Source organism: Haemaphysalis longicornis, unplaced genomic scaffold (genome assembly GCF_048455015.1).
Source record: "Haemaphysalis longicornis isolate Haplotype H1 unplaced genomic scaffold, Haemaphysalis longicornis Haplotype H1 scaffold_12, whole genome shotgun sequence".
NCBI classification, from domain to species: domain Eukaryota; kingdom Metazoa; phylum Arthropoda; class Arachnida; order Ixodida; family Ixodidae; genus Haemaphysalis; species Haemaphysalis longicornis.
The window spans coordinates 51,023,425-51,095,345 of NW_027526225.1; the positions used below are offsets into that span (position 1 = coordinate 51,023,425).

Below are 71,921 nucleotides of genomic sequence, written 5' to 3' on the forward strand. Positions count from 1 at the left end.
TCTTCACTCCTCGTGCGGCGTGCGGCGTGCCGCTAAGGTTACTCTGCCATTACGCCGAGTGTAATGTACTTGTCATAATTATCTCACAGTGAGGTTGTGAACATTACGGAATTGAACTGCCTGCATGCTGCTAATAAATTAGGCGTTGTTTTTTCGAAATGAGCCAGATTCAGAAACCGAAACTGAGTCGTATAAAGCTGCAGTGACAAGAAAAATCGACCACTTTCCACTAAAAAAAGGGGTGGCTAGAAAATAGTTCAGATAGCACCGTGAAAACATGTACGCAGATCGTAGTTTGTACCGAAATCAGCCAAATGCATTTGCCGTTTGCTTTTTGGCTTGAGTGTTCAGACTGTTTCGTGGGTCTATTGGGAAGGTTTTTTGCGTTTCGGAGCACGCTTATTATGAATTCAGACGGCAATTCGGGAATCGGCAATAGATGTGTCCCCAAATGCCCACGACAAAGTTAACGTAAGAAGTGCACGAAATGAAACTGAGAGATGTGAAAGAATGATTTCATTTCCTCTTACCCTGCCCTACGAAATAACTCTGTTTACATTTATTTGTTTTCTACCATATTTACCATTTCAGTACTTAACTAAATAGCCGCCGCTTACAAGCCCTGCCAAAACGCCCCACCCCCTCTGAGAGTACGAACCCTTTCATCAAGCTGAAGAATGAGATATAATCAGCCCTCTTGTGAAGTGTTTCGTAAATTCATGGCAACGCAATGAGAGCTTGCTTATTTCGTCAGTACTTTGAGGCGTGCCCAAAATAGTTCTCCTAGGGAAGAATTCGAAAAGAGAAGCTAATGGTGCAAAGAGGACTCACCTGCTCTCTGTGTATTGTTCTAATGTTCTCGAGGCGCTGTTGCACATCTTTAATGCTTTTTACACCAGAACGCAATCTCACAATGCTTGCAGTCAATTTAAATAAAGTTTTCATAACAATGCAGCATCAACTTGAGTTTTTCAGGTCAATATGAGCCAAATTCAAAATTATCACCCCAATATTGCCCAAATTAACGGCATAATTTTTAATTACTTGTGGCCATAAACTTCTAGCTGATATGCAAAATATATCATATAGGCGCTGCATTTAGGTCCGGTAATAAACTTCCGCTTGTTTCTCAAATTCGCGTTTGGTGGATCTGGCTCATTAAAAAAAACCGCTCAAATGTGCATCTACGGAGGGGTGTGGTTACAGAAAACGGCTGTAACTTGTATTACCGGAACTATCCGGAAATAAGTGAAATACATATATTAATGACTTACCTAACGGCCTAACATCTCGAGTAAGGCTCTTTGCCGATGATTGCGTAATATATCGTAACATTTCAAATGACACTGACCGCCAGGCTCTTCAGACTGATCTTGACACAATATACGCATGATGTTCTGATTGGCAAATGACTCTTAACCGTTCTAAAACAAAGTGCACGTCATTCAGCCGTTCCTCAACTAGAATTTCAACTACATATTTCCTAAACAACAATACACTTGAACTGGTTTCTACTTACAAGTACACTGGAGTGCATTTCCAACCAAATTTAACATGGCATAACCATATTAATCCAACGCTCGCATCTGCCAATCGTACTCAAGGCGTAATAAAACATAACCTAAAGCAATCACCATCACAAATTACAAAACTTTCATACCTCACTCTTATTCGCCCTAAAATTGAATACGCATCTGCCATCTGGGATCCAAGTCAAGAATACATTATACGTGATATTGAATCCCTGCAAAACCGTGCTGTTTGTTTTATTTTCTCTGATTATTCACCATACGCAAGCGTCACAGCGCTGAAAAATTCGGGCCGAGTTTGTTTCATTATCTTTTCGCCGCCGACATGATCGCCTAACACTTTTTCCCAAATTGTATCACCATGAGCGCCTTCGCGACGACTTCTTTCCCTCACCCACTGTTACATTTCCACGGCACGATCATTCATGTAAAGTTAAGCGCATCACTAGCCATTCGTTCGCGCTCGCATACTCGTTCATTCCACGCACAATAATAGACTGAAATAACCTCCCACAGCACATTGCCACAGAAGCTAACATGTCAAAATTTCAAGACTTTTTAAAAAATGGAGCGACCGAATTCTGTTCTTGCTTGCGGATATTGACCTTTTTATTTTTTGTTGTTGTTATGTGCTTGCCTTGTAGTTACATGTTTCGGAGTTATGTATTTGAAAAGTTCTTATTGCTTGTATTTTTTTTTCTACGTTTGTAATTTGTGATTCTGTTAGCACCGATTCATGTTATGTTTGATGTATGCCAATGCTCCCACCTATGAATACCCTCCTACGGAGGGCCTTTAGGGGTACCTGAATAAATAAATATGAGAATCAGTCATTAAACGACTCTAATACACGCCCCACGGTTTCGCTGGTCATCTTTATGGAAGAGCACTGACTTTTTTTATATATTCTAATTTGCTTTAACATGACGAGACTCCCCGCCCATATATGACCCTCTTGACGAGCTTCCAGTGTGATGAAAAAAGAAACAGAGGTAAATAGAAGACCACAGTCAATTTGCGTCATGACGCTGATGCCACACTGCTAACTTTTCGGCACAATGGCTTTTATTCCCAGTTGACCCAAAGCTCCAGAAGCAAACCTTTCTTACCAAATGCTTTTTTTATTTTGCGAAATACTGATGCCAAGCCAAAGACAGCTTTTGACATAAAAGAATGATCATGGTTCAAAAATAGTGAGAATTAGACAACTGATTATGAAACGCTGCTCTTTGAAGGGTGTAATGTATTTTATTACCACAAAACGAAACATGGCAAAGTGCATCTTGTTACATATCTCATACAAATGATAGCGACTATGCAAATATTTCAAATATATATGATACCTGTTCCTTGAACCCTTTCGATAGTTCAGTACGTTTTCCAAGGTGTATTAAAATACATATATAGGGAGAGAAACTTCCGTTGCTCGTATATTAAAAATATCCGACAACGAATACAAGCTACTTTCATTCTACTTGCACGAGCCTTCATAGATGAACACAGTGCAAAAATAAAATCTCTTATTTTCTTTGAACTTCGCAATATAAATACATCATCGCCCTTTTCCACGATTCCTCTGGGGCTTCAATCAACAATTTCCTTGCAAAAGCTTTGAGTACCTCCAATGATCAAATTCCGACTCCCAAAAACACAATACAAATACCCCCTGTCGTTTTGTACAAGAACATGACATATGGTGTTGGATTAATGCCACAGGTTTCAAAACCTTTTTGGGAGTTTATGGACAGAAGCTACATTTGGGCTATGAAGTGTGCCGTAATGGGAATCTCAAATGTGCAGCAAAATCTTGGCACACGGGCGTTTTCGTTTTTCTTTCCAGGGCTGGGATTGAAGCTATGTCTTCGTGCACAGCTGTGCAACGCATTAAGCCACCACCATTGGTTATACCACTGGTTTAATAAACGGGTGGCAACAGTCACTGGAAATGGCCATGAGCACTAAATAAAGAATGATGTAGATGAGACACAACGCAAACTACATCTGTTTATTCAGAAACAACTGGTCTTATTCACACTGAAAATTTGACGTTAGAAAATAAGAACTGCATCAACGTATTTATTTCTTTAGTGCTCAATGACGTGTTAACTACAGCATACCGCGCGAAATTTAATGGCCGAAGTCCTAGGTTTGCATGAATCTGTCATTTCTATAGGTTCATGTCATCAGCTTTGAGGTGCTATTTCGCTTTATATGTGATCATCGTAGTTGCTAATTAATATAACCATTGACCATCATGTGTTATGTAATATGCCCACAATGAAAGGAAACGTGCCGTTTAGCATTTACACGCTCATTGCACGATACAACTTTGAGCTACATGCGCAATTACATCCGCTCGTTCGAAACTTGTTCGGTAATTGTGAGCGCGAATCCGGTTGTGTAATGCCATGCGCGCGTCAGCAATTAGGAATGGCACATTGGATATCACATCATTTTTCCTGCATTTCTTGCCTTGAACGTTCTCTTCCTAGGATTGAGCTCGCATCCAAATTTCCTATACTACCCAACTGCGATATCAGCACACAAAAAGCAGCTGAGGAGAGCTGCACCTTCATGGTCTTCGTAGCTGCGCGGGCATTTGAACAAGCAGTTCCTTGCCTTCCACGCAATTTGACTTTCACCGAAGATGTTTTGTGAAGATTACGCGCCATTGTAAAGGCTGTTAGCTGTACAAGCCCCATATCTCCACAGATGGTGCCACCTTACGCACACATTTAAGTATTTTACCGACAGCCGCATCACTAGAAAGGGATGCCTACGGGGTATGTTGAACATATTTTCCGCCAGATTAACAGGCGCAGATGTCTTCCGTGTATTATTCCCCTTCTTTTGATGAGCGATGTTCTGCCGAAACATACATGACACATAGGAATGTAAAAAAACTCGGCGCGACGGTTGTCACCGAAGACGAACGAGGTGATCGACTACGCCGACCTTTCACCACTGCGCTCAACCTGGCAGTCCGATTTCTGCGACGCTTCGAGCAGCTGCTGAAAGCTCTCTCGGAAAAACTGCCCCTGAGGTGACCCTTTCAATGTCTTCTGGCGGCGTGGACAGCGATCACAGTGAGGAGCAGGCAGACGCCGGCCTTCCGTTGCTGCTGCCGCCGCTCATGATGTCCCGCAACTGTCGCTGGCAGTCGAGGAGTGCGCGAAAGGCAGCGTACTTGGCGTCGTGGAAGCGACGCTCTTTGGATCGCGGCGCCAGGACCCGACCCGTGCCGCCCATTCTCAGCATGGCCTCCGTGACGCTCGAGTAACGTCCGCTCGCACTGGCCGCCAAGATCGCACCGCCGAGCAACACCGATTCGGTTTCCGACGGCAGCAGCACTGGCAGGCCTGCGAAGAGAGATCCCCCGAGCATAAATATCATCATCATCATAATCATCGTCGTCATCATCATCATCATCATCCTACTCAGGTCCAACTACAGTTCTCTATACTATAACATGCTATAAGGAAATAAAACCGGCTCTTGTGCCTTATCGAGCGTGCCCTCATGTACGGGGTGGGCACGTTCAATATACCCAAGACGTGTCTGATAAAACAGGCGGAAAAGCTGCCTGTGGCTGCGAAAAAGCAACAACATTGTTATAAAATATCATTCAAAGTTTTCTAAATATTATGAAAGTGGAGCTCCAAAAAGATTCATTTTCCGGGGAGTATTTAGAATGTTCATGCAAAAAGAGCAAGACAGAACTATTGCCCCTTCTTGTTGATTTTGGCTTCAAAAGCGAAAAGAAGCCAGGTGGCTAGCCAAGCCGAGTCATATCAAATGAAATCAAATCTCTTTATTTTCAGAATGAATTCTGGACGGCTCCCTGACTAAAAGCTGTGAATTAGCCAGGGAACCCATTCATTACATAGCAGCCAGCGTAAACACATCAGCGTACAGTGTTTGATAGCAGGCCGGCAGAGTGAGGAACGTCGCTCGCTGCTACGGCAGCACCCACGACGGCACGCGATTTCAGCGGGAGATTTCCGCCGAGGAGTACTGTGAAGCTCCTTCTCCCTAGTATACGTGGTGCGCAGATGTGCGCCTACTCACTGGGACATGCCTCTACTCACGAACCTTCCTCTTCGGGCACTTCCAGCGCGATGCAGAACACTGATTAACCGTGGTGATAGACTTCCCTTCGCACCTAAATGAACGTTAAAAAGGACTGAAAACCACCCTTATTTATGTAAATAATGCGTAGAACTGATCGAAGGGAGCCTTTATGCAATAAAAAAAATCCCAGAGATAAGAAATGCTACCCATAGAGGCGTTAACGTCTAGCTCGTTTTAGCGGTCGATCAAGAACATTGCGGCAGTTTTCAAAACTAACCACTAGACGGCGCTAGGTGTAACAGGAAAAATGACTAGCCTGAATTGACCTGGAAACAAAATGTCGACCTCTACCTACACATGACGCTGATGAAAAGGATTAGTTACGAAATGCGATTCCGACATGAATGAGAGAGGGGAGAGAAAGTATAGGTTACAGAGTCCGCCCGAAAATATCGGCAACATGCTGCCGTATTTCTGGAAACACTGTGGCAGGAGTAAGAGGAAATTGTAAGTTAGAAGTAAACAGGGTAAAAAACGGTAAATGGGATAAATTAAGTCAATGGAGTAAAGTAGGAGTAAATGGGGGCGTAAAGAAGGGAGTAAATGGGAAGGGAGGAAAGATAAGGCTTATGGAAGCGAATTCAGTTCACCAACCCAAATCCGTCACCCACACCTTTCCAAAAGCTTGATTTCCACTAGAAAAGCCCGCACGAATGCGTGCGAACGCCTGTATGCCCCCAATTCGTGCGAGGCTCATGCCCGTATACAAGAATGAATTCAAAATGCTATTATACACAAACGAGCGGTAGCCAACAGGCCGCAAATGGAGGATACAGTCCAGTAGCAACGTCAAAGGGCCATCGGGCAGCAGCAAGTGGCCAGAGGGGCCTCATAATACTACGTGACAGCGGAGCGCCACTTTAGGAAGTATTTCCATTCGGGACCCCAATGCAGCATCTGCTTTCCTCCCCGATCTGCGACTAATGTCATTCTAGTCACAGATCAGGAATGGTTCTAGCTACGGTGCATTCAACTGAAGTTGCAGCTGCCTTAAAGGAGCCATGAAGAGAAAACACAAGTTTGGTTCATTCAAAAGATTGTCTCGTTAGAATCATACTGACACCACTTTTAACGTAAACTTCGCTCAAATAAGCTACATAATTAGGAAAAACGGGAATGGTCATGCGACCCACCAGCTCATTTCCCGCAACAGAACCTATGTCGTCACATGAGCTAAGCTCTGCGATTGGCGGAGGCTGGCAGAAGCAGACGCAAATTAGGTAGAACTTACAAACTAGACGAACGAGCGATTTGCGCTTAAATTTAGGGCACATTCTTTACAAAACAATAAGAATGATGTGACAAACAGTGGAAGTTACGAAAGCACATGTAAACATAGAAGTACTGATGCGTTCTGCTGTTCGTACTGCGCACAGCATGCTTGGTTTCGCTGCACAGCACTACGGGGCTTGGGGTTGTCTCAGACGACACTGGCCGATTGACGCAAGCAACGGTGTCTTACGTGACCCCATTTGTCGAGCGAGCACTGTTTCAGGGAACGAATATTTTCTCCCAGAACAAAAACAAGCCAGGTTTAAATGCGGGCAAAAACAAACCAAACGCTTGCCATGGTATGGTGGCGCCATCTAGGTTACGGAACGTAAAGAAACGCGGGAACAAACCAACACCGCTGTACAGGGTGGAGACAACCTTTGAACGGTCCCGTGCCGCCGCAATTGGGCCAACGGGCTCAACGCGTTATTCTTTTCGTTTCCCACGAGACCTAGCAACGCGAAACAGACAATATGATTCAAACTTCTTTAGTAAACCGCGTTGCGGCGATAATTTTAGCGCGGTTTTTACACAATGACTTGCTTCGGCGGCGAGCGAGCAACCGAAAATGGCGGCGCCAGCGTATACGTGTCTCTACCCTTTACGGCAGATGCGTGAATGAAGGTACTCTAGGCTGCAGAGCGGTCGGTTTCAGTGATGTCACTTGGGACCACGAAAACGCACGATTGAGCGGGAAAATCAAAATTTTAACCTAAATTGTTTAATTTCTCAGTGAATAAAGCACCGTTTGTATCCGGACAAGCGCTGGGGGCACTATAAAACACGAAATCTTTCGAATAAAACCAACTTGCATTTTCTCTTCATGGCTCCTTTAAAGGGGACATGACGACAAAACACAGCTTTGTTCATCTTGAAATAGGTGGCGTTTGGTAACTGCCTAAGCTCCATTCGAGCCACGAAAGGCGTCTGTTTCACCGAAACAACGCACGAAACAATGAAAAACTTGCAAAATTAGCACCGCAGTGATGTAGTATGGGCTGCAGTGACGTGCTATGGGCCAGCACTAAAACATAGATATGTGTATTAACTACACGCTGTCATTAAAGTAATGCAATCAGCTGGGACTGCAGGCCCGCTACAATTACCCGGTCAGCGTTTCTTCGCAGTGGATTTGGTCAGCGGGCGCCAATCTCACAAACAAGATCCGGTGACGTCATAGATAAATCAACGAAAAGTGGCACGGGAGTTGCCACTGCTCCATAATTTTCGCCTAACGTCGCGATTAATCGAAGTTTGCGATAAAATCCGTACCATTGCTATCGGGAGAAAGCAGTCTTTTTACTGCACCAAGCTTGTATTGTGTCTTTGTGGCCCCTTGCTTTCTTCTTTTTCTTCGCCCTAAGCATCGGGTGAACCAGATACGTGTTTCCAATTCTCTCTCACCGGTTGCGTCCGCGTGCAGTTCGACGTAGAGTGGGTTCTTGGCCAAGCCACCACACATGAGTAGGCTGGACACCGAATGGCCGGACTCAGCCAGGGCGTCCATGATATGCCGCGTCCCGTACTGCAAACACGAAAATGAAGGAGGTCACCTCTTCCGGCCAAAGAAGGGTGGAAATGCACTCATAAACACTACACAGATGAAAACGTTAGAACACCGCTTTTACAGCCCGTCACTATATGCGCTTATAAACACCACGCGGGAAGAAAAAAACATTGACCCCAGTTCCAGCAAGTGTGAAATCTGTTGAAACAGCAGAGCGGTGGTTCTCCTCAGTAAGGGTCAACGCCAACAGGTACTGAACGGAAGCGCCGTCTCCACTGAAACGCAGTCCGTCCGTTCCGTTCGTTACGTTGTTACCGGGTTCACCGGGTCCGGTCTGCGCCTGCGCGCGCGGAAGGCCGCGGAGGAAGGGCGAGGAGGCGCGGACATGGCGAAAGCAGGCTGGCGGAACTAATCCCCCTACCGCGACGAATGCCCAATGTCCAGACGGGCCCCGGTCAACACGCTAGCTACGTACGCGACGGAACGGACGGACTGCTAAAACTCTCTATTGGCGGCTAAACGTGAGCGGCGGGGGTTCCGTAGCGGGAGGGAGAGGTGCCCGCCCCTGTGAGACCACTGCGCCCTTCATCGGCGGGTCTGGGAACCAGTTTCTGCTAAACAGCCGGCGGGTCTTGGAAACTCCCTCTACCCCTGCGCACGAAGAACTAGATAGGAGGAGAAATGCCGCTTCCTAGAGCGGCCAGATGGCGCCTGAAGCGCTTGACTTAGGTTACGCTAGCGGCATCTGTCGTGGGAGAAAAAACTGCGCGGCTGCCGCGATCGCCATTTCACTGCGCTGCCCCGGAATAAAATGTGCCAGCTATCATTTCACATATCCGAGGCCGCTACCTTCTCCTTCACCGCCGACTTTACAAAGCTTTCTAAATCGCGTTCGCTTTCATTGTGACATCATCTGGGCGCTCGCCTGCGCTTGCCGCAATGGGCCGTTCTTCCTCTATATATATTCTTGGTTCGTGTCCCTGCGTGATACACGACCTGTAGCAGACAGACGAGAATGCGCGACCTACAACAACAGCTCCGCTGTTGTAGGTCCCAACACGGATTTACAGAGCCCGTCCCTCAATGCGATTATAAACACCACACGACTAGACACGGAAATTTATACTCCATCACTTTGTACAGGCCCATAAACGACACTGGCAACAACGAAAATGTGACAATTTTCCAGGTTGTAAAGCTAGACACCGTAAAAAATGCATCATTATGTTCGGGCTGGGAGCATACCCACTAACAATACTGTATATTCAAAAAACATGAAAGTTAGTTTCCAGCCTTCATTCACTAAAACTGTTTCCCATGGCTTTCCTTAACATAATATTAGCGCTTATCGGGGGTCAGTTGATGCTGTCAGTGCATGCAGTCTAAACGAAATCCACTGCGTGTTGCACTAAACAAGCTTATAGGGACAGAAACAGTGGTGAAATCGATATTTAAATTCAAGAGAAGGGTAATAAAGAAACTTCGGCTGCTGTGCAAGAAGCTAAGGCTGCCCAGTGAGATTCCACGAGGCCATTCGATTCTGCATTATTTTTTGGCGCTACCGAGGAGTAGAAAAACGTTTTTTAGAGTCCTACATTCCCTCAGAGGAGCGCCTTTACTCACAGCCAGGGCTTGAAGAGTAGCTAGGTAGAGTCGTGCCAGGTCCTCCTCACCGGCTGATAGAGTCAGTCCACTTATCTGTCACGTGGAAAAACAAAGACCACATCCGCGCCTCAGTACTGCAGGTTGTTGGGATACTTGGTGCATCATTTCAAGGGTTTAAAAAAACTGCGCGTAAAAGACAAGACAACGAGGAAGGGAAAGGATGCCCGTCCTGTCCTTTCCCTGTTGTCTTGTCTTTTACGCGCAGTTTGTTCAACATTACGGCCTTTTCATGACGTAGACTTTACCATAACATCATCAATACCATGCTGTCCTGTTTAACTAAAATACGTAATGCGTCACATCACACTCTTAGCCATGGATTTGGCCGTGAGTGGCAATCGGGATTTCAGTTCATATTGCCCCAAACGGTTCACTCGAAATCGTCATCATAACCATCATATCGTAGCTGTCGTCATCATTTATTCTACGTGCAGAGCCTAGCTTACTGTGTTAGGAGTACTTGCTGCCGCCACATCAACAGAAACACTGGGATTTATGATGGTTCACATTTAGTTTATTGGCTGGTTGAACATTATGAGAGCAATAATTGTTTTGCCCACATAGATAGCCATGCCTAAAGGGGCCATTAAAGGAGTACTGACAAGAAATTTTCGTGTTGCGCTTTTTTTTTCGCGGCTATAGGCGCCTGTGAGCCAACTAATCATAGAATGACACAAAAGGTTGTCGAACGCAGCTTAAAAAATATTTGCATCCCCGCTTATTCGTGTCAGTTTCGGTTTCGGCGAAGCGAACACCGAGGCAGCCGCCATGACGTGAAGGCGCATTTGACGTCACTGTTCTCGTCGCACCACATCCGATGCCGGTCTTGGGGGGCGCGCGCGCGCCAGAACGGCCCGAGCGGCCGTAGTAGCACGTGACGTCAGTCCCAAAAACTGTAACATGTTGCACAAGGCGGAAAAGCGCGCGCCAACAGCACCGCGGCCGCCTCGATACGTCACGGGAGCCCTGACATCGGCCGTATGGGTCGAAGCGCAGATGACGTCATGATCTTTCCCCATGGCGCGGGTGAGCTTTCTCATGCGCGCAAGGATTAAAATTTATTTAAAATATGTTCTGAATGGTTGCAATTTAAACTTATGAGTGGGTATCTCCATATACAAAGGAAGCTTTTTAGATAGTTATCTGAGCTTTGAAATTTCGTGTCAGAACTCTTTTAAGACATGATACAAGCCTGGTTCATTAAAAAAAACTGTTTTGCTCCGGTAACAATGATACCAATTTTATCGCAGACTTCGAACCAATGATGGATATATTAAGGAAAACATGCGAAGCAGTGGAAACTCCCCAGGCACTTTATGGTGACGTCTCTATGACGTCACAGAGTTGTTTGGTGGCCGCCGACGGAAGCGTCTGCCCACGTGCATGACTGGGCAACTGTAGTGGGGCCTCTAATCCCGTTCGATAGCTTGGGTGCTAACATGCAGTTAACGCAATGATAACTATGGCTTTTGTGCTGCGCCATCCCCGCCCACATTTCATTATTGTAGTGCAAAATTCCAACTTTTTCCAGTAGTTCTTGCAATTTAATTTTTTATTAAAAAAGCGTTTCTTGTTGGTTAAATGGGGATGAGTGAGTTACCAAAGGTTAGTTATTTCAAATTGAACGAAGTTTTATGTTATCTTTATGGCCCCTTTAAGCATAAAGTGTCAGTTCTGAAAAACATCGCGACCAAAAATTTAATCAGCTAGAGAAAAACTTCAGCTATGGAGCGCACTGTATTAAAGCACCATATTTTAAATTAAGACAAACCTGTGTACGTTAAAGCGTGCGTTTATATCGTGCACTTCGCCAACATGTTGCCACCCCACATGAAACGGCGCACCTTTGACCCGCAACGTAACACCTGTGGCACAGCGGATCAAGTTGGCATAACTAAAAAGCTGGAAACCTGCATCGAAGTTAGAAACCCCGAGAATTACACATTGCATTCTACGAATTTAAAGCGCAAAAATTCAGACGGGACGAACGGGACAAAGACTGACTAAAAGCTGGAAGCCTGCATCGATGTTACAAACCCCGAGAACACATTGCATTCTACGAATTTAAAGCGCCAAAATTCAGACGGGACGAACGGGACAAAGACTGACTGTTTTGGCTTTGTTCCATTGGTCCCCTGTCTGAATTTTTGCGCTTTCAAATTCGTACAATGGATTACCAACTAGCTCGAACTCACACGTTGTTAAGTTACATTGCATTCATTAGAAAAGCCCAAGAAGTACTTAAAATGAACTGGTTGCGTACACCCAGAACTTCTGCGCATAAAAGGTGCATAAACTGGAAGACGAAGGGAAGGAAACAGAGACGTTCTCGGAGGGGGAATGTACACATCAAAAAGCACTGCTGACTACCATACTCCCTAATGCGAAATTTCTGCGCAGCGGGAACTGCAGTCTTTTCCATCACGGCGCATATCTGTTACGTCTCAGGAAGTGATGGTGTGATCAGCGAACGCACGACGGCGCGCGCTACACTGCCGTTATCTCGCAGCGCATCACCGCCGCTGAGTATGTTGTTGCAAATCGTGTTTGAACCTCCCGCGCAAATGTCACGTGGTTCGGATGAGCCACGAACGGAGAAGTAGCGCCTGGCGAAAGTATCAGGGGGAGGGCGCTCGTCGGCGGTGCCGCATGGCGAAAGAGTGCAAGGGAAGGCGGCCCTCGCAGCTTTGTCGCCATCTCTCTCACTGCCTCCCCCTACGGAGCAGAAAGAAAAAAAAAGAGAAGCAGCGCATGGCGAAAGTGTGAGGGGGAGCCAGTGAGAAAGATAACGCCATCGCGTTACGCCCCCCCCTCCCCCCCCCCTTCACACTTTCGCCAGTCGCTCCTCCTCCGTTTTCTTTCATCCTCCGGCGCCTGATTCGATCGCTCGGTTACTCGGACATCTTCCCCACCGCCACCGCCAAACCACGGTACCGAACTTCAAACTGCCGCCTGCACATATTGCGAAGGAAAATTTCACATGCATCTCAATGCAACCGTATGGCTGCATTGAGGTGGATGTAAAATTTTCCTACGAGGAAAGTTAGTTAACCTTCGATTGTAGCTGAAAAACTTCAATAATTTGCGCCTGGTGATGCACTTAAACTTGCTGTCACACACACAAAGGTATTTCGTTTGGTTTGAAACTCCGGTTCTCTATTCCAGTCCAAGGGACGCGACGCCATAAGGCGCGAGTGCGGCGTCGCACCTAGAGCGTTGAAAGCAGCCAACCGACCATGCCTCGGAGCCCCGGGTCGGCGAGTGGAGAGCGGTTCCCGTGGAAGTCCGGATACACGTGCAAGTCCGAGACGAGCTGCGACGGACTCTCGAGGCCCTGCTTCTCGGCCATGGACTTCAGCAGTGCGTTCAGTGTATCCTCGGGCCGCCTGCACAATGGTAACACAGTTCCAATTAAAGATCGAATTAAACGAACTTCCAAATAGTCACAAGGTACAAACATTGACATTTTATTAGCTTGAAAGCTCACTTTTGATATAAAAATGGGTAATTTTCGTCTGCTTCTGCTTGCAGAACCTTGCTGAAAAAATTAAATTGTGCAAACTGTAGAACGCACTCAGGGCACTTGTGAATAACTCCACGAAAGGTCTGTAGACAAAGATGCAATGTGCTGTTTGCACGGGGTGGGTCACGCCTAAACGCTTAAACTTGCCACTTCATAAGCTGCGGCGCTGTGGTCAGCAGCAATGGCGGCGATACTGTAGACGATTTAAACGTAACCGCTTATAGTTCGCGACCGGATATAACGCGAGCAGCGAAACAGTCAAGCCATGGATAATTGGTAATTATCCGACACGGTGGACTTTTAACTTCCAATTAGAGATTATTTTACATATATGTTTGCATGCAGAGCTGACAGGGCCTTCATTTCACTTCAAATTAACCGACAATTCTAATTAGGCGACTTCGAATTACTGGCAGTCAACCTTAGTGATAACCAAAATAACACCTGCTTTTCTTCATCTGGTGTTTCTTGGGTACTCGACAGCTCTTTTTGTTGGGAAACTTTCGGCGCTAATCTTAGTCGTGCAAAGTTAGAGGCACGACATTTTTTTATCTGACGAAATAACGTCCCGTAGTTGAGGCGCCACTTGAGAGCTTTGCGAAAAGAATACGCATAAAAAAAATTCAAAATGAAATTGAAATATTGTTACGGGGAAGGTACTGTATTCACGAAGGTATTCACAAAGAGCAGAGAGTCCAGATCCACGCACCAACCAAATCGCGACCGATCGTCGTCGACTTCCTCTTCTAGCTGCTCAGCGCGCATCAGTCCCTCTCTCCCGCACAGACACCGACGCATACCCGTCGGCTTAGTACATAGCCCAACATCCTCGTCACAATATCATCATTTGCTGCCTAATTGTAGTGATTTCATGTTGGACAAGGGCTATACAAGAAAACGATTCATTTTGTTTTAATTAAGTTGCTCTTTCACTGCTATTCTATCCCTAAGACCAACCTTATGCTTTCCTTTTGCAAAATTACAGACTGCACGCAGCTTGCGAAAAAGTTGACTGTCAAACAAAAAGCCGGGGTACCATTTGGCTTCACGGGCATACAGAAATATACATACACAACTTCTAAGTTATTCCTAAATCTGTAAGGATGCATGAAAATTTACAGGTCAGTGGGGCCACAGAAGACGTACTGCAATGTGGGAAAGGTGGCACCGCATCAGCACAGCTAGATGTTAATGAATGCATAAAAACATCCTTTTTGGCATCCATGGTAAGAGAACATGTTTTGAATAACAAGGTGATAGACGATTGCGGCGTGCTTGCTGATGTGTGCACTGCACCGTTATTATTTGCTGAAAAATGCTTCATTATAACAGTCGACACGTTTTGCAAGTACGAAGGATGAGTGCACTTCATGCATGCAACATCCACAAAATATAATAAACAAAGTGTAGAATGTAGAAAATTTTAACTAGTGTGTCAGTTTTCCTACAGGCGAGTGCATAGCACTTACCGGCCAGGTTTTGTCTTCGCAAGTATCTTCTGATAAGCCGGGTGCGTGGTGATCACATGGTCCACCTGCACTGAATCAAGTTTGCGCTCAGAGCAGCACAGCTATGTTGTTCGCCTTCGACAATTAACAGCTCCATAACTTGCAATTTTCCGGTAAGTGATACACAGGAGAAATAAGTGCTACATTGGCAAGCATATTCCTTTTTTTGCGCTGTACGCTTGCAGTCATATATACGTATTTCGTCATATGTTTTTGCAATATAACGGGTCTGAAAAAAATTGCTTAAAATTGTTTTCCGTCTTTATTTTGTGATCAAGCCTCTGGCATAACGTAGCCCAACAAGCATGAAAGTGCTTCCACAAGCTGCTAAAAGATGTTACGAGCCACATTAAGGAGTAATAGAATTCAAACTACCTTCGAAAGGCCATACAGACAAAGTGAAAGTTTGACTTATTAAAGAAATTTTTGTAACAATAACAATTATACTGATTTTATCAAAAACTTCAAACAAATGACTGAGGCGTTAAAGCAAACAGTTAAAGCAGCGGTAACTTCCATGTCGCTTTCTGGCGAGGTTTCTAGGATGTCAAAAAATCTTGTTTGTGCTTCGCAGCCATCACCCGTCACAGCTACCGGCAATAAACATGACTGTGCGATTGTAGTAAGGCCTCTGGTTCCACTTGGTCGTGTCACTTGATTGCGAACGTGTAGTTACGCTAACTAATGACTGCTTTTAATGTATCGGCTTATCGCATCATTACTCCCTTTATTGCATAACCTCTGGCATTGCATAGTGCAAACTTTGAAAGGTCTTGAATATTTTTTGCGTTTTTTCGGTTAAAAATTTATTTCATGATGTATGCTGAAACCGTGTTGACACTGGTATTTTCATGTTATATTCAATAAATACAACTGCTACTTCATGATTAGGACCTGTTACCTGATCATCGGCTAATCTTACAACAGCTAATTCATCAATGAGACTGCTGGAAGGTGATGCATAATGACATAATGTTATATTGCCACCCTTTTTTGAGATATCACACACAGGAGGCCCGCAATTTCCAGTCACCACCAGCCAGCATCCCAAATAAGCCAGTCAGCGTATGGTACGGAGTACTCAAGTGACTGCTAATATATGTACTAGCCCAAGCAAGCGCGGTCTATTCCGCGGCGGCCGCTTTTCTGATGGAGGCGAAAAACGAAAACACCCGTGTGTTCGAGATTTCGGTGCAGGTTAAAACTCCCCAGGTGGTAAAAATACATCCGGAGCCCTCCTCTACGGCGCACCTCATCGCTTGTGTATCGCCGGCGCGTTGAACCTCATAATCAATCAACTTCTAATGTACTTCTTACCTGCATGGCAGTTCTTTCCCAGCCTTTAGCATCTGGATGATCTGAGTAAAACATGCTCCGACTTCACGTTGCGAACAGACAAGAGTACTTTTTTATCTGTAAAATCACCTTTGTTATCCAAGCACGTGCCATTTTCACTATATGGCCATCACCATCGCCACCATCATCATCATCATCGCCATCATCGAATGCAGTTTATTTAGGTCCGCTGCAAGACAAAGACATTTCTCATTGGCCTCCAACCGCTGCTGTCCTACGCTGCCAGAGTCTATTCTTTGCCTCCGAATTTTCTTATTCCACCCCTCCATCAAGTTAATGCCCTTCCCCTTTTTTGGACCCATCTCCCGATAACCAGTCTCTTACCCCTGTGGTCGACCGGTTATCAATTTGTCTCACTACATGGTCATGTGTGGACTTGTACTTGGGCTGGCCATGTAGTCAGACGAAATGACTACACACTCTAAGGCTGTAACGAATTAGGAGCATCTATTTTTCACTCATGTATCAGCATACCTTATAGTTCAGAACAAAATGCATCATGAAGAGCGGAGCAAACACTTTCCCTCATGAGGTAAAACCGTAATATATAGCAGATTGATTTATTGTAGGGTTTGACGCTCCGACGCAACGCAGGCGATGAGGCCCGCCGTCGTGGAGAGCTCCGGATTAATTTTGACCACCTGGGGATGTTTAACATGCACCGAAATCTCGCACACACGGGCGTTTTTGCTGTGAGGTAAAACCGTAAAAGATAGCAGTCTGGAGGTAGAACTAATTAACGCCGCACAGCACTGTCAACTGTAGCGGACCTTCAAAAAGCCGCGCAGTCAAATGTGCTGAGCCCCTACCAGAGCTCCAGCGGCGCTCTGCCCTGCTTCACTCAACCACATGCCGGGAACCATAGCAGAAAAGTATGGACCCCAAACTCCTGGTGTGAAGAAGCAGTTCTCATTCGCCTGCAAAAAAAAAAAAAAAAACAAGGAACAGAGTGGTCAGAAATGCTTTGCCTTGAATGCTTTGCCCAAAATGCACTATGAAGTAAATCGATTCCACAGAAAGTATTAAATGTTCTGCATGCAAATCACCTCCTACGTTCTAAATCTTCTATATCATTTATATTATTGAGCTTTTCGCGCCGTTTCATTGTTGAAATGTACGACACATTTGTGCATCGTTCCCGACACTATAGTACAAAACTTGTGTGAAATCTCGCATGGCATGCACGATATACTTATGGTCTACTGCTCCATGAGTATTAGGCTTTTACTTGCATTAAAATGTAAAATGTAGGTTCAAAATTTTGAGGCAGTTCAAGCCATATTTCTAAGAAATAATAATGGCAAGATGTAGCATAAAACTTTAGCGGATAGTGTGCACTGATCCCGAGACTCACCAGCATAAGGCAGGTCGAGGTGCCTGCTATAACTGGCAAGCGGCGAGAGAAAGACTTCGCAAATTCTCCTTCCGCTTCACATCCCAGAAGGCCTGTGCGATGAAGTTGTATGAGCATCGGAGACACAAAAATGAGTGTACACTTTAGGTGTCTGTGTTCTGAGAGTAATCGGCTTCATTATTGTTGGTCAACTTGATAAGATATTGGTGAATTACGGAATGCTCGGTGGGAAACGAAGTCAAGAAAAAAAATTGGTCGCCATCCCGCCCTGCGAAAGTGGATGTCCAGCAGTGTTGGCGGTAACGCGTTACAAGTAACGGCGTTACCGGTAACGCGTTACTTTTTTTGGTAACGTAGTAACGTACTCGTTACTTTTCCAAAGAAGTAACGGGTAACGTACTTTCGTTACTTATTTTGAGTAACGACGTGTAACGAAATTACGTTACGTTACTTTACTTCCTAGAACTCAGTGTTAGCGAACGCAGCGAACGCCGCAGAAGAAGATTTCTTTGCAAACCCGTTTGGAAATGAATGCACCTCCGTGTCCGGGGATGATGAGCTTTCGCGGTACTTTCTGGTGCCGCACAACTTTTCACTGACGGAGCTAAAAAACAGCTTCCCTCTGGCGCACAAGCTGTTTCTCATAGTAAGCACGGCAGTACCATCGAGCGCATCCGTTAAACGCCTATTTAGCGTAGGCGCGGACGTTTTTACCAAGTTTAAATTTCGGCTGGTCTTAATTTCTGTGCTAATGAGGGAGGCCGGTTCTTCTGTTAAGTTCCGTGCCAACATGTTATAAATCAGCTTCATATATACCTCCGCGTTTTTTCTTGTAACTATATATTCGGGTGAAACCCTAAAAAAGAGAGGGTAATTAAGTTTCCGCATGGACATATTTTAGCTATGGCGCTTACGCACATATCAAACGTCGAAACAGGAAACAGCAAATGTTTTAGTTCATGAATTAAAAGTAACGCAACAGTAACGTGCGTTACTTTTTATCAGTAACGGTAACGGTAACGCGTTCCTTTTATTTTGAGGCAACGTAGGTCGGTAACGGGTTACTTTTATTTGCAAGTAACGAGTAACGTATTTAATTACTTTTTTTTCGGTAACGCCTACAACACTGATGTCCAGCAAAGCTGTTGTGAAACACTACACATGGTGATAAAGAAGGGTAGGAAAATTTTCCCGTCGTCTCGGCGGGCCTGTCGCTTGTCGCTTGCGCTCGGCTAATGTCACCAGTATGGGCACTCTTTTCTCCTATTGTTCCATGCCACCGCCATGATCATTGGTCAGCTCACATAACCTGGCATTTTTGTTACACTGCGACGGTTCATGGGCGCCGCCATTTTGTTGTTTATGCGCTTTAGTAGGTCAGCTCTGGCAGGCTTAGCTTGTCCTGCCTGCTCTGCGGCTGCGCGCGACTGGCACCGTTCCGAACACAAATAAAAATAGCACGCTTCGCAGCACTTCAGCAGCAGAAATGTGTTCAAACATGCCGTTTTGCTTCCTCTTAGGTAGTGTTGTTAATAAAAAACAAGGTCGAAGTTAACGGCGGGGCCGTAAATGCGTCACTCTCGCAACACTGATAAACGCCAAAATGGCCGCCGCTTCTTACATGCGTGCTTCAGTGGTGGTAATACCTTATCTACTTATATCTACCTTATCTACTGACACCACGCTCGGCTTCTCTGGAGGCAAATGCTAGGCCCTGCCCAGCCTCGCGCATGCACTCGTCATCTGGGCAAGAACTGCTCTACTTAGTGACACTATAGTCCTGCCTAGCCTTCAAAGATAATCTGCAAACGTAATCTTTACCAGGAACACATGGAGGGGGTCCCATTGTTCACAGGCGCCTTATCCATAATGGGGTTTCGATGCTTGTTTTGTGGTTTTCTTAAACGAATTCTGAGCTCTATGCTGTATGCCTCATTAGCCTGACGCATGCGCTCAGCGTCTTAGGGCTTGGCGCATTGGAGTTTTTGCCGGCGGAGATGAAACCGTTGGGGGGGGAGTGGTATACAGCTTAGCTGCAAAAATTGCACAAAAGTACCATAAAGCCTTACAAATTGGGAACCGTTCAGCTGTCTTCTTTGTATATTCCCCACATAACATTGGTGATTGAAGTCTTGAAACCCATTACACACTCATTTACGCGCCCTTGTTATAGCCCGATTATGTGTCAGGGTTCTCATCGTTTGCGTGTCTGTGCATCCCTGCTGGACACGTGCGATTTAATGCCATGTGAGCGGCGTAGTGGTATGGCAAACACGACGTTGACTAACAAGCGTGGGAGACCAAAGCGATTGCGAGAGAGAAACAACTGGCCACGGCATATGAACTTGGGTCCTTGTGAGCGGTGCAGTCCTTTTTAGTGCATGAAAATCATAGCGAAAGGACAGCAACATTATCTTGCTGCTCATCACCATCACGGGGACGTACAGTCACGGAACCACATTACACGGTCTGCAATTACACTACCACTTCCTGAGTCGCAGTGCTTATGCTTTTGCCGTCGCTCAGAAACCTTGACTGGTCCTTGAGATGTAACCCGCTTACATATTGATCAATTATTGAAACAACTTTTGAATTGACGCGTTGTGTTGTTATCCAACCCTTATTACCGGCCGTGTACTGTATCTGCAAGTTCGAAATATGCCATTGGTACATGTGGTTTGCTTATCCAGCATAAGATTTCACTTTATTGACCAACTGGATGCCTGATAGTGGCGACGGCTTCTGCAAGTCAATTCACAAGTCGGATTCCTGATGCATGAACTAAAGACTAATTGAATGATTGATCGATTAATAGCTCAAATGATCGCCGTACTGCACAAGCGACCACATACCCAGTCCGCCAGCGTGTGCGTCGATGATTGATGTGGCCACGGGCATGCCCTTCTTCAGTCCCAACTGCAGTCCGGCCTCAAGGCTCAGGCCACGGCCACAGGGGGCGCCAGGGGGCAGCAGTTCTTGACCTGAAACATTTGGCCTCTTTTACTTGCCTTTCCAGAGCAGTTCTGAGTACCTCCTGGACAGCCTAAAACCGACCCTGTAATAAAAATACCATGGGCAAATAAAAGGTGTTCGGGGAAGCAGTTCTTGGCAGTCCAAAATGGCAAATAAAAGAGGCCTTAGGATAGGTTGGTTTAGTTCAGGGCAGGCTAGGTTACGTTAGGTTATTCAGTGCCTCGTGGGGTCCTGAAGATGATGAAAAAACTGTGGATGGCCCCGGAAAGCTGGCCAAGCAGGCTTTCTTTCAAGGAATTGCCAAGGTGAGTGGACTTCATTTTAAATCAATGGGTGGCGGCCGCTAGGCAGAGTGCTTGCAATAGCCCACCCAATTATAAAAATGTTTAACTGCCGACGAAATGTCAACCGCACAGTCACACAAGCTAGGCCTTTGTTTAGGGGTGTGCGAATATTAAAATTTTCGAATACGAATCGATTACGAATAAGGCAAAAAACTTTATTCCAATATTCAACCAAGTACCGAATATGTGTGCAGTAATTATAAGATGGAAACACTAAGTAACCATTTGCTACCTTTTGTTACCCTTTGAGAATATATTTTAGCACAAATAGACATATGTGGGGTACTTAATGCACTTGTAACAAATTATCATATGAAGGATAGTAAAAGGTAACTACTCCACGTGTTCAGAAAATATGCGCATCCTATGCCCCCTGAGAAGACTGTTGCGTAAAGAAAACAATAAAAAAAAGAAAGGCGCAAAAGGTCTCTTCACAGGACAGACCGTTTATGGCTTAAGAAACATTATTTACTATGCGCTAAGAAAGCTCTGGCCACCCTCAGATCGCAACATACTGTATGGCAAGCCACGCATGGGGGCCTCCGCGCGTCCAAACTGAAGTGGCCAAAAGTCGGAATAATAAAGAAAAGATGTTGAGCAATAAAGAAAAGATGTTGACTGTTGACTGCGCAGTCCTTGCTGTCCTTGCTTTATCTCACTGTTTTGCCTAGATTATTTACCAACACGCCCAGTTTTCCACGTTAGGATAGGCTAGTTTAGTTTAGGTTGGGTTAGAGAGACTAGGTTATGTTAGGTTAGGTTAGTGACGTCGTTTGCTTACCTGTCCAGAACAGTTCTGAGCAGTTGCGGGACAGCTTCTCAGGCAACAAAGGACTAAGGCAACAATTGTCGCAGTGTACTACAAAGTCGATCGCTGTGACTTCATTATCCTCCACACACAGGAAAGATTGATTGATTGATTGATTGATTGATTGATTGATTGATTGATTGATTGATTGATTGATTGATTGATTGATTGATTGATTGATTGATTGATTGATTGATTGATTGATTGATTGTGGGGTTTAAACGCGCCGACGCAACGCAGGCAATGAGGCGCGCCGTAGTGGAGGGCTCCGGGTTAATTTTGACCACCTGGGCATGTTTAACGTGCGCCGAAATCTCGTACACACGGGCGTTTCGGCTTTTCGCGTCCATTAGAAAAGCGTCCGCCGCGGCCGGGAATCGAACCCACGACTTCGTGCTTAGCAGCGCAACGCCTTAGCCACTGAGCCACCGCGGCGGGTCACACACAGGACAGGAAAACCGGAAATCGTGTTTACAATCCGCCTAATGGAACTATGCTTAAACATCGTTACACACGCTCAAAAGGTCATTAGTCTCTTGGCTGCGGGCATAGTACCTAAACAAATTTAGGAGGATTCTTAAATCCACCAAAATGAAAGTTACGTCACATTAAAACCACGACATGGCGGACTGGAAGGGAACGATGCAGCCGACTGAGATCCACGCAAACCCGCATACCGTGCTCCAGGTCGACCACGACTACCACACTTCTCTCCCCGAAAAATATTAGGAACTTCTTATCCTACGCCTAGGAACACCATCCATCACATCCATCACCGTGCCACACAAGCATCTAAGCGCCGAATAAATGCGAACTAGGTGCGCGATACAGTCCAATAGATATATCCATAAGTCTAGATCGGCGGAGATGTTAAGTAGGAAACGCGCGACATTAACCTTAACCTGTGCTAAATTAGGGCAAACGCCCACTTTCTTTGTGTGACGTGGTCATATTCAAAGATATGCTCAGGGGCAAACAACTTCCATTAAATCTTACTCAATAAAGCTCTGACACTTTATCTTTCTCACTCTCTTTCTCTCTCACTCTGCGTGAGTGTTATACATAAGCCAAAACATTCAGTTAGGCCCCAACGCTAGAGAATAAACACGACTAGACTCAAACTGGGGCTGGTCTATCGTCGCTAGACTTCAATTCTCGGAAACCATAAATGGTAAATGCACGACTCCAATACAGAACGCTCCCTCCAGTCGAAGTAACGCTATCGCGCCATACATATTGATACCTAACCGTAGATGTCACCTGCAACTTGTTTTTGGGATATTAACGACCACTTTAATAAAAGTCCTGATGGCGACTTGGCTATTCTTGGCTTTATTATCACTCCTTTCTCGCATGTGGTACTTTGTTTTTAGCAGGATTGTCTTTCTGTGGAGCGGTTATGCCAGTAAATCTGGCGACGTGCATCAGCTTGTGAACGCTCCAGCGCGTAGTTGCCAATGGCCAGGCCGTGCGGGCGAAGTGACGTCACAAGTTTCTGCAAATGTAGTAGACACTGGGCTACTTTGCCTTTTTTCCCCTTCCATGGCGTGATGCTACGCCGATGTCCGTTTGTCGCGCACCGCTCCGTGTGCTGTCCCGTCGGCGCGATAAATGAGATCAAATTAACGTATGTTCAACGCGTCCCAGCTAGGCCAATCATACTTCCCCCAAGGTATTCTGTTGAGAAAAGAAAACTCCATAAAAAAAATTAGCACCAGAAATCGGTGTAAGTACCTCTTTAGGATTCGCTTTCGTTCATAAGTCGCTCACCTATGATGCGGTAGTTATCCCTTGTGAGGTCTTCGAGGCCAATGCGTATCCAAAAGGACTCTTGCCACCCCGGCTTCATGTCCGAGTCCGGCGCCTGCCCCGCCTGGTAGGTCCACTTGCAAACGACCGAACAAAGGGACCGAGATGCGCTGCCCGTGGCACGCCACGTCAGGTAGTCGGGCAGATCCATGGCGAGGCCCAGCCGTTCCCAGCTAGAAGGCAGGTTCTAGGAAACGAAACAGGCACATTTTGTAGCGTAAGCTACACAGGCCGAAGTTGAGCAGTTTCGCGTGGACCTGGAAGGGCCGCTCTGTGAAAGCGCGAGGAGAATTGGATTGGGTTGGATTGGATTGGCTTGGATTTGGATCGGATGTGATTGCATTAAATTGGATTGTACTGGATTGGATAATCCAATCCAATTGGAGTAGGGGTGAGTAGAGAATTGGGTCTGCACATTCGCCGGTCTGCACATTCTAGAGGAGTGGCGTCATAGCCATGGCAGACGCACTGGCGCCGGCGCGTGCCCAGCTGTGTGCCTCCATTCCGCAGTAGCCAAGTCTGACGCTGCGCCGAAGCCGCTTGATAGCCGTTTCGCGTGGCTCCTGGAGAGCCGTGCTTTGAATGCGCGGAGAGAAGTGACTGAACTGAACCCTACTAGAGTGGATTGGATTGGATTGGATTGGACTGGACTGGACTGGACTGGACTGGACCGGATTGTATTGGATTAGAGTGGATTGGATTGGAATAGAAATCGTTTTAGCAGCAGTAAGCATGATAATCAGCTGATCCTAGACAACCAGGAAACCTAAGAATAACCAGCTGAATTTTAGCTCACGCTACGTATATCCTGGCACAGCCGAGCTAAGCCACAGCTAATTTTTTTAAAATGGGAGTGGAGGCAAAACGCAAGTTTAGTCCAATAAAAAGATTGTCTTGTCCCGATAACAGCTATTCCAATTATATCGCAAACGTTTAACAAATAATGGACATTTCAAGAAAACCAGATAAAGCAGTGGCGACCCTCTAGCCACTTTCCGGCGATCTCTCTATGACGTCACATAAATTTGTTTGGGCCATTGGCGGCCGTTGACCTAAACCACCACCCCCGGCACATGACTAGGCGACTGTGGTGGAGTGTCTAGTTCCTTTCTATCATATTACTTGCACGTTAACAAGCAGGTAATACTACATTAGTTTTTTTACAGCTTCAACTTCTTGTCATTACTGATAAAATCTAGCAGGACCAAAGCTGAGGGTTTCTCGATATTTATTGCGTTTTTCTGGAGCTCAGAGCTACCAAAAAGTAGTGCTTTCAAACTGAACAAGGTTGTATTTTGCCTTCACTTCCCATTTAAAGGGCCCACGAAGGTAACATACAACTTCGCTTCACAACAAAGTTGAATAATTTATTAATGACCATAACCTTTTCCTGTGAAATACGACACTACCGGAGCGGCGTAATTCGCAATTGAAGGGGTGGGTCTAAAGTTGCCTGCAACGAGGACGCAACCACAGCAATAACCAGAATGACGTCAGTATGCCTATAGTACAAATGGAGAAGCACAGCGCTGAAGGCACTACAAGTTGAACGATTGCCAAATAAGGTTTGTGGAACGCAGGAGTGAACTTCGTATTTGCACACAGGGCAGCTGCGGGTCCTGTTTGCGAGTTCTCACAGCGCCGCTCCTCCCGTTTATAAACTGCACATTTACATTCTTTTGGGGAGCAAAACGAAACGGTAAGCGTATACTGTGCAGGCTCTGGACAGCACTTGCAAGCCCAATAATATAAAGCATACAGAGACAAAATATTAAGAACAGGCCCACCCAACAGGCTCAGAAGATTGCACATTAACTGCACCCCGTTTAAACCTGATGTCGTTACAAGCGGGAGCAAAGCAGGGCGCGTTTATTCGATGTCAGCAATCAGGAGTGTTTCACATGATACATGCCTGCTTCAGCCAGAGCAGCTTTGGCGGTTGCATCTCTGGTGACATGGCGCCGCCCACGAAGCGCAAGACAGGGTGTCCCGTACCACTGATCATCTCGGCCTCTGCAATAGCCCGGTGGTCCATCCAAAGTACCACATTTTGCTCCGGTTCGCCTGCAATATGGAAAGACGTAAAAAGGTTCGCTTCCAGACCTGCGATCCATAGTTGCCCGTTGACACTCTGATTTGACGAAAAAAGCATTCTTAAACACCTAAAACTTGCTTTTTTACATCGAAAGGACATTTAAGTTGAGGAGTGATCATGAGATATCTAAAAACTGTTCGCCAAGGACATACGCAACATGTTGTTTACATGAGTCTAGCAACTCGGTTTAAAATGGCCACCTCAATTAGCACTGTTGGGCTGTACCTATTTTCCGCTTGTTAGTTTACAAGGTCCTACATCACAATTATGCTATTTAGAACGCTTCGTGTCTTATTTCTCCTCTTGGTCCAATATCATTCATATTTAGGCTGTACCTCGAAAGCCACGTTCCATGTCGTGATGAAATAAAGTTCCGTCGTTGGTGAAAAAAAAAATGGCAGTCCTCGCCTAAGTTTTTCCTTAAGTTGTACACCGGCACACTTTCTGTTAGTACATGAACGGAAGAGAAAAGTCTTTTCCTTGCCTGGTCCTCAACGTGCACTTTGTGCAAAAATTGCGAAAGCATCGAGCACGTGCTCAGAGTGCTGGGGCGCCACCTTTTTCGGAGTGTTTTACACAGAACGACAAAATAATATCTGCCTGCTACGTCATATTGGATAGGAGTCTTGGCAGTGGAAAATGGTGGCATAACATAACATTTGCCTTAGACTTACACGTAATTTGGCGATCCCGGCCGTGCACTATGTTAATGCTACTACTGTAAACAATTTTCTCTCGCAAAATGTAACTAGTCTCCTTGAAGTGTATCGTTTGCAGGAACACAAAATGGAATGAATATGTGTATTATTAGAGCTATCAACATTTTATTCTTATATTAAAACATTCATCAAACCAAAGTAGGGGCGGCGGTTTTTATTCTGACGTTGACAAATGTTCATTTGTGATTAAAAAGGTAAGAGAAAGTGTCGGAGTTGCACAGTGGTTAAGTTACTTTTCTGTCCCCGCACGTTCCTGGGTCCGATCCACCCCTGCCAGGGTTTTTCTTTTATTATTTAGGTGATGGATGAAGACACGTGCAGTTTTTTACGCCATTTGATGTGGACAGCACTGGGTTTTTTCCGTCACAAGATATGTAAAGCTTTCATATAAAAAGCTTTTCTCGAACAGGTACCTAAGTATCATCCCTTCCCAAAACTCGACCTGGCCAACTCATATAACACATACAACAAACGAAGCTAACCCTGACGTCGCAGCCTTAAAGGAGCACTGACACGAAAATTTTGTTACACTTTTATTGCTTTTATCGATGCTTAATGGCCTGGCGAACCTGATACAGCACTTCAAATACTTCAGCGCGCGATAGTTAATTACATTGAACGGCCTGAAAATCGTTTGTTTCAAATTCCAGCGCTTTCATCCCGAACGGCGCATATGACAGACTCCCTGCCTGACCTCACCGCTTTGTGCGGACGTCACCAGCGCGCGCTTGAGAGGGTGTTGCGCCCGCTCGCCGCTCGTGGGGCCGCGCGCATGAAGTGACGCCACGAGCTTTTGACGAGCGCTGCCGCGTCACTTCTTTTGGCTCTCCCTGGATGATGTCACGCTGATGTCCATTTGCTGAGTGCCGCGCCGCGCGCTGCTCCGTCGGCGCGATAAATGAGATCCAATTAAACTATGTTCTTCGCGTCGCAGGTTGCTCATATTTCACCCAGGGTATTCTTTTGAGTGAAGGAAGCGAACTGTGCAATAATATTAACGCCGAAAATTGGTGTCAGTGCTCCTTTAAGCTTACCCACATTCCAAACTGGAGTATGCGTGTGCAGTCTGGGACCAAAATCATACTAACCTCTCAAAACGCATTGAATCCGTCCGGAATCGTGCCGCAAGGTTTATTTTCAATGAATACTCACAACAAAAAGCTAAACTACTTAATCTCGAGCCGAGATGCAAAATTGCTAGGGTTGTCTGTAGCGTATATTCTATCACTCGTTACTCGGTAACCACTCGGTCACTGCGCATCCTCACCTGCACTGATGTCTAACCAATCACCAAAATGCCGTTGACCCACCCGTGCATTCTGCGTATCTTGATTTTTTTTTCTCAAACAGCCATAGACTGGAACGATTTTCTCAGCGAAGTCATGCACAACTCCGAAGCAAGCAATTTCAGATCAACAATTGAACCCATCACCATTTTCGAAGACTGCCCACCTTTCTCGTATTACCACTCCCTTGCAGTATTTGAGGAGCTAATCCCTAAATAAACACGAGTACTTGCCCAGGTGCTATACCACGAGCATCGCTGAGTACTTACGCAAAGACGAGAGGCGATGAACGTTAGACATGAATATATATGCAAGTACTCCCTTGGCCCCTATGTTTCCCCCCGTGTTGACCCCTATTTCATCCTTTCTCATCCTTATGCTAGGCAGACGTGTTTGAGCGCTTCGAAGAAAGGCGGGTGGAAACTTCTCGAACTGCCGTAATCCGCTGCTTTATATTTAAGTCTTAATTCCGCCATTAGCCCAGGAGTCCTTACACGCGCAGAGCACACATGGGTTTGCTAGTCGTCTTTTAAACTTGTTCAAGGACAGCTCCGCACTTTTTTTTAGAACTCCGCCTAAAATGTCAAACGTTAAGCAACTTATCCGTCTTTTTTACGCCTCGTCGCCGGCCATATACAATAAACAAAAGCGTCACCTAGTGATTATCTCATCAAAGCGCCACACGACTGCCTGTTTCTTCTGCGGACAACAGCCCTGGCCGCTCTTTATTTGCTCACTCGCTCAGTTTTTGTTCGCCCCGAGACCACGTAGGACCCTAAAAATGGCAGTGACCAAACATTTGCAACTTTTCTTTTCTTTGATAGACACAAAATTTTTCCGTGTATAAGAAACGGCTGAGATTTTAGCGGACCGATTAGGAACAGATTCATTGTGAAAAGACACGTGCGAAGGTTTTCTTTTTCTTTCTTTTCCTTTTTTTACTTATCTTGATTTTACCCTTTTCTTTTATTCTTTTTCTTCTGTCAAAATGTCCCTGATATGGAGTGCTGCCTGGTCCAGAGGTGAATACTATCCCGGATACCTTAGAGGCTAAACTACCCAGGTGCAACGATGCTAGGAAGGTTCTTTGGGACGCAAACAGCCCTTTCTCACCAGATAAGGATCTGGTCACCCTGGTGATGTAGTTCGCCCAACCCCCTCATGATTGACCAACCCAAATTCCCGCCCTCAGTCCCCAGCATCTGTAGAACACCTGGGCACGGCGACGGTCAGGCCAGCGACACCGCAGAGGATGCTAAGAATCTCTGGGTCCGGAAAGGCCGCCTCTGGGACTTGAAAGTGGCAGCGTTCAATGCACGAACTCTATCTAGCGAGGGAAGCTTAGCCGTGCTATTACAGGTGCTCTCGGACTTTAAATGGGATATTATTGGGCTATGTGATGTTACAAGAATAGGAGAAGGCTCCATAGAGCTGACTAGCGTGCATTATCCGTGCTATCGGGGACCTCACGAACAGAAAAAGCACGGGGTGATGTTTTTTATCCACAAAGAGATATCAGGGAACGTGGAAGAATTCCTCAGTGTTAACAAAAGGGTTGTGATCAAGCTTAACAAGCGATACAGGGTAAGGATAAAGCAAGCCTATGTACCAACAGCTAGCTACGAGGATGAGGCCTTAGATAGTTTTTACGAAGACGTCGAGTTAACAATGAATGAGTGAACAGCCCAATTCACGATTGTAATGGGATACTTCGACGCAACAGAAGAGTAGAAGAAAAATCGGTGGGAAATTTGGAATAGGCACTCACTGCCGAGGAGATACACTGGCTGGATTTGCAGAGAGAAATAACCTGAAACTATTGAACACCATCTTTAGAAAACGCAAGAGCAGTAAATGGACATGGGAAAGCCCTCACAGGATGACAAAAACCGAAATTCACTCCATTTTGAGGAGCAACCCAGGCATTATGCAGGACGTGGAGGTTCTGAGCAAGGTTCGGTGCAGGGATCATAGGATGGTTAGGTGCAAAGTAAGGCTAAGTCTCAAATAGTAAAGAAGCAACCCCTAAAAAGTAAGAAGCCCAGCATCAGGTCCATCACAGACAGAACGCAGGAGCTTAAAATAACTTTTCAGAACGAATTCGCTCTTTTTGACGGTAAGAACGAGGACAGTGTTGACACCCTAAATGACAACCTAACAGCAAGCACAGCAATCACAGTCACAAGCGTCTATTGGAGAGGCTGTATGTAGCAAACAAACTGGAAAAATAACTCAGCAACTGGAAAAATAACTCAGCAAGCAAAGAAGCTTATTGCGGAGCGCCAGAACATAAAGTTATGGAGTACAGTGGATCAAATTGAATTAGCGGAGCTATAATTGATAAATAGAAATAAAACAAATGACTTTCGTGCGTATAACATGGCGCTCATTGAGTGAATGTTGGAAAAATGAGGAAGCGTGAAGGCAACAAGGAGGAATGCAGAGACAATGTACGCCGACTCAGACATGACCAGGGTACCATTACGCACAATATGGACGAGATATATAAAATAGCACAACGTTTATACACCAAGATATACGTACGCCAGCGACGTTGGACGAGGGGGAACTACTGAGCCTACAAACGTAGCTTGCAAAGTTCCGCCAGTAACTATAGAGGAAGTAAAAAAACTCCCACCCCCCCCTCGCGGGAACCTTTGTGTAGATGCGACGCATAGGGGGTTCCGTTGTTGTTTCTGTTAGGTTGATTCTCCTATCGCGTGAAACGTGCCGTGAACCGCCTGCCGCGGCTATGACGCAACGTGTCGCGGCTATGACGCAACACAGTCCAACACAATCCACTTTAATCCAATCCAAATCCAATCCAATCTAAGCCAAGCCAAGCCAATCCAATCGAATCCAATCCAATGCCCCTCGCGAGAGAGTGTTCGCTATCGGAGAGGAGAGGGGGTGAGCGGCGGAGAGCGCAGCTCGCGCGGCGAGGAGAATGGGGAGGGGTGTGGACGGACAACAACAACGCCGTATGGAGGGACAAGGCGAGTCAATGAGATGCAGTCGCATCTAAAAGGCGCTCAAGGGCATGAAAAGAGGGAAGGCGGCAGGCGACGAAGGCTAAACTACAGACCTTCTAAAGGAGGGTGGATATATCATACTAGAAAAGCTTGCTAAACAATTCTGAGATTATTTAAGAACTTTAAAGATACCCAAAGACTGGAAAAACGCCAACATAGTTTTAATTCACAAGAAGTGAGATAACAAAGATCTTAAGAGCTACAGACCCGTAATCCTTCGGTCGGTTGTATACAAGCTGTTTACCAAGATCATAGTTGACCGCATAAACAACAGCCTAGACTTTCAACAACCCAAAGAAGAGGCTGGGTTTAGAAAAGGGTATTCTACAATGGATCACATCCATGTTATCAACCAAGTAATGTAAAATCCGCATAGTATAATAAGCCGCTTTCCATGACATTCATAGACTACGGAAAAGCGTTTGATTAAGTTAGCACCGCGGCATTGATGGACGCCTTAAAGACGACGACGTATATGGAGAATGCACGGGCAGGGTTACCCTTCACAAACAAAGTGATAAATTCCCGATCCGAAAATGGCTGCGACAAGGCGATAATACTGCACTAAAATTGCACACAGCCTGTCTGGACGCTGTATACAGGAGGCATGACAGGGAAAACATAGGTACGGATAAACTGGGAATACTTAGCCATTTGAGGTTTGCCGACGATAGTCTTGCTCAGAGAATCTGCAGAACTAAAAAAAATGATTGAAGAACTACAATCAGAGAGCATCGCTTCAGGGCTATAGATAAATATGCATAAAACTAAAGTAATGATAAATAAACACGCTGAACGCGTCTTTTTCAGCATAAATGACGAAATACTGGAACAAGTAAAAAATTATAATTCCCTTGGCCAAACAGTAAGTGCTGATCCCAGCCACAAGAGATAAATCCGGCGCATAATCGGGATAGGTTGGGAAGCACTCGACAAGCACTCCGAAATAATGAAAAGTAAGCTACCTCTGTCACTCAGAAAAAAAATCTACCGCCAGTGCGTAGTGCCGGTAATGACATACGGAGCTGAATTACTGAAGTGAAAAACAAACTGACGTCGGCTCAACGGGACTTGAAAAAAATATTTATAGGAGATACGCTTAGGGGCAGAAACGAGCAACCTGGGTTATAGAGAAAACTCAAATTGGAGATATCATAGTTCAAGTTAACAAAAAGAAATGGCCTTCGGCTGGCCACGTAGTACGACGAACGGACAACAGGGGGACCACAAAGGAAACAGAATGGATGCCTAGGAACGGGCCTAGAAGAAGGGGAAGGCCCTTAACTCGATGGAGAGACGAAATAAGAAAGTTCGGAAGAACAGAATGGACTCGGGCAGCGCGGGACAGAAGCGAGTGGAGGTCAATGTTGGAGGCCTTCGTCCTGCAGTGGCCCTAAATAGACTGTAGTTGATGATGATGATGACTCCGTTCTCCGCTTACCTACGGGCTATGAACACCATAAAACCGCGGCTTCTAAACTGCTACCAAACTGCTACCAAAGTCCTCTCCAAACAGCTCAAAAACCATAAGTTTAGATTCACTACCTCTCCTCCCCCCATCCAAAGTCAACTCTAGTCAAAATTACGGAAAAAAGTGGCCGCGTATCTTCTCGCTTCACTGCCAATGTCGCCGAAAGACGATGTTCTTCTGCCGCCCCGCCACGTAACCGACAACCCCCCACATCGACCCCATCCCAAGCCCCTCCAGAGAGCAGTGGAAGAGAGAACACGCTAGCTCTTGCCCCAGCAGACACCTGCAACTGATCAAACGGGCGAAGACGGCGGGTTGCTCCAATGGCGCCCTGGACTGAGGGCTGCACCCCCAAGACTTTTCGAAACAATAAAAGTTGTACTCCTCCCCGTCCTGTCCTGTCTCATTCGCCTCCCCCTCACGCTCTTCTCCAGTCTCCATCCACCCATGCCTGGAGGAATGATAAACGCAACAGATGTTCGCTGGATTCAATTTTAACAGCGAAGCTGCTTCGAATCGAGTTCCAGCCATGCGTGGCGTCGCTCAGAACTCGGCGCAGCAAAGTGTAGAGTAGGAAAATCCTGCGGGAAGAAGTGTGAGAGAAAGTGGCGAGGAGGCAAGGAACCCACGAGAAGGTGTGGGGTGTGCGCGTAGCGGCGCAGATGCTCGGGTGGGGAGTCGTGCCAGCCGTCGCTCAATACTTGCACCAGGGGGCGCAAGTGTTCCGGTGGGAAGTCGCGAGTCGGGGATCAGTGCCTAGCGATGACGTAAGCTCTGGCGTGCAGATGTTGTTCTAGTTGAGACAGACGGCGTGCGCTCGGAGGACTTCAGAGTCCCATCTACCGATAAGATGGGCAGACCTGATAAAAGCCAAGTGAGAGCTCGTGAATACCACCAGCTCCGGTGCTTCCTCAGTCTTCGCATCTCAATTGCGCAGGTGGCCGAACTCATTCTGCCTTCGCACTGCGAATGCGCCATCTGTTGGGACCTTTTGTTACTGTTTGGTATTCGAGCCACGGGGTTCAGCCCTTTCTGCATTTTGTGATTGAAATATTGCTTTAACACATTCTTCTTTGCATGCCATAGCAAGAATTACGTTCACGTCTATTTTTAATCAAAAAAGCAGTGCTAATATAAGCTATATATTTTGTTTTGCTTCAAATATGCCCAGTGTTTTCGTTTTGCAGAACTCTGTTGACAATTATGAAGTATGCTACCATATTTAGTAGTTTAGTAATGTGCCTGTATGAACTTATCGTTTCAGTATTCGCTTAACATTTGGTGCGATTGCTGAATAGGGGACAGACAGACAGACAGACAGACAGACAGACAGACAGACAGACAGACAGACAGACAGACAGACAGACAGACAGATCAAATTTTCTCGCCTAAGTAGCCCAAGGCAGACTATGGTGTTCAAACTATGCCTCATATAGAGGGTTTTTCATTTGCTGTCACTCGGCTTCGGTTCAGCACCCCAAAGCAAATCCTTCTGAGAAAATTACGGTGCAGTTTTGGGTGAAATCAATTTCTCCGCGCAAATCGTTGATCGAGAGTGTGCGCTCACCCTTGGGGCTGACCGTGATGGGCCGTCCAGAGTCATCCAGCAGCACCAGAGAACAGGTGGCGTCGAAGCCGATGCCACGCACGTCCTTGGCATCTCGACACACCTCCTGGCAAAGAAAGCACTCTCTAGTTAACCGTTTAACCGTACATAGTCCCTTGTGCATAACGGACGTCGAAAGAAAATCGTCATTCAAGATATTGTATGCAATGCAATTTTCGAAATAAAGTTTGCATTGCATCAGAAATATTTCCCCAAATTATTCAATGAAAACTGTCTTTTTACCTTCCCTGGCTGCTAGTAAACTTCACAAACTGCGACAAGGCACGCCATCACAAAAAAAGACAAAAGATCGTGCACATATATGCTTGCTTCCCCGAAGATAACGTCGAAAAAGGATAGTGTTTATCTTTTATCTCCCTTCTACCTTTTTCCCTCCCCTACGTCCCCCTCCCTTCCCCTGGCACGTCCTAACTTCCTATCCTAACGCCACTCCTGTTATACCTTTTCTCTGCGATCTAATAAACCTTTCCTTACTCTGTCCCATTCCCTCCGCTTTTCATCCAGCCAGGTTTAGGTGTCATCTATTGATAGACACTTACTAGGCCGGATTTTTCTTTCTTATTCGTCCTCTGATCATAATAACCGCACACATCCTTCTATCCTTGTTGTCCCTTTTCCTTCACTCCCATTCCCCTACCCTCACCTCCCCTTTCCAGCGGCCGCCTCCTCCCCTTGTCACGTGGCCCACCAGTGACCTGGCTATGGCCCTCGTGCAAGTTACTGGAGGGTTACCGGTGATTCACAAGTCCTTTGTGCTTCAAAATCGGTGCTACGGGAGCAAGATTCTGTTCCCCTGTGGGCGTAAGTCTGGCCCTACCTGTACACACCGAGCGCCATATATTGGTTCGCTTAGAACCCTCATAAATTTATGCAAAAGAACTTCGCTGTTCCGCTTCGGTAGCCAGACTCGAGGGTTTTGGAGCATGCGTCTTGCATTCGACATCCAGAAATCTCAATTTTTTTTTCAACCTGCGAAATTTTCTTTCCACTGCAATTTTTTTTAATTCTCAATTATGCGCATTGTTCCTGTATATAAAAATGGTTTAATATCTCTTAGGCCGGTCTAGAGGTGGACGCCGCATATCGACGCTTATAATTAACGTTCTGCATCGGACCGCAAGTGCCTGGCTTGTTCCTATCTTGGAACGGATGTCAGGCTACAAGGGTGTACGGCCACACGGAAATGCGGTCGGGCGGACGGAGCGCATGTTCATCATTTCGCCACCGAGGCACATTACCGTGACCGCGACCAGCCACAGCGCCAAAATAATCTTCGCTAAGTCTTAGGGGAAGCGGGACGCGATGACGTAGACTGCGTCGCGCTTAACGGAGTGTAGAATCGCCAATAGGCCTCCTGCGCTGGAGTTTTGGCGACATGCAGCGCCCCTAGCGGCCGACGCCTCTGGGTAGTACAAAAGCAGACGACCCTCGCCGCCCACCATGTGTTTTCAATTACAAGCCAAAGTGAAAATTGGTTGTGGCGCCTTGTGGCGTGTTTAAATGACGGCATACTGTATGAAATAGCCCTTAAAGTAGCTGCAGAGGCTAAACAAAATAATATCCGCTAAAAGAAGCCGATTTGTCGGCTTTCTTTTGAGCGAGCTGTCGCGGTGGTCAGTATCGCCAGGTCGGGTGGTTTAACTGTTTGACGACATTTACAGTTTTTTTCTTCTTGCGTGCGGTCGACAAAGGAAAGTTCACGAGTAGCATAAACACGGAACGCTGCTCATCTTACATCCTGAGGTAACTGCAAAAGGTTGCTTCATCGGGAGCATGCAAGCGAACGCAAGAATTGCGCAGCGCCGGAGCTGACTCAGCTGACACTGCTGGCCTGGCACCGCCTTTGAAACGAGTGGAAATTGTGTTTCGTATTTTCGCAAACTAAATGATTCTTGCGTAACGTTTTACGCCGCACGATTTACGAACGGCATATGGTACATGTATAATAGCGAGTAGGTGGGGCAATAGCGCCAATTAAATAAACAAATTAAGCGCTATTAAAGGACGCAAAACACGCACCAAATCACACGCCCGCTGCCTGCAGAGATGTACTTCTCTAACATCACATAACACAGCATAACAGCCGCTTACACGGCACGGGGCCCCGAATATTTACATACGATCATCACTGACTGTGTTGGTTTTCTAGTGCAGGGGTCGTCGAATCTGAACGCCGACACGACAGTTTTGACTTCAAATGGAGTTAGACAGCGAGACAAGAACAGAGAATTGGCGTCCTCCAGCTGAATTGCCCCCCCACCCCCCACCCCCATCTTCACAAATCGCCAGATCATTGTCAAATATTATTAGAAATTCGCAGAATTTTTTCTCTTTGCATTCAAAGCCCCCCTCCGCCTCCGCCTCCCCCCCCCCTTGATTTGCCGTCCAGCCCTCCGCCGTATCGGCTGCATGGAACTCGGCCGTTGCTGACCCTCATTCTAGGCTATTAAGTGCGAACTGGGAATGTATGCTGCAAGAGCATAATTAAGTAAAGTGAGCGCAAACAACGAAAGCGAGCGGCCTCTTAGTTCGCCCGACCACTTTGTTTTACGGCCACTAATTTCGGAATCGCAAAACAGATTTCACGCTTCTGACGGTCGCGGCATTTTGTCACTGAGACACGCAACAAAACGGCAATCTAACGCTGCACCATGTATTCGTAACGGCGACGCAAACGAGCACTGTTTAATGAAAGTGCACGCATAGTGTGCAGGTACGCAAAAGAGCGGCGCACCCCAGCAGGCGAGCCTGCGGTCCGCCGGACTCGCTGGCTCGATCATCGCCGATTGCGTCACTGTTCTTTTTTGATCGGCTGTTTTTGAGGAGTCTTTGTCACCTAGAGGAGTAGTTTAAACTAGAAATTTTACTTAAAATTTCACTTCGTACGACCATCGATCGGTGAACCTGCGAGTAGCAGACGCCGTCACGGTCCTGGCACTTTCGTCGGCGCTGTAAACGTGTTTAGCGCTGCAAAGCTTTTTCCCCTAATGCCAACTTGATCGCTGAAATATATCGGACGCGTCGGGGATGAGCTGGTGACCAAGTCGAAAAATAATCGGGAGCGTCGAGCTCATTTTGCTTCTCTCAACACGGGATCCTATGGGACCCACGCAGCTTTGTACTACCCGGAAGTACTGCCCGGAAGCCGCTTGCGCAGCGCCCCCTGGGCAGCGCAGGAGGCCTATAACGGCCTTCGACCGGGTGCGCCCAAAGCGGCACGGTCGGAAGAGCAGCGAGATTGAATCAGAGCTATTTCGGGAGAACGTCGAGAGCAGAAAGAACCACCTGGGTGCCTTGGGCGAAACCGGGCGCCAATAACAAGAGTTGCCGGTTGATTCGCTGCCAGGTGCCGACACTAGCCTTCGTTGCAGTGCTCGCTCAGCGGCGCATTGCTCAAGACAACCCCCCTGCAGTACCGATTTGCAGTGCAGGAGCTAGTTTGGCTTGTATCTATCTCTCTGCCTAATGAATTACCAGCTCGGAGGCGTTCCTTTCACGCGTTCTAGCCAACAGCTCCGTCTTGTGCTCCAATCACGCCGTTAACGTGATACATTTGAGCAGGGGCCTAACAGAACGGCTCGGCTAGTCGCCACGAAACCTTTGGCTGCCGATTATTCGGGTCGGTGTTTCCAAATCGACTCCGCATAGCACCTTCATGCATCACTGTTCACAAGATCCTCCCACTAAACTTTCGGGGCGAAAAGGCACGCACAAAGATCATTTGAGGCTGCAAGATGGTTATTTGAGCGCTGCTACTAAAGTCTGCTTGTGATGACATGAATACGTCGTTATTGTAATATGAGCCGCTTGAAGACTCAGCCGTTATATGGCACATCAAGCATTCAGTAGTGGTCCGAAGCAGAGAAAGTTGTATTACGAACCGAGCATTCAGTCTGTTCGTACAAAGCAGGTTTGTCAGCGGTACTCTGAACGATTGACTTTTTGTTTGTCAGTGTGCCAGGCTAGAATGTCATCATCATCATCATCTACAGTGTGAGCGCGGTCTGTCAAACCTCAGCCCTTAACGCCAACACATGCTGAAATTGACGCACCTTCAATGCCACAAACAAAGATGTTTCGAGGCATAATTTAAGAATGCCCAGTTGGGGACCTAACCCTTGTCTTTGTTGGCGTAGGTCGTGGTAAAGTTGCTGCTGCCGATTCGAACATAATGTGTCACTTCGGTGATGCAAATTGTTGCGCAACGCAGCAATTCATTCAGGCACATACTGTGGCTCACACATGTCATGGCCAGTCAATTAGCTCACGAACAAACATTTGAAGAGGCGACGAATACACAATAATGCGGGCGCTGCATGTTACTCGCACCAGTCACTCACATGCTGCTTTTAAAGGGGCACTGACAAAACATTTTGAAGGCGAGATAAATTCGGATATACGTTTATGTGAACACACATATATCCGCAAAATATCAGCGGCAAATACAGCCTAGCACATATTTAAAATCAATTTTAAGGTGTGCGGAACGCAACCGAGCAGCCAGCGGAGAACCTCGAGCAATCGACATTCCCTGAATGTTGAGTAAATAAACAAAATCTAAGCACGTCACGAGTTTGTGCTGGCCGCTTCCACACTATGCGCGTTTATCGCTGGCTCGCCGCTCCGATCGGAGGTCGGAACTTCGGCTCTCGAGCAACGAACGATCCGATCGTTGGCGGCGGAGGCGCCGGGATTTCGTTGGCTCATCGTGCGGCTGGCCGCGTCCTAAGTTATACAGTGATTTCAGGCACTCTGCGTTGCGCTGCTGAGCACGAGGTCACGGGTTCGATTCCCGGCCGGCCGCGGCGGCCGCTTTTCTGATGGAGGCGAAAAGCAAAAACGCCCGTGTGTATGAGATTTCGGCGCACGTTAAAGATCCCCAGGTGGTCAGAATTAATCCGGAGCCCTCCACTACGGCGCGCCTCATCGCCTGCGTTGCGTCGGCGTGTTAAACCCTACAGTCGATTTCAGGCACTCTACATTTATTGCTTTTTATTACACTGGACGCGAAAACGCGCCGGGGACACGAAACGCGCAGCGAGCCGCACGGTCGCCGCGCAGGCGGCGGCCACGGCCGCGAAATGGCGCAAACCGGCGCAGGTAGCTCGAGAACCGCCGCACGAAATGGGACTCGATACCCGAACAAGGCAGCACATACGAGAAAGTAGTTATAATGCGATGGCGGATTGCATCAAAACTCGTCATCTGAACCGGTCACGAGAGCGGCAATCGAATATCCACCGCAGTGTCAAGCCTCGCACATCTGTAGGCAGACCTGTAGACAGACTGGCCGGCTGCCCCCAGCGCGCGTCTTCCCACCCACTGTCTCGAGCGTCGCGCGTCGTTCTCTAGCCGCGGCAGCAATTTGCACTCGCAGCGCCTACGTCACGTCGACTGTCGCTTTTTAATTAAGCGGCTGACGAGATCAGTATTCGCTGAAACTGCCGGCGACGGGGATTCGACAGTGCTACGGCAGCTCTGCTCTATGATATCCGTCCGACGGTCTCGTGGACAGCTTTGTTTATACAAAATCCATCGTTTCGCGGCACCCGCTGAAACCGAAACTACGACTGGCCACATTGAAGACGTCTCTAATTAAACAACCCTCGCACGCTGAAGCAAATGAGGTTTCCACACACGATAAGTAGGTCATTGGCTACTTATCGCAACAACAAAAAAACCAAGATGCAAAATTTTTGTGTCAGTGCCCCTTTAATTACAACCACAATCCACGGCAGCGGCTTTTCTCCTCAAATATGAATCAATTGATGAATCCAGGTGCCTTCCGCGTGGCTCCGAACTGCCGCTTTTTTGCATAAGTAATAAATATGCATTATGGACAATATGCATACAGAGTAGGCGTTGACTGGAATGGCGCGGCGAGAAAAACCGTCCAAGTAACACAGAATAACACTCAAGGATCTCGTAATCTCAGAGATTACTTGCGCTAAAAACAACCCGTGCTACGCGCTCAAGCATCGATAAGAGAAGCAGCAGCACGTGTCAATTCTTTCTGCGAGTAGTGCACAGGCTCCGAACCAATCTCCAACTCTTAGCGATACGACTATAGCTTCTGAGTGTATTTTCCGGTGCCGCTTTACGGCTTATCGGGGTTCTTTCAGAAGAGATTATTCTGGAGTTGTTTACTGTATTGAAAATTATTTTGCGCCAGCTAATATTTAGAGCGGAAACTTGCTTTGTTACTGGTCGGACGTTGCTCTACCAGCTTCCAGCGATATTGAAACTATCGCATTGATACGCACGGGGAGTTACTTTTGAATACAAATAGTAGAAAAACTATTTTTCATTCTTCGAAGTATTTTTACAAAGTTTATATCAAAGACGACTGCTTGTTCTAAGCGCAATGTCACTTTCCTTCAATTGTTTTACTAGCTTCTCCATTCAGCGATCGGAATTTAGAGCGCGAACGCTGGTGTGTCGCAAGCATACCGCTTGCGCAGAATTATGACTACATTTTGACCACGAGGGTTGCCTCCTAAATTATGAACGGGGAGTAAATGCAAACGGTCGGGCAAACTCCCGGAAGCGTATCCCCCAGATGCTTTCGCGTTTAAAAAGCCCGCGCAATTCGGGCATCGCGTCAACTTCGGCAGATTACATGTGCACGAACCCTCGGTTCATTCAGGTCATTAGCGCGGAACGAAAATAACACGGTTATTCACCTTGACGGCTTCGCAGCACGCCTTCCATATCTGGTCCGACGACTGCTGGTAAAACTCGGGCTGAGGATTCCACGTCTCGAGCGGCCGCGAAGCGGTCTTCAGGAAGCGCCCCTTCTCGGTAACCAGCGCGGCACGCACGCTCTGCGTGCCGACGTCCACCGACACGAACTGCATTGCCGCCGCCCGCGAGTAGTCGGTCGGGGGGCCGCGTCGCTCGGATGCCGGGATGGGAGCCAGCGCGGCGGATCCAACGACTTCCAAGCGGGACCCCAGCGGCAGGCAGGACTGCGTTTATCTCGGCGTCGACGCGTCGCGCGCTGTCACAGGAGCGAACTCCCTCGCTCGACCGACCTTGAATGCGCCGAGAGCAACCGCTGCTCTGTGCACCGTCGCCGATGTCGCGCTGCTTTTTTCCCCCGCTGTTTTTGTTTTGTTCCGTTCGTGGGAACGCGCCTTGACCCTGTTTTCTTCATCTTCTTGGGGAGGTCTGCGGGCAATTCTAAGCCTCTTTTTATGTCAGCTAAAACGTCTGCCGCCGTTGCGCGTTACTTTGATTTGTGAAGCGCACGAGGAAGTAAGGTGAAAGCCATTCGTGCTGCGAGCCTTTCCGTGTGCGGTGTGCGTCGATTGCGCAGCTGTAGTGGGAGGGTGGCCACATGCGCGCAGGATGTAGCGCGCAGACATCAACAGATCGCACAGCGCGTTGGAGTGGGCTCAAAGCATCTTTTCAAAGCCTGCAACGCTCTAGCTGCTTCAGCTTTCCCAAATACGTTTAGCGCAAAGTGAAGTATCTACATGATCTCGCATACGTCGTTCGTCATGGTGTAACACTCCAGTGGTTCCCAGGCCACAGTGGCATCATAAGAAACCAGAAAGCAGATGAGGATGCCCGCAGGGGACTAGAACAGAAAGAAGGTTTTTCTATTGCTAAACATGATGCCTCAGCCATCACTAAGGCAATACCTCCTACAGAAAGGAACCGTTGGTGATCCCTTCAGGAGTGCCACCATACTTTTTTACATCCAAAGATTACCCCGCCATCTTATAAAAGACGTTGTTCCACAGACTGCGCCTCAACGCAGCGTTTACAAACTCCTATCCTCATCGGATAGGGCAGACTCCAAGCCCGTATAGTGAAAATTGGGGCTCCCTCGAAACTGTCGCACGTATATTACCAGAGTGGTCTGCTTATGCCGAGCAAAAGGTGACATTTGCAGCATAAATTTGAATGCCTGCATCCTAGACCATTAACCCTGAGCCTGCTACGTGGACCATGGTCGTCTCCCTCTTATAAGCGCAAAGCCCTATCCGCGTTATTTGAGTACCTCGACGACATTGGCGTGCCTGCGAGATTGAAGAGCGTACGAAAACATTTTCCTTACGGCCCCAAAACAGCTAGGACTATATATTATTTGTATTTGTTACTTTTTCTCTGCTACTCTTATCCCTACTTCTAGTGCCTTTTTTTCCCCTCCCCCTTCCCTGAAGAGTAGCATGTCAGTGAACTCATGTCGGCAAAACTCCCTGCGTGTTTCCTTTTAAATAAACAGCATCTCTCTCTCTATGGGGTGTAATGACGGCCTGGTTTTTCTTTTTAAACGAGGCTATATGGTGGGCGCCAGAATTAAATATTAGTGCCCTTCCACTCTGAAAACGGATGAACTGCGAAGCTGCATGCCATCCACGGAGTGCCCGAAACAAAACACGTTTGTTCGTAATTTACGAAAAAGCATACTCCCTAGCCAATTACTTTAATGAAATTTGGAAAGACCCGATCTTTAACCTAGCGGACAAACGTCGATCACTCTCTTTCCCTCCCGCGTCGCATAAGCATCTCACTCTTTGTGTAACACGCCAACCCAATACACTCCACCACTGAAAACACCGGACCGGTCGCATTGGGCTGTTTGGCGGCCACGTTTGAACCTCGCGCCGACACAACGGACGTGCCACCAGGAAAGGCATGAAACCTTTAGTTGCGCGTGCCCGTCCCTACCCACCCTCCCTCCCTTTACTCCCAACCCATGCACGCATAAACCGGCAACCGGTAATGAGGGGTGCTTCGGAGTGAGTGAGTGAGTGAGTGAGTGAGTGAGTGAGTGAGTGAGTGAGTGAGTGAGTGAGTGAGTGAGTGAGTGAGTGAGTGAGTGAGTGAGTGAGTGAGTGAGAGTGATTTATTGATACAGAAAGTGGAAAACAAGTGGACTGGGGATATTTTGAACTCATTTGGAGTTCACCAGCATACAGCCCAGTCCGGGGGAATGCAGACGGGGAATGAAAGGGGATAGGTGAGAGCAAATGGGGACAGAGATGCTTAGAAATGAAACACCCTGTGGAACATTTCACTCTAAAAGCCCTTTAAGCTGAACAAGTGATATTGGCTTTGATAAGGGCGATGATAATGATATTGGGAGGAGGCATTCGGCTACGGCACATAGAGGCGCGACAATAATTCTGTAGCATTCACTACATGAGGAGTGCTTTAAGTGTCCTCGCAATTGCTTATTTGTTTGTTCGCGGAGAATTTACGCATCCAAACGTGCTCGCAGTTCTCTAAATGCTACCGGCCGGTGGACTTCAAAGTGTGCGTGCCATCACAGCGCGACGTTAACAAATCGGCGAGGATGGTGGGGTGGTAGAGATAAGAGTACAACGAACTTTTTTCGCGAAAAAAAAATGTGCGTGAATCCACAAAGCGCTCCTGTCCTTGGCAAAGTAAGCACACGATGTTTATAGCTCATTTCAGTGCACCCTTAAGATTCGTACTTCCTCTGTAAGGGGGCCGGAAATACTGCCAACCTGTCCCGTAATTTCGCAGGCAGGTGTATTTCTGGCAGAACTGCCTAAACGTAGGCCGACCAGTATCTGACGTTTTCCGCCCAAAGAGGCAATTTCGCCGTCGTACTATCGTTTCCATTGTCTCTACACTCGGGTCCTAAGCTTCCCCCCTCCAGAAAATTATTGCCTTTCTCTCACTTGAGAAATTCCCCGCATTTCCCCGAGGGGAAGAATGTGAAAGTGCGAATGCACGAGTTGAATTTGCGCGGTTCGGTAATGTTCGCGAAAGAGAGATCACACACACACACACACACACAACTACAAAGAAAGAAAGATGCATTTATTCACAGACTGCTAGAGCGGATCTCAGCTTTGAAATTTCGTGTCAGTACTCCTTTAAGCAGGTGCATTAGCCCTTCTCACGCCCGATTCTTGGCCAATCCCCCACGTGGGTATGTGCCATGTCAGCGGCCAGGCAGCGCGCGCCCATCTCCCCCCGTTGTCAAGGAAGACGAGGAGATTCCTGGCCAATCCCCCACGTGGGTATGTGCCATGTCAGCGGCCAGGCTGCGCGCGCCCATCTCCACGTGCGCGGACATCGCCGGTGGACGCAGGTTCAGGGTCGCTTAAGAAGTGCATTGTACTTAAAAAATGCTGGGTGCAGTAAAACATTGCAGAAATTATTCTTACGTATCCCCCAAGATCCCATAGAGCTTTAAGCACCTGTGCTCATCAAGGTAGGCTTTATTACTTTACACTACTGCATCGCTGGGAATAGATCTTTTCAGGGGCAGTCTAAGCAGTGCGTCAAAGTACAAACCCCGAAGTGTTTGAACAGCGATGCTGTTTAAGCGGGTGGTTGGGCCGGCGATGGTGCGCAGGAAAACCTCGCGAACGATAACTGTCGTGTTGCGGCCTAGAAGTAGGCCGAGCGCAGCCATATGGAGACACGAAAGTTGTCCATATGGAGGCAAGAAAGATGCACCTTCTTTTGGCCGCCTGCAGCCTTTTTCCGACACGCCACTGCAAAATGTCCGGCACAACCGCAGCAGTTTTATTTCGCAGATCTTGCCGGGCTGCAGGAGGTCCTGGGGTGCGCTCCTTGACCGCAGTTGGTGCATGGACCAGGGGTACGTGGTCGGTAGGACTGTTCTCTGGTGCGCTTACCTTGTATGCCAGGTGCACTGTTCCTTGACGAGCTGACGTGACGCTGTCCTGAAAAGTTCTTCCGGGGCTGCCCCTGGCCCTGACGGCATCCACGTTGCTGGCTGCCGCTGCCGAAGGTTCGTCGCTGGTTTATCGCAGCTCTATAGCTGCTGTCATTGGACAGCCTCCTTGAAGCGAGCTTTTGCCAAAGCACTGGCGAGTGTCAAATTTGAATCCATTTGTAGCGACTCGGAGAGCTTTGCATCACTGAGGCCGACGACAAAGCTATCACTGATCATACGTTCCTTTTCCAGGTAGTCGCACGGGTCCGCCAGAGTGTGCAACGCAGTGGCGAATTGGTCGACTGATTATACCGGTTGTTGAATGCGTCGATGAAAACATGCGCTCTCACAAACTAGGTTTCGTGCGGCCACAAAGCGGTCGTCGAGCTTAGTTTTGAAGACTTCGTACTGCTTCTGTTGCTCTTCAGGTAGTGCGAACGTTGAGTAGATTTCTCTGGCTTGCCGTCCCATCGAATAAAGTGGAGTCCGAACTTGCGATTCTTCACTTCGCTCATTTAAGCCCGAGGCGAAGCGGTATAGTCATCGAAGTGGATCCAGGAAGGCCATTCGGATGTCCGGTTGAAGTCAAACGTGGCCGGAGGTGGAACAGCGAACATGCCGTGGAATTGTTTAACTCAGTTGTCTTCTGACATGGCGCCGCTTGACGAAGACAGATGCAACGCCCCTTGAATATCAGAATACGGCACTTCTGACACCATGTCGTGTTGCGGCCTAGAAGTAGGCCGAGCGGACCCGGCCGCCGCAAGAACCGGGAAAGGGACGGAGTCACCGACGATGCGGGCGAGATAATTTCAACCTTTATTCCATGACAGCAGCATACATATATATTAAACACACATGTGACCAGTGACGTCATGAACAAACTGCACTTGCCAATTCAGGGCGATAGCACCAGATAACGCATGCGCACTACACGCGGTATATGCGCTATCACCACAACAACGTCATCGCGCGCGCCATGGCATCGCTTCACCGTAGATTTTCCTCGTTGCGCTCGGGCGGAACTCGTGTCGCCACCTGTAGGAGGCGCGATACAACTGGTACAAGCACGGTTTTGGAAACGCGTCGCGGAGTGACCGCTCTTGCGACGAGTGGGGCAGTTTTGACGGTGCCAAGAGAAGAAATAATGCCAATATAAAAAAAGCCAAAAGGTCGAGACGAGATAATGTTAACCAACTTCCTAATTAGCGTCCTACACGGCAGATCACACAAGCCGAACGGTGGCCACCGATCGAGTTCAAAAAATTTAAGCAAACCCTCGTCCCACTGCGCCCTCCGCTAAACTCTTGGAGCTTCACCTCGAAGCCGGTGGACACGCGTACTTTGTACATAATTCAATGACCGAGTGTCCGTTGATCTTTCGGGGGCTAACGACGACACTACGCAGAAAGATTGGCCAAGTCTCGAAGCATAACTACGCAGAAAACTTGGCCGAATCACCAAGCATAACAACGCATAAAGATCCATGAGAATCTTCACAGCCGTGAAGATTCCCATGGACCTCACCGATTTTATTTCCCGATCTAGCTATGCCCGAGGTGTGACGCTTACGTGTGTTCAGTGACTTTTTTTTATTCTCTGTGTTTCTTTTATACCTTCATCCCCGCTTGCCGCCTTTTTAGTTGAACTAACACCTAGATACGTGCCACCCATGGACTGCACCTCCGCGATATTGTATGCCCAAGGTCCTTGTGCTACAGCGTGTGACCTGGTGTCTGTGAGAGTTGATAATGCCGCCTCAGCTCTGACTCGGGCTTTCTTTGAGGGTGCTGTACACACTTGAGAGTGGAACTGCTGCGTTGTGCGATCTTTTGTGCCGAACTGACTTGAGAACGTTCTTCCCTATGCTTCTTTTGATGTTCCTTCGCGCTTAGTTATCCTTTTAAACTTTGCCTGGACGTCCTGCTGTTACGTACGTCGGGGTATTTTTTTTTTTAAATTATCAAATTGGTTTTTCTTAAAAAAATGTTTGTTTGGCTTTTCGCCCTATTTGTTTATTTTATATTGGCTTTAAACCTGCCATAGCCTAGCTGGAGCAGGTCTCGTTCCCCACATTTTTGTTTCTTTTTTCTTCTGACGGGGAAGGGGGGGGGGACATGGAATTGGAATTGGAATTGGAATTGGGTGGGACCGCCAGATTCGCTGTTTACCCAGTCTTCACGCCACCAGTGCGAAGCTGCCCCAATTTTTTTAATTATTATTAAATGCCTCTCATCCCCGCTTGGGGCATTTAATTTCGCGGGGAAGTACCGTAAGAGTACCTAAGCGCTAAAACCATTTTAGTAGGGTGCTGCTTCAGCAACGGCCACTGAATTTCAGTGCTCGAAGTTCCCTGTTCCATTTCGCGCCGTCTCAAGGAAGTGCTGTGACGAGAAGAATCTTGGATAATTCTAACGGGCCGCTCCGGGAGGAGCACCTTGCCGCAATTCCGCGACACGTCATCGCGACGGCTGGCTCATGCCGGGGGAACGCCGAGCACGCGCCCAGGGTCTCCCCGACACAAGGGCCCACTTTCATGCTGCCTCGGAGGTGTGCGAGGAGGCTTTAAATAGCCGCCAGGCTGAAAGCAAGCGCCGGCCGGTGCAGGAGTTGAGCAAACTTCAGCGAGAGACTCCGCGACGACGCTGGCGTCACAGGGGGGCGATCCTTCAACGGCGAGAGAGTTTGTTTTGTCACAGATCGCGTGCGCGCACACGTCAACGCCTCACGACGGCAAGAAGAGCAAGGAAGGAGCGCAGCCGCGCGTGACGAAACTCCCTGGAGGGTAACCTGTTGGGCAAATTGGCACGTAGGTCCCGACCCACTGGCCCTTCGCCCCCTCTCCACCCCACAAGCTTTCAAGCTCGCAAAAAACGGGGGGGGGGGGGGGGGGGAGGGGGGGGAGGATGGACGAGGCTACTAACCGCGATAATCATTATATGCGCGAGCAAGTTGGGGTGTTTTGCAAAATTTACCTGTCTACCTGAAGGCAGGGGGCGACAAAAAAAAAAAAAACGACAGGTCGTGTGCACAGATCGGTGACGTCAAATGGGACGGCGGCGGCATTTGCTGCGGTGGCGCTGCGTTCGCTCTTCAGCCGTACTATGTACCGTATTTACTCGACTCCAAGCACCCCCTTTATTCCCCAATCGTGATGCCCAAAATGAGAGGGGTGCTCAGATTCGAGAAACCTAAATTAGCCCCCTCCACGTTCTTTGCGGCCGCATATCAACGAAGCGGACGCAAGGAATAACGTTTCATTTGGCGAATGAATAAATTAAAATGAGTTACAGATAGTGAACCCACCGCTTACTTATGATACTTAGTCACCCTCAATACCATTCGAGTCCTTTGCGCTGCTTGAGCCACCGCTTTCAGCACCCCCAGAAGGTCATCATCTGTTCCGTCGAAGTGGTTTCTAACTGAAAACTTCATAAATGTCTTGGCCACAATATCAACTTGGACCCCCTTTTACTCGTCTAAAATCCACCTTGCACTCGTTGCTTAGAACAGGGGGTGCTTAGAATTCGCATGCAAGCCTTTCTTTTCTCATTTTTTCACCGAAAGTAGGGGAGGGTGCTTAGAATCGCAAAAATACGGTAGTTGCTAGATGAACGTTTAGTGGAAGCGCGGCCCTCGCCCCTTGTCCTTCCGCCGAGTCTGCCGCACAGCGTCTCGACGCATCCCGTCACGGCTTGTACGCGCCCAGTGCAAGGCCACGTAGGCGGCAAAAGAGAATGACGGCGATTAAATGTCGATACCGGTGGACAACAAAAGCAGCGAAAAGCAGGCAGTGCCGCTGCTAGAGGCAGAAAACGTGACCACAGAGGCGGTTAGAACACAAAACACAGTTGGCGCGGTATGCGAGGGGCGTGCGAGAAACGCGGTACGTGTTCCGAGCTCCTAAAGCCGGAGCAACGCGTGCACGCCGAACCTCAAGTTTGCGCGGCCTAGCGCACATGAAGACAAAATGCAACCTCACTTAATCAGAAAGAACTAGGCTTCACTACCTCCCTCAGATGCATTACGGCCACGAAAAAGGTTGTCTAACCGAACAAAAAAACAACGCAAGAAGTAATGAAAAACTTTGAAATTTCGAGCAACTGTGACGCGTTGTGGGCAGGAGTGACGTCATATGGGCCAGCACAAGAAACAATTTTCAGTGGGTTGACTGCACGTTAGCATTCAAGTGACGCTATCAAACGCAACTAGAGGCCCCGCTACAATTGTCCAGTCATGCGGCTTAGCGATGGGTTAGTTCGGCAGCCGCCAATCTCGCAAACCACAATCTGTGACGTCATAGGAAGTTGGCAGAAAGTGGCTAGGGAGTCGCCACTGCTTCGCATGTTTTGTTTTAATCTGCATTACTTGTTCGAAATTCGCTATTAAATTAATGTCATTGCTATCAGTTGTAGTAGCAGACAACACCTACTAGAAAAGGAGGACCCCTGGCCGCTTTGGAAGAAAGGGATGGGGAGCGAGGGTAAAGGATAATAAACAAATGCTCGCTATATCTAAAGGGTCCGTTGATTGAATGAATAGGCCAGTTCTTGCAATCTTCAGTTAACGGGCCAGTTCATGGTAACAGCAATAGACGGAGCAGTTCGTACAGATTCAGCAGTTCCATTGACAGTACAACGCAGTTTTATTTATATTGAGCCAAACTTGCATTTTGTCTTTACGACCCCTTTAAAGATGGTTTTCTTTTCGTCGCAGTCTACAAACCAAGGTTACTCAGATCTGTTGCTGGAGCCTCATCCTACGCCAATGCAGAAGCATCTGTTTTGACCACCATTTGCAAAGCATGGTGAAATAGCTGGAAGGAGTTACTTGCCAAGAGGAGTTTTAGTTGGTCAAAACAAGCTTGAGTTTGGGGCGTCCATGCAAAACCTTCTCCCTTCCATAAGACCTCTCGTAGATGCTCAACGACTTCAGCATAGTGCGGTATGAATTTTGGATAATACCCGACCATGGCAAGGAAAGAGCGCAACGTCGCCATATATGGGGGGGGGGGGGGGGGGGGGGGGGGGGCCTGGAACTGTTTGGATGGCCTCTACATAGCTCAGCAGCAGACGGGCCCCTTCTTCACTCACTCGGTGACCCAAATTGTAAAGCTCCTTCACTCCAAAAACGCACTTGTCATTCAGTTGTAGCCCTGCATTGCTCTTCAAAAGCTGCTGCAATCAGGCATCATGCTCCGCCTTTGCGCTCCCAAACAGCAGTGTCATCAATGTAGCAGGGAGTATTTCTGCCTCTCCTGCGGCGGGTGCGACCTGTGGCTCCCCTGGGACTACTGGCACCACAGCACCGCAGCCCTAGAGTGTTCCACTTAGGTACCACCACTGCCAGCGAAGACGGAACGGCAGGTCCAAAAGCAAGTGCTGGTCCGTCATGTGTTATGACACGTGTGTGTGTGCCAAAGAACGTGTTGAGTAGTGGGGCTGACGTGAGCGCTGAGAGAGAGGCTCCGCGGCGATCCACCAGAAACCGACGCAATCCTGCCTGCGTTGCCGATTATGAGACATCGCAGTGATGGTGTGCTGCTGCCTTTTGGAAGGAGGGGATGTTGTGACTTGTAATTTAGTTTACGTTCGTGCAACAAGTGGCGCACAGTGTTAATTAAGGTGGTTTAGTTCCACCATTATAATTAGTGACCGCAGGTTGGTTATATATAGTATGTGACAGGAATAAAGGCTATATTTATCTGTGGGTTCGAGGTAGCGTCTGCGCACCTCTCTAAGATCGGTAAGTCAGCATCCGTCGGATACAACATGTGCGAACTCATAGCCTGGAATAAAAGAAAAAGTACCAGCACTTGTTATGATGTATGGATTGCGAAAGCATTGCCGTCCAACAGCCGGAGCTGTCATCTTATATTTGTCATCATCATCCTTTTTCCTTGGCGTCTTTTGCTTCTCTCCGTTACCATGGCTTGACACACAGCGACTTCCTCATAGACACGCAGAGATAGCATTTGGCGGGAACGTACTTCGCTAGTCGCCGAATTGCTACTACTTGGGTGATTAGCATGCTCCCATTACTTATGTAGGTCTCAATATACATTTTTCAGTCGAAGACTGCAACACATTCATTCATTCATTATGTATACCTTTATACGTTTTCTTTTAGATGCGACTGCATCTCATTCACTCACCTTGTCCCTCCATACGGCGTAGCCCGTCCACACTCCTCCCCCTACACTATAAAAAAAATAATAGTTAGCGGCACCCGGTTTCGATCCCACGACCCTGTGGGCGGAACGCGAGGTACGTGGTGCTCTTCCCACTGCGCCACAAAACCGAGACAGAATCAAATGCTACGAACGCGCCTTATATCCTTGACTCATTCAAACTACGTCAAGATGCTACTGATACAACGCATGATGGGGCAATGATTAACACTTGCAATAAAAGAAAAGAAGCTCCCACTTACAGGGCTCCGCAAAAATCGCTTGCAGTCACGTAAATTCAACGGCCGAACCTCCAAGAAGCCCCGAAACGGGTGTGTAAACTCCCGAGGACCTTCAGAAACACCAGCAACTGGAAACTGACCACCAAAGAACTTGCAAGTTCGAGATTTCACCCAAGCCACGCCGCGCCCTGAGCTAAGCCTAACGGGCCAACCGAGCACGTGGCCCCGGGTTCCACGGGCGCGCGCCGGCTCGTGGTTCCTATAGGTGCTCAAACTGCGCGCGCTCCGCGATTCGACCTCATCGACGCTACAACCCGCCAGACTCCTTCGTGAGGCCACTACCACTGGACAGAACAGCGGAGTCACTGACATGCCCTCGCCACAGATAAGATATCCCCGCACAACTGCCCAGGCCGCATGGAGCAGTCGTGCCCCGACGGCCAATGACATCGCTGATGCCAGGCCATGGACACACCCTCTAAAAGTAAGCCGAGCCGACCTCCACCTGAAACAATAATCTTCAATCCCTTAGACGGCCTGAATCTCTCGGAAACGACGACTACTCAAGTAGGTCTCGCCATCACATCAGCCGCAGACCTCACAGCAGAAGAGAACTCTCAGACTTACATCAAAATTCGCCTGCAACAAAACTTACTCGCCGTAGACAACTCCTGCCCCGCCGCAGTCCGAAAGCTCCTCGAAATCTCGGAAATTTCTCTCTGGGGAAGAAAACGCGCGCCGTACAGACCTACCTTGCAACTCGAGCAGACCAAGCCAAGGGAGTTATCCACGGCGTCTCCGGCTATACAAGCCAAGAGCTCATGACATCCCTTCACGCGGGACACCGAAAAATACTTTACGCCCGCATGATGGGACAAAGCAACAGCGCAGTGATCACCTTCGACGGTGTGTACCCCCCACGCTACATAACAGTCCACAGGGCGGTGACTCGTGTCCATCCTTACCAGCCGCGCAGTACACTATGCCTCAACTGCTTGGAAATAGGCCACAAGGCTGAAGTGTGTCCTTGGAAGCACACGCACCGCTACTGCAATGTATGCAGCACCCCCCTCGCTATCGACCCTGAAGACGAAGAACCGCACAAGTGTGTACCCCACTGCATCAACTGTGACAGGGATCATGCCCCCACCGACCGCAAATGCCCGTCACGACTTCAAGCGGATGAAGACCTCGCTGAAAGCATGCAGGCTCGTCAACAACGAGCCGCCCGTCTTCGCCAACGGCCAAAAAAATACCCACCGCCACCTCCATTGGACGACGCCAACTACCCACATTTGCAAAACCGCTTCAGCGCACTTCGAAATCCACCAGCCAAGATAGCTCCCAATCGGCACGCCGGTCTTCAAGCAGAGGCCGCAGCAAGGAACGCTCCGCACCGCTGCAACAGCGCCAAAAGACTCCCAACAAGGAACGAGAGGAATCTGTGACTCGGCCAACTCCAGCCAAGAGGCGCCTCCTCACCTCAAAGACCAGAAGCGGCAGCTCAACCAGGGTAAGTGACCCACGCCTCCCAGCCCATCACACACACCATTCCCACACGCCATAATACAGGGAAATTATTACGCAAACCGAAATGAATCCAATGACTACAGCAACAACACAACCACCTGCGGGAACGGCTGTCCCAGCAACCAATCTCGCACCACCCACTTCTCCGCATACGAATATCGAGGACATAATACGGCAACAGCTACAAGAAATCGGAAATCTCCGGACTCAGGCCCAAATAGACAGTTTACAGTCTACCATCGTTGCCTTAACGGCTCAGATGAACCGCATGGAACAACTACTCACTAGCCTGACCACCAAACGCCTGTCTCCAGATGAAATGCCACCAGCAACGAAGGTACTTGTCCAAAGCTTAATCACACCAGAAACCAACGACACTGATAATGACCTATAATTCTCAGCAAGCTCGGAACACACTAATTTGGCAATGGAATTGCCGAAGCTTAAAACGCTAAAAGGCTGACTTCAGATGTAAAATACAAAATGCCGGACAACAGGCTGATATCATCCTCATCCAAGAAGCCCACGGATGCCATACCATCCCGTACTACACCACCTTCAGCAGTCCCAGCATCATTAACACCAAACGTCGCACTCAACAGAGCAAAACTCCTGTACTCACCCTAACTTTGGTCCACAACAGCATCCCAGCCATCCAGATCGACACCTCTGAATGGAACACCGAGACACAGGAAACGGTGGCCATACAATGCCAACCTACGAGTACGATGGCACCCTTGACAGTAATTAATACACATTGGAAACCAGGCAGGGACATCGGATCGGTCGATTGGGTCAAAAGAGTGGCACACGACCACAAACATAGCCACCTGGTCGTTGCTGGAGATTTTAATAGCCGCCACACAGCGTGGGGCTATACGGATTCAAGTCCACGAGGCCGCAAACTACAAGAAGTCACCACACAAGGAAAACTGACACTACTTAACGATATTCTGCAACCCACCCGTATTGGAAATAGCGTTGAAAGAAATACGATGCCAGACCTTGCATGGACCAATCAACCCAAGTATGCACAGTAGTACAACACCCAAGAGAACCTGGCCAGTAACCATCACATCGTTGCTATTGAGTTAGCGCCCTTACGGCCAAAACAATGCAGCCGACGGACCAAATTCCAAATGGGCACCATCGCCCTTACGGCTTGGGAAAAGGTCCGAGCCCTGCTTCAGGTATCGGAGTCACCAGTCAACCAAGAGGGATGGAGCAAACAGATCCACCAATCCGTACGTAAGCACACCACAGAGCTCACGACGACACGAGAACAGCCGACCGTTAACAATCATCTCCTTGCACTATGGGACCGGTGGCTTAGCCTGAGAAAAAAACTGCACAGAAACAAGCACTACAAAAAACTACGCCGACAACTTCAGGAACTCTCCGACGAAATTCAGAAATATTCGCAACAGCTCATCAATGACAAATGGGTGCAATTGTGCGATAGTACGAATGGTCGCCTCCATACAAGCAAAGTTTGGCGCATCCTTAACAGCCTACTAGGCAATAAGAAAACAAGCCAAACCATTCAAAAGCTCAAGCTCCACACAAAAATGACTAACGATGACGTAGCTGAGCTGCTGCTGGATCATTTTTTCCCTCACACCACTACATTGTCTACTAACAAGTACCCGAAGACGTCACTCCCACAACCATCAACTACGGACATTGATCAGCCATTCACAATTCATGAACTGCAAAACGCCCTACAAAGCATTCGAAGAAATACAGCTCCTGGACCAGACCAAATTTCGTATAAAATGCTGCAGAACCTACCATACAACCACTTAGAAGCCCTCCTAGGTTACATAAACCAAGCCTGGGAAAGTGGCCAAATCCCTATGGCGTGGAAAACGGCACATGTAGTTGCTATTCTTAAACACGGTAAATCACCTGATGACATTAAGAATTTGCGCCCTATTTCTCTTACCTCCTGCATAGGCAAACTCATGGAAAAGATGGTTCAGGCCCGCATTAAATGGGCTTTAGAAGAAAACCAGGCTTTTTGTTATACGATGACCGGTTTTCGCCGACATGTCTCTGCCCAAGACACCATACTCCGCATTCATAGAGACATAGTGGAAGTGAAGAGCACTGCCCAAACTCGTACCATAGTCGGGATCGATATAAAGAAAACTTTCGATACCGTCGCTCACGAGCCAATACTCTAAAAAGCAAAACGCAATAAATTAAGACCCAGAACTATCCAGTATCTTAGAGATTTCCTCACTAACCGGCTCGTCAAAATCAAAGTAGAAGACCACATCAGTAATGCCCGCAAACTTACAGCAGGAGTGCCCCAAGGAGCCATACTTTCTTCAACTCTGTTTAACCTGGCCATGAGCGATCTTCCACCCCTTCTGAATGATATCCCGGGGCTAAAACATTCCATCTATGCCGATGATATTACCCTTTGGTGTCACACGGGCTCTCCTGGCACTCAAGAAGAGATGCTACAGCGAGGCATAGACGTAGTCACTCAATACACGGCCTCTATTGGACTGGTGTGCTCTCCTGAGAAGACAGAATACACGGTTGTCATCAACACCCGCAAGGCTCACGCAAACGATATCCGGGGACTCATCAGGCTACACCTAAACGGCAAAGAAATTCCGCGAAAACACTCCATACGGATCCTCGGCTTTCACATAGATCAGGACGGCACAGGTACAACCTGGCTGAAAACCGTCACTACTCAAGCGAACCAGATCCTCCACATGATAAATAGGGTGTCCGCAGCAAGTATGGTTTAAAGGAACATGAAGGTCGCAGGTGGTGGAAGCTCTCCTTATCTCACGGATCATGTACGGCCTTCCTTACTACTATCTGACAAAAACTCAGCACACAAAACTCGAAGTAATTCTCCGCAACGCAACCCGTATCATAACAGGAACCCCAAGATTCACCCAAAATGACCTATTATATGCCGCATGCGCGCTGAATACACTCAGTGAGAAGATTGACACGCACCACCTCGCCCAAACCCAAAGACTACAAACGTCGCCTCAAGGTCGTCTCATCCTCCTTCATCTGGGCCATAACATCTCGCAGCTCCAGCATATTCCACCAGAGCCGCCACCATGGTCATGTCCAGCCAACATAACCTTGAAGCCCATATCCAAAAATATGGACCCAGACCAGGCAAGCCGCCGCGCTGACAGGGCAAACCGCTACAACAGGAAGACATTTTCCCCAGAAACTACGGTCATTTACACCGACGCTGCGTACAACAAAGACACCAAAATCAGAACGACAGCTTTTCATAGCGACGTCCTCTCCGCAGTAGCCAAGTACGCCCCCGCACCGTCGTCGACATCTCTGGAGCTTCAGGCTATTGTAAACGCCATAGAAGCACACCAAGATCAAACAAAACTGCTAATCACCACGGACAGCAGATCAGCAATTCGCAATCTACGGGAGAATCACATGTACCCCCACATGCGCTACACACTCGCCAGCATCACACGTAACCACCCCGAGCTTCATACCACTCTGATATGGGTCCTTGGACACGCAGGTGTAAAGGGGAATGAGAAGGCCCATGCCTTAGCCCGAGCTGCTCTCTTTGATCCGGGCACCCCAATACCCTGGCCTCGCTTCTATGACCCAAAAGAGCACCGCCGAGAAATGCATCAGACTCGTAGAAAGTACTTATGGGAAGTCAGATATCAGAGAACCACCCTCCCCTACCCCCGAAAATTCGCCCGCCCTGACGCTGTTCTCATTCGACGTGCACAAACGGGCACGCTACCAACACAACACATACAACACTACATAGACGGGCTTCCAGGCACGCCAAAATGCTCACACTGCGACCAATACCCCAACAATGAACACACCCTCTGGACATGCCCAAACATACAAAGCACCCTGAGATCTTCCCTGCAACCAATTCCTGCCACAAAGCGCCCTACTTGCTGGGAGGCATGGGTCACACCCCCTAAGGAGCTTGAAGAGCTCTACTGGACCACGCTGGTGCACCACGTTAAAAACACGCCAGGACTATAGATAGCCAGGACTACTGTCCCTGCAACCTAACCAAGAAGCCGAGCAGTCCTTTGGACACAGGCTTCAAAATAAAGTTTATATCTCTCTATCTCTCTCCCACTTACAGCAACAATGATGGAGTAAAGGTCGTTGCGACAAGGAAGCCCCACGCATACCACTTAGAGAGATTGACCAAGATTGGCCAATAAAACATAATAATCATACGCGTTCCCGACACGTTTCACGCGATTTCAGAATCAATCCAACGGAAACACCAAGTGAACCCGACGATGCGTCGCATCTACACAGGGTTCCCCTCGCGGGGAGGTGGACTGGGATTTTTCCGTTTTCTCCTCCCCTCCGTTACTACGATTCGGCATAGATTCCGAGGGAATGCACTTCGCTAATGTTTATTTTCTCTCTCTCTCCCTCTCTGTCTCGCTGTCTCCCCCCTAACTGCTTGTTCTATAATTCGCATGGTCACATTACTCGTGTGATGTCTACAACGCAAGTTTTTAAGTCGGAGATCCTAACGCAGTCACTAAGCCCACTATATTCTCTGCCAGCACTGCGGAGAACGGGCCACAGTAGAACATCATGCTTGGGCGGGCAAATCTGACCCCTTCCCTCTCATCACCTCCACTGACCAGTGAGGATCAGCGCTGGATTGCTCAAGCCTGGATCTAGAAAGAGCCCACGGGTCGGGAAGCCACAGTCGCCGAAGCACTACGTTCTGTGGCCGTCAAGCTGCCCTAGTCTGTTTGTTGAATAAGGTTTTATCTCTCTCTCGCCACCATTGGTCAACTAAAGGCGCCCGTCTTTGTAGGCGTTACGTTCTCGTGTACCATTCCTTCCTAAAAGGGCCCTTGTTCAGATGCTACCCAGACACAAACATAACCGATTTCGACGTCACGCCGAGCTTTTCTAGCATGTTTTCTTTTAAATATTTTAGCGGCAGGCCATTTTGTGTTTCATCCACAGGCCATTTTGTCTGCCGTCTGCGCAGCAAAAACGCAAAGTTTCTGCCTACCGAGTCGACTACACATAAACCGCTTGTGTATTAACATGCGTCTTCGCACATAACACGCGCACCTGTTAAAACTGAGTGCCCGGATTTTTTTGTTTTTGCTAACACAGAAAAACCTTCCATGTTTTCGAGGTTTTATGGTTCTATCTCGATTGCCGCCATACCCAGCTTGTTCTGGGTAATCGATTCGGGGCTCGCGCTCCTCTGCGCTGCTCCCTGCAAAATAATCAAGTGTAAACTCCTTGTCACGGGCAATTGGCGGAGGATTCGTTCACCCGCAAATTAATCCCAACCCGGGACGGAACTTCCCAACCTTACATTAAGTAATATACACGAGACGGCCATGACAAGTTTCCAGTGGGTTTTTACTGAAGACTGACCGTGATGGCCGTGACCTTTGTACGCTTGCTGGTTAGGTGCGGGCGTCATTCCTCGGAGTGGTACGGAGGAGATGTGGGTCGGCGACACGTGACTTTCAACTGTAACTTCACCCGCATCTGTAGTTTCCTATAGTGGAATGCATCCCTACGGCAAATGGTACATGTGCTGTTAATGTGCAATCACAGCAGGTCAACGCATGATGCATGAAACGTGCCAACACGGAAGAACCCGCACGATCTAGCAAGCATATTTAGTGCGTCCTGCACGCGGTGCAAGTTTTTGCCGCCTTCGACTTGTTCATCTGCGGATTGAACTCAGGACACCAGGTGCTCAATGTAAGCTTCAGAGATTCTGAGTGCTTCTAATATCTCATGCAGGTTGATCAACTCGTCGAAGGCGCGGCCTTCCTCCTTCAAGCTTGTCATTGCAGGAGAGTACGCCGCCATCAAGTCGCCCAACAATGGAAAGAGCTGCACGTGCAGCAGGAATTCTAGTGGAGGAAAAGGAGGACAACGAAAAGGTTGCGGCGGGCTCGGGGGTGACTCTGCTGGTAGCGAGGGTGAGAAAGGAGGACCATGCTAAGGGCTCTCGTTTTCGGCGCACGCCAAGTGGTGGGATGATGACGGTATTCAGGTTAGGGTCCAGTGCCATTTCGGAGTATCCGAAAGGAGGCGAATCATCTTTCGCGGTCCCACAAAGGGCCCACAAAGGGCCCGCCACTTGCCATGGTGGGGTTGATTCCATGCGAGGCAGCGGGCTGCGAGGGCGCTGTTGCGTTCACTGTCACCTGTGAAAGCTCGGTGACAGAACTTCGAGCAGGGGGCTGTTGTGACTTGCATGAGCGTGGCTTCACAAGTTGGGATGCCCGTAGGGGAGTGGAAGCCCACTACATCACTACTGGCCTCTGGTTCAAGGTCTTGATCTTGGCCGGCGCCCGCCGTGCACGTCGTGCTGTGCTGGGATGATTCGTGGAAGCTGCTGATGTGCCAGGCCACGCCGGTGGATGAGCCTTTCTCGAAACGGCTGTGCGGAATTATGGGCATGACCGGTGCGGCGATTTCCACGTCCGCAGCCTCTGGTGACAATCATATTTTCTTACTGTCGGGACTGTTGCTGGCCTCCTGGTCCGAGCCATCACCAGAGTAATATGGGGACGGTGTAGTGGCATGGTAAGCTCCGATTAAATCCGACTGACCAGGGGCAGCCCGTCCCTGCTTGACGGGCTGCTCGTCGCCTTCCTCCGTCGTCGGTCGAGGGGTCCTGCCTGCCGGATGGGCTGCTCGTCGCCCTCTCCGGTGGTCCATGAACTGGCGGAAGTCGGCTCCAGCACCACTTCGACCGAGTTCAGGCTGCACTCGCCTAACGCGATGCGTCTGCCACAGCCAAAGGACCGGAGTGTGCCATCCCAGGAATCCTGATGGCGAATGCCACACCCTTCTTCGTGAGGGTTATCCATTTGTTGCCCGGCAACACAGCACCGTCTTGCCAGGCAGCTACTGGAGTCGTTCTGCAGCCCTAGATAGCGGTTTAGGCCTATGCCGTCACCTAGCTGATTCACGTTGTGGAGAGAGACAGGTAAAAACTTATTGACACCATCGGCCTAGGGGGGCACCACCACAGCTTTTGCACGGGTGACCAGCGGGCGCTCGGAGTCTTCGTCTGAGCAGCCCAGGACCTCCGTCCTGCGGGTCAGGGGAGGTTATGGTGTGGTGGGGGTCAGAGGGGCAGGCCCACATGTAGTCTTGCACTGTAGATTTAGCGCCACACTGTGGGCAGAGGGTAGATTGGTAGGCGGATGGATAAATGTGAGGAAGGGGGGCTCTGTTTGGGGGCGATTCAGGTTGGAGGAGGCGCCACAGCCGTTCCTCCGAGCAGGTTAGGGATGGGTGAACAGCGCGTTGCGGGAGAGGCGGTAGTAGTCAGTAACCACCCGATGAGTGGTGAGGGAGTCCGGAGTAATCTCTTCAAGCGCACGGGTGCTCGTGCCGCCTTATGAGCCCACTCCGCGCCGTCTATAGTCCCGTGTGTGCCGGTGACCTGAGGAAAAAAAAAAAAGAAAAAAAACAATGTTCCCTACAGAATTAAAACACCCTAAATAAAAACTGGCACAACCCTGCACCAGTTAGGCTATAGCAGGTTAATGCCAATTAGAAAAAAATAAAAGAACGGGAAGCCAAGGCTCCAAAATCTTCTCGAAGGAAAGCCAATGGCTTACAAAAAAAAAAAAAACAGGAAACTAGGCTCATGCTTCTGTCGACGGGCAAACAACGCAACTCAGCAACCGCACGTAGTTGATTTATGAATGCAGGGAGAGGAAGCGCCTCAGATAGCACACGCCACACAACCGTCCATACTCCACGACTCTTTCAAACCACCCCGAAACCCTCCATACCCCCTCCCCACGCAGTTCGATCCCATCATACACTGTGCATCAATGAAAAGAGAGGCGCACAGTGCGCAGTGCACAGCTCCCCCCCCCCCCCGAAAAGAAAAAATAATAATAACCACAAAGTCCCAAAAGGTCCCAACCGACCACCCCCAACCACCCCACAATTCTCACAATCCCCCGCCCACAATGTACAGAAAACCACCTTCCAATTCGCCCACAAGCACGCCCCACAACACAGAGTCCCCCCTCCCAGCACCAAACACAAGTCCGTTCCAGCAGTCCGCAAGGCGCACAGTTGAAAGTCCGCAGCTCGAGTTCAGCAACAAGTCCAACCCTGCTCAGAGACCCCAATTAGAGCCGGAACTGTATCATCAACGGTAGTCAAGGTCAGTCACCTCAAGTCAAGCCAACCAATGTACCCATGACGAGAACAGTGCACCTCCTCGGAGCTGGAAAAATTCCCCACGAGTACCACAATCACTAGAACCAGAGCTCGCAGGAGAGCAACAGTGGTCCCACGAGGAGTGACCCACATGCGGCCGCTTCCGGAAGCAGGCGTAACAAAGTGATGTCTCAATCTTCAGAACACTCAGCAATCGCTCTTGCGATCGCAACTCGAGCCAGATACATAATCAGCCACTCGAAAGGCAGCCATACGTAGCTACAGCAAAAGGCGGATATCCCAAGTCGCCGCAAGAATGCTTCAACAGCTGCGAGCGCCAAATTACCGGTCAACGAAACTTATATGGACTCCTGCACACGAAGGGTTACAGGGCAACGAACAGGCCCACACAGCTTCTTGCGAGATCATCACCCGAGCAGCAATTAACCTCCCCCCCCCCCCCCGGAAGTGGCAACAGAGCAAATTCGACAGCATCAACTTATACGAAGAGATAACAAATTACTACAAACACAGCAGGTGCGAATTTCCAGCCGCCCACCGCACACTCAACGCTGCGCATGCCAAGGTATGGAGGCAACTTCAAACCAATACCTACCCGAACCCGCTGGCCTTTAGTCACTTCCACCCAGAGATCTTCTCGGATAAGTGCAAACACTGCGGCCACCACGCAGACCTCACGCACATTATGTGGAAATACCAAAAAAAACCACGGAGCAAGACCTAGAGCACTGGGAAACCCTGCTGCGCAGCTCTGATCCTCTAACGCAGCTACGCCTTGTCCAGATGGCCGAAGAAGCCGCCAGGGACCAAGATCTCCTGGCTGACTAACGCGGCAAAGTGAGCCCAAGCTCTCTACTTCTGGCAAATAAAGTTCTCTCTCTCTCTCTCTCTCTCTCTCTCTCTCTCTCTCTCTCTCTCTCTCTCTCTCTCTCTCTCTCTCTCTCTCTCTCTCTCTCTCTCTCTCTCTCTCTCTCTCTTTCCAGGGCGGAACCGTGCACAGTCCGGATATAAGCCTCGGCAACATTGCTGTAGCTGGACCACAAGAACGGCGCCGAAAGCGCCTCACTGCCCAGCGCACAGTTCACCGTCCCAGGATCTCCACCTCGAAGTGTATCTGCAAATTACAAAAAAAAAAACACCCCAACAACCTACCCACAACGGGATGAAGGCACCCAACGATCTCAATTTCCGAAGCTGTTTAGTCGCTATTGCAGCTATAACTAAGGGCAGCCCAACGCAAGCACATGGCAGCAAACCCGAAAAAATAATCCATCTCTTTCGTTTCAAAGGGAAACTTTAAAGCGTTGGTCAACCCCTGCACATTTAAGTAACATATCCTAAAAAAATAAGTAGGGTAATCTGAAATAGGAATGTCAATCCCTCAGCATGATGGACGTGGGGTTACCTAATTATATATCCAAGCGATATAAAGTCCGGTACAAATTTTACCCAATGATCTGAAACAGTCCCTCAAAACGCCCTCCAGTCCCGAATCAGGTGCTTGAACGAAGTAAGCGAGAAAAAGAAATCTGCTGGCCAATATCGACCCGTGACCACGCTACCACCGACCCGTTCAGAGTATCGTCTGCAACTGAAACATGCCATTAAAGTGGGAAACATGCCATTAAGGGGGCAAGGGCCAATCAAAGCAAGGCTACATCGTCAGGTAATTTCCAGACCAACTGCATCCCGCCAGACACAATCCACACCCCCACAACCAAAGCCAACCTGGCATTTTTTACAGATTAAATATATCCGTCCTTGTAGCGTGTGCACCCACCATGCTACTATGTAATGAAAAAGCTAGCAACCCATAAACGCCACACAGTTCGTGTGGATCTAGACTAAGATTTAGTACTCCATCCGCGTGATTCCCAACATTGAAAGTCATCCAGAGGCAACACTGGCGCGTTCGAACCGATTCTGAAAGAGTGGACGGAACATACCCGCAACCCTTCCACGTACAAACCGCTGCTCAATGAGCACTACGGCGGGCAGAGATCTCCCTCCGCTAGGCATTAGCCCAACGCGTCACCTGGAATGGTGAGTGGGCGCAGCACCATCGAGGTCACTACGAATAGAGCGGCCTCGTGGCAACTGCCGGGACCAAGCGCCCATGTAAGAATCACCTTCAGGGGAGTCCAGCTCAAAAAATTGGGCCCATCTCCCCGCGAGGGGGACTCGAGTAAATGCGTCGCATAGGGGGTGGGTGTATTGCGTTAACGTTTAGTGTTTGGGAGTTGGTGGTAGTGAATGCGTTGTATCAGCAGCTTCTTGACGTAGTTTGAATGAGTCAAGGATATAAGGCGCGTTCCTAGCCTCCCATTCTGTGTCGGTTTTGTGGCGCAGTGGGAAGAGCACCATGTACCTCGCGTTCCCCCCACAGGTAGTGAATGCGTTGTATCAGCAGCTTCTTGACGTAGTTTGAATGAGTCAAGGATATGAGGCGCGTTCGTAGCCTCCCATTCTGTGTCGGTTTTGTGGCGCAGTGGGAAGAGCACCATGTACCTCGCGTTCCGCCCACAGGTAGTGAATGCGTTGTATCAGCAGCTTCTTGACGTAGTTTGAATGAGTCAAGGATATAAGGCGCGTTCGTAGCCTTCCATTCTGTGTCGGTTTTGTGGCGCAGTGGGAAGAGCACCATGTACCTCGCGTTCCCCCCACAGGTAGTGAATGCGTTGTATCAGCAGCTTCTTGACGTAGTTTGAATGAGTCAAGGATATAAGGCGCGTTCGTAGCCTTCCATTCTGTGTCGGCTTTGTGCCGCAGTGGGTAGAGCACCATGTATCTTGCGTTCCGCCCACAGGTAGTGAATGCGTTGTATCAGCAGCTTCTTGACGTAGTTTTAATGAGTCAAGGATATAAGGCGCGTTCGTAGCCTTTCATTCTGTGTCGGCTTTGTGCCGCAGTGGGTAGAGCACCATGTACCTCGCGTTCCCCCCACAGGTAGTGAATGCGTTGTATCAGCAGCTTCTTGACGTAGTTTGAATGAGTCAAGGATATAAGGCGCGTTCGTAGCCTTCCATTCTGTGTCGGCTTTGTGCCGCAGTGGGTAGAGCACCATGTACCTTGCGTTCCGCCCACAGGTAGTGAATGCGTTGTATCAGCAGCTTCTTGACGTAGTTTGAATGAGTCAAGGATATAAGGCGCGTTCGTAGCCTTCCATTCTGTGTCGGCTTTGTGCCGCAGTGGGTAGAGCACCATGTACCTCGCGTTCCGCCCACAGGTAGTGAATGCGTTGTATCAGCAGCTTCTTGACGTAGTTTGAATGAGTCAAGGATATAAGGCGCGTTCGTAGCCTTTCATTCTGTGTCGGTTTTGTGGCGCAGTGGGAAGAGCACCATGTACCTCGCGTTCCCCCCACAGGTAGTGAATGCGTTGTATCAGCAGCTTCTTGACGTAGTTTGAATGAGTCAAGGATATAAGGCGCGTTCGTAGCCTTCCATTCTGTGTCGGCTTTGTGCCGCAGTGGGTAGAGCACCATGTACCTTGCGTTCCGCCCACAGGTAGTGAATGCGTTGTATCAGCAGCTTCTTGACGTAGTTTGAATGAGTCAAGGATATGAGGCGCGTTCGTAGCCTCCCATTCTGTGTCGGTTTTGTGGCGCAGTGGGAAGAGCACCATGTACCTCGCGTTCCGCCCACAGGTAGTGAATGCGTTGTATCAGCAGCTTCTTGACGTAGTTTTAATGAGTCAAGGATATGGGGCGCGTTCGTAGCCTCCCATTCTGTGTCGGTTTTGTGGCGCAGTGGGAAGAGCACCATGTACCTCGCGTTCCGCCCACAGGTAGTGAATGCGTTGTATCAGCAGCTTCTTGACGTAGTTTTAATGAGTCAAGGATATGAGGCGCGTTCGTAGCCTCCCATTCTGTGTCGGTTTTGTGGCGCAGTGGGAAGAGCACCATGTACCTCGCGTTCCGCCCGCAGGGTCGAGGGATCGAAACCAGGCGCCGGATAGTATTTTTTTTATATAGTGTAGGGGGAGGGGTGCGGACTACGACTACGGACGTCAACGCGGGTGACATCGTGAGTTACTGAAATGCTCTCATTGCAATTTCCGCAAGTACGTACCAGCGTCCTAGAGGCTAACTGGCGGGCAGAGAGCTCCCTTCGAAGGGCGAACCTCTTTGCGTCACTTGGGGATCACAGTGGCAAATCTAAGCGCCGGCCGGTAAGCACCCAACTGAAGTGGGGACTGGAGTCCATCAAGGGTATTTGGCGATTAATGTGACGCACCATAGCGCGCAGTACCTCTACCGCCTGCCGAATCCTCAACAATGCCGGATGACCACGAGGATGGGATTCATAATTGCATTCAGTCGCCAATTGGTCGCGAAAATCTGTTGGGCCAGCACAATTCAGCATGTTCAAGCCCTCTGCCCCACAGAAACACCGCGATGAAGGTAGAACGGGAACCTCCCGTGTCCCGTTATTAGAAAAAAATGACTTGTTGAGGCGGTGGAAAATCTGACTTAAGGACGCCGGAAACCCGTTTGATTAACACTTTGTGATGTTATCGGCAGGATCTGTGGACCTTCGAGGTGTCGCGAGATCCTCAAGTGAGACGGACCATGGATTTAATTCGTCAAAAACGGTTTATCTCGCAGCAAACCCAAGGACGGTGTAGGGAAACAGTCTAACAGTTCCTTGCGGGAGGGAGAAAAAGAAAATTTGCGACCGAGAGCAGGCAGCGCACCTGCAGCGGAACATCAGCAGCCGACGACCACGACGGGGCTGCAGCCGCACCTGACGTGAAGACTCGGACGACTGCGTCGGTGCTTCCTTTGTACGGGCTTTACTTGATAACTGGCAGCGGCGTCGACCTTTTGAACTCGCAGTCCGGTCGACTGCCGCAGTGTTCCCGTCCCTCGAACCGAGCGTCCGGCGGGGGCGGAATTTCGAGCACCGATCTCTTCCTCTCCCCTCGAAACCTCCGAGCTCTTATCATCATCCACTTTCCACGTTCTGCATTCGCTCTCTTCTTTCTGACTCCAGTTGCAGGGAGAGAGAGAGAGAGAGAGAGAGAGAGAGAGAGAGAGAGAGAGAGAGAGAGAGAGAGAGAGAGAGAGAGAGAGAGAGAGAGAGAGAGAGAGAGAGAGAGAGAGAGAGAGAGAGAACTTTTAATAGAAAAGGATGACCACTGGTCACGATCGCGGAAAGGAACGGAATGAGGGTTCGTAATGTCACAGAGTGCCACCACCTCAAACAAAGTATTACAATGAATTTCAGCTGGAATTTCCACATTAAACAAGTTTTCTCCGAAGCTTTCCGCGAATTATGCATGCTAAGGCACAAGCTTAAGGACGCTCCTACAAAAGTTAAACACTTAGCTTACCAATCCTTGATACTCCCGAAATTGGAATATGCATGCGTTGCCTGAGATCATTATACTAAAACGAACATTGATGCATTAGAAAAAATTCAGCGGAGGGCAGTTCGTTACATTTATTCTCTCTGTAAGTCTGGTAGTTCTGTCACTAATGTTATGCTTTCAAATGGTATACCATCTTTGCAGTCAAGACGCAGATTCTTGCGCCTAAAGTGTTTGTACCTGCTTTTAGACTGCAAGTTTGCTCTGAACCCTGACCCCTACCTCACACCACTAAGAGCACGTCAGACCTGGCATTCATATGCACTTTCTTTAGCACCGTATTTTGCTACTACTAACTAGTTTAAATCTTTTTTTCCTCGTACCATTGAGGAGTGGAACAGTTTGCCTGCAAGCAGTTTACACTCTTCTTAGCTTATTTACACCGAAATTTGAAAAAAATTTTTCTAACTATTGCAACTTTTGTGCGTTTCCATCCCCACTCTTTCCTTTTGTTGCTTTCGAATAAAAATGTTCCGCTTTCCGCTTTTCATTTTCTTCAGCCTTTTGTTGATGTTGTATGATAACTGTATTAGATGCGACGCTCAGAGCATCTCTTGTCGGCGGCCCTGTCCTTCCTGCGTGCGTCCGTTGTTGTCCGCAGCCACTCTCCCCCTCTCTCGAACACTCTCTCGCGAGGGGCATTGGATTGGACTCGATTGGCTTGGCTTGGCTTGGATTGGACTGGATTAAAGTGGATTGTGTTGCGTCATAGCCGCGGAACTCTCTCCGCGGTCTCCTCTCCTTCGGGCGCGCTGCGCATATAACCGGTGTGCCGCTCTCCGGCGACCTTTCGGTCGACGGTTGCTCTCCGCTTGAGCTTGAACCCCCCTCAGCGTCGCATCACACCAGGGTTCCCGCGAGGGGAGGTGGGCGTTTTTTATCTTGGCCTCTGGCCAGCAGTATTTTTAGATAAATAAATAAATTTAAAAAATTACGCTCGAGAGAAGCCAAAACTCTCAATTGATCCGCCCGCGTAAGCCGTTTACCGCTCGGCAACGACCGCGACTCCAGTGAAAACAGCACATAGCGATGGTCACACAGAGTAGGCGTGTCACTGACTCGCCACTGCATCGCATTATCAGCCATAGCTTGCGTCGCAATAGTTACATCAATCCACGCTTCAGAATATTCAGTGCAAAATGTAGGTAGCGACCTAGGGTCATTTAGCACCACAAGATTACGTGCCGCCAAAAAATGCAATACTTCAGCTACCCTTGCGTCGGTCACGGACCCTGAGGAGCTCGGTAGGATGCTGAGGGGCGTAATTTTGAAGCAGAATTTCGCAGGCTAGCGTGGAGATTGTGCCGCCAGCAAAAAATTTTATATGCGACGCTCAGAGCATCTCTTGTCGTTCTTTTCTGGCGCTCTTTGCCCTCGTTGGCCTTGCGCCATGAAACGCCAACCATCATCATCAGCATCTCTTGTCGGCGGCCCTGTCCTTCCTGCGTGCGTCCATTCTTGTCCGCGTGCGTCCGTTGCCCGCAGCCACTCTCCCCCTCTCCTCCCGATAGCGAACACTCTCGCGAGACAAGCATATCGGGACAGCAGGCGCGGAACCCTGATTGGTCCGTTAAAATGACGTCACACACACAATAACCGGATGTGACGTTTGATTTTTTTTATTTTTTTCTCGCCAGGGCAGTTATTTGGCAGCCTGAGGGCCTGAGGCTGCTGAGGCGTGAGTGCAGAGGACGGTCTCTGTTCTGTGGTTCATCCTTTGTGCAACGCCAGGCAGCCAGGTTCGAGTGATGTCATTACGTGGAGTTTTAGTTGGCGACAGCCAACTCAAATTCATGTGCAGGTTGCGGCTGCGCTTGTTGCCGTTTGTGGAGACATGTACATTTAGCTTCGGTGGCAACAACGCACCCCGGCTGCCCGAAGCCGCGTCGCGCTTGCGTTGCCGGCCGGCAGATTTCGCCGTTCTCTATGTTAGGGGAACGATCTAGACCGGACCGGCGCAGATCCGCAGCGGATATGTGACAGCATCAAGGTGTGTACAGAGGAAACACTCGCACTGTTTTGTTCGTGTGTGAAGGTGGGATGGACATCAAATGCCGCCCTGTTTGTGTTGTAGGCCCTGGTGACCCAGCTGCAGCGCGAGGTGGCCCCTGCCGTGTACGTCTTCACGGTGTTGCCTCGTTGCTTCCAGTCGGCAAGCGCGAGTTCCACTCGTCGCTTGCTGAACAGGAAGCTAACGGCCACCCTGAAGCGTATGCGGGAAGTCTACATACTGAACGCCGAGGTAACAATGGACGAGCTCGTATAGGCCTACGTGTATGGTTTTAAGCGCGAATGCACTTTATAAGCGACCCCAAACCTTCCACCGCCGGCGGCGGCGGCGGCGGCGGCGTCGGCGGCGGCGGCGTCCGCAGTCCTCCTCTCTATATATAAAAAAAGACAGCATCCGGCGCCAGGTTTCGATCCGAGGACTTTGCGGCCGCAGCGCGACGCTCTACCGACTAAGCCACGGACGCGACGCTGATATCAGTGTTAGTAACGCGCCTTATATCTTTAACGCATTCAAACTACGTCGTCAGCGGCGTGCGTTGGCGACTCAGCGGCGTTATAGCGGCTTGATAACTGCGTGGTGTACACGTGATACTACAAACCCGATGGAAGAGATGGAAGAGAAGGCGGCGAGGCGGTGGGCTGCGGGGGCCGAGCGCAAGCGCCGCAAGCGGGCCGACAACCGTGCATTCGCACTTTCACATTCTCCCCCTCGGGGAAATTTTTTGTACTCTAGTGGCTACGTATAACTAAATTAGAAATTGTACACAAATTTCGCCAGTTTTGCGTGGAAGTATGTGTATAGAAGGTAGCATTCTGTTGTAAAAACATGTTGACCGACCACGTGCTTCGCCTGCGACGTCGCTGTGTTCTCGAAATGCATGTTATCAAACTTGCCGTACCCCCTAGCGTTTGCACTGAAGTACGTTTATAGAGTCGGAAATAGAAGCTAAAAGCCCTACTTTGTATGAAACTTTGGAGAAGTCCGCCTTACAAAATTAGTAATGGCAGAGTGCCACTAAATGTTTGCTACATGGTTTAATACCCCGGCTACATTAGGGTCCGAATGTCATTTGAACCAAATGGGGTGCTTCGAATGTCATTCAGCATCCGCCGTGCTACACTACAATTTCGATGGTATTTGAAAGATTTCACAATTGCTCGCCGTGCTGTAGTGGCACTTTTGTCACCCCGTTCCGTTTTCGTACAATACAACGATCAAATTTAGGAGCAGTCTAAGGCAGTAAAATGATGTCAAATTAGAAGAGGCACCAGTTTTTACTCGTAATGTGGCGGCTGTCTTGCGTAGTTTCTTTTTTTTGCGACTGACCCACTGGTTTTGATAGTATTAAATATGTTTGTTTCATATTTTAAGTAAATCAGCAGTGAACAAAGTTCAACAAGCAAATATTTTGTTTGTTTTACGTACGGAAGTATTATATCTTTTATTGCCGATCGAAGACGCTGCGTGCGAGTGCTAGAAATGGCATTTGAAATCTCAAATGTCTCTTTTGGTGCTTATTTGGCTCGAATGTCATTTGAGCCGAATGGCATTTCAAAACCTAGTGTAGCAGGGGCATAAAAAGAACTTATTTATGGCAGAGAGTCGCACTAAATGTTTGCATACATGGTTAAAAAAGAACTTCGTAGTGAGCCGATGCCTTCTTCGCATTTCTTCGCGAGTCCTGTTGTTACCAAACACCAAATATCTGTACTGTGAAGTGTGCTTGCATTTGCCCTGACAGTCTGCTTGCTTTGTTGTTGAATTTGTGCGCAGCACCGTTTCCTGAACGCGACCAAACAGCCGAAGCGGTCCCTGTTTGCCGCGGATGTATACCACGTGTCCAGGGATCGTGGCATCGACGAGATGTCCGCGATCCTTGTGAAGGCGCTGGCCAGGCGGTATGGGCGGGGCATTCTCTCGCCAGAACGAGCTGCACCTGGTGCGAAGTACACCTTCTCCCGCTGTGGAGCCAAGGGCCACGAGAGGAACGACTGCCTGCAGTACTGCTCGCCGTCCTGAGGTGCAACGAGGCGCCACCGAAGACCATCGGCTTGTTGAAACGGCCCTTTTCAGGGCCACATATTTGCCTGCCATGCGGGATTCGCTGCAGCCAACCCTTGTCACCCCGTAACCTGCTCTCTCTAGTGGTATGGTCAGCATAAAACCCTACTTGGTGAATAGGTGGTGGAGAAAACTACTTGCACATTTATTGCAGTACAGGCAGCTAACCGTGTGCATAAACATGCAGCCATGATTTGTGCTCGCCCTAGGCCGAGAGTTGCACTTTCTTTTTATATGCTCTTAATTTCGAAATTCTCGACTTGCATGTACACCTTCTCCCAAACACGAATCAGAAATGGTTTGTTCCATCCAGTTGATGAAGCCTCAGTGCCACCCGCCACGGTGGCTCAGTGGCTAAGGTGTTGCGCTGCTGAGCACAAGATCGCGGGTGCGATTCCCGGCCGCGGCGGCCGCTTTTCTGATGGAGGTGAAAAGCAAAAACGCCCGTGTGTGCGAGATTTCAGTGCACGTTAAAGATCCCCAGGTGGTCAAAATTAATCCGGAGCCTTCCACTACGGCGCGCCTCATTGCCTGCATTGCGTCTGCGCGTTAAACCCTACAATCAATAAAGCCTCAGCGTGTCCTCTTCCCTAGGGAAATTTGCTGCTAATAGCCATGCCGCATTGTTTATTTCGGCAACTGCTGATTTGCACAGATGCCACACTTGCTTCCATTTACTCAATGCTGCATGGCTGTGTTTGCTTAACACATCATTTCTGCTTGCATGCAGATACTATATATACTGTTAAGCATCAGCTAACCGTAACCAAAGTAATTATGGCTAGCAATTTTGCAAGGTGTCCTCTAAAATCAGGATTCAAGAATAGCAGTGCAGATGTTTGTACGAGACAGGCACACTTCATTGCACGACATCCTCATTATTAGCTTTAAAATAGCTCTCTACTTGCTGCTGTTCTGCATCAGAGCTTTAAGGCAGTTTACATTGGCATGTTGTAAGCTTTACAGTGCATCTCGGAAAGCTCACGCATTCTGCAATTAAATGCAGTTGCTGCAGTGTTTTTGACCCCCGTTATAATTCTAGGCTTTGCTGCTGCTTTGGCACAAATATTTCATTGGCCAATTTTACTTGTGTGTGCTTGCTGCATGAATATTGTCTGTACTGTACTTTTGCCGCTGCAGAGAAAGGAATGGATTCAGATGACAGAGCATGCATTTGAAGTCTGTGGGAGGGGCCTTTGTGGTACAATGGACAGTAGGAGGCTGATTATGCACAAACATTCGTCATCGTGACTCAAAATGGCCATGGCAACTTTGCTAAGAGACTTTATTCTGTTACCTGTTCATGTGCGCTGCATTCTACCATTTAGGATACTGCAAAGTTAGGGGGCTACTATGTAAGCTCCTTTTGCTTGAAAACAAGCACCTTGATCTCTGATGTCTTGAGGTTTGTTGCCTTTTTATGGGTTTCATGATGGTTCTCGAAACACTTACAAACCACTGCATTGCACACACCCTTGATAAGCATCAGTTTCTTTCTGAATAAACAAAATTAACCATAAGGCTACCACGTTAGGACGACCTGATTGTTTGGTTGATCATTAGCGAATAAAAAAATTTTGTAACACACTGAAAGTGCTTATCTATCAACACACCATTTAGGAATAACTGTTGAGCCATTGCTTTGACAAGGGGAGTTA

The 71,921-nt window shown here is 48.4% G+C and overlaps 2 protein-coding genes and 1 pseudogene across 3 annotated transcripts; 1 reads left to right on the top strand and 2 right to left on the bottom strand.

The window, feature by feature from the left end:
• Window positions 1-2,756: 2,756 nt before the first annotated feature.
• LOC144162633 (FGGY carbohydrate kinase domain-containing protein-like) lies at window positions 2,757-41,299 on the bottom strand. The gene is made up of 12 exons (XM_077693248.1): window positions 40,693-41,299; window positions 33,950-34,055; window positions 25,692-25,843; window positions 23,741-23,966; window positions 20,698-20,826; window positions 17,846-17,937; window positions 17,301-17,408; window positions 15,097-15,161; window positions 13,340-13,490; window positions 10,063-10,137; window positions 8,337-8,457; window positions 2,757-4,888 (listed from the first exon to the last, which is right to left on the bottom strand). The coding sequence occupies exons 1-12, from the start codon at window positions 40,864-40,866 to the stop codon at window positions 4,611-4,613; spliced, it is 1,677 nt and encodes a 558-aa protein (XP_077549374.1). The 5' UTR covers window positions 40,867-41,299; the 3' UTR covers window positions 2,757-4,610.
• A 3,087-nt stretch (window positions 41,300-44,386) lies between these two features.
• Window positions 44,387-45,538, bottom strand: LOC144161602 (uncharacterized; annotated as a pseudogene).
• Window positions 45,539-67,879: 22,341 nt separating this feature from the next.
• LOC144161964 (uncharacterized) lies at window positions 67,880-71,476 on the top strand. 2 transcript variants are annotated; one of them, XM_077692510.1, is made up of 3 exons: window positions 67,880-68,181; window positions 68,266-68,433; window positions 69,976-71,476. In XM_077692510.1, exons 2-3 carry the CDS (start codon window positions 68,404-68,406, stop codon window positions 70,219-70,221), a joined length of 276 nt encoding a protein of 91 aa, XP_077548636.1. In that variant the 5' UTR covers window positions 67,880-68,181; window positions 68,266-68,403; the 3' UTR covers window positions 70,222-71,476. The 2 variants fall into 2 exon arrangements, with proteins under 2 accessions (XP_077548636.1, XP_077548637.1); XM_077692511.1 differs by lacking the exon at window positions 67,880-68,181 and having other exon boundaries at window positions 68,245-68,433.
• Window positions 71,477-71,921: the final 445 nt, after the last annotated feature.

Excerpts from the sequence above, each read along its gene's own strand:
- LOC144162633 (XM_077693248.1), bottom strand. The coding sequence starts at position 40,866 with ATGCAGTTCGTGTCGGTGGACGTCGGCACGCAGAGCGTGCGTGCCGCG. Across the intron at positions 17,409-17,845 it reads CCTCGACCTGCCTTATGCTG|GCGAATGAGAACTGCTTCTT; the intron begins GTGAGTCTCGGG and ends TTTTTTTTGCAG. Across the intron at positions 4,889-8,336 it reads ACTGCACGCGGACGCAACCG|GCCTGCCAGTGCTGCTGCCG; the intron begins GTGAGAGAGAAT and ends CTCTCTTCGCAG.
- LOC144161964 (XM_077692510.1), top strand. The coding sequence starts at position 68,404 with ATGCGGGAAGTCTACATACTGAACGCCGAG. Across the intron at positions 68,434-69,975 it reads TCTACATACTGAACGCCGAG|CACCGTTTCCTGAACGCGAC; the intron begins GTAACAATGGAC and ends ATTTGTGCGCAG.